The sequence below is a fragment of the Anopheles ziemanni genome, chromosome 3, assembly GCF_943734765.1.
Source record: "Anopheles ziemanni chromosome 3, idAnoZiCoDA_A2_x.2, whole genome shotgun sequence".
Lineage (NCBI taxonomy): Eukaryota > Metazoa > Arthropoda > Insecta > Diptera > Culicidae > Anopheles > Anopheles ziemanni.
In genome coordinates this window covers 53,283,234-53,352,758 of record NC_080706.1, presented here as the reverse complement: position 1 = coordinate 53,352,758, position 69,525 = coordinate 53,283,234, and the positions used below count along the sequence as shown (strand labels likewise).

At 43.0% G+C, this 69,525-nt stretch overlaps 8 protein-coding genes across 8 annotated transcripts; 4 read left to right on the top strand and 4 right to left on the bottom strand.

Moving 5' to 3' along the window:
• The first annotated feature begins 8,670 nt into the window (after positions 1-8,670).
• On the top strand, positions 8,671-9,709 carry LOC131288328 (early growth response factor homolog 1). Its single transcript, XM_058317452.1, has 2 exons — positions 8,671-9,316; positions 9,432-9,709. The coding sequence occupies exons 1-2, from the start codon at positions 8,671-8,673 to the stop codon at positions 9,707-9,709; spliced, it is 924 nt and encodes a 307-aa protein (XP_058173435.1).
• A 14,275-nt stretch (positions 9,710-23,984) lies between these two features.
• LOC131284988 (aprataxin and PNK-like factor) lies at positions 23,985-26,144 on the bottom strand. Its single transcript, XM_058313847.1, has 3 exons — positions 26,049-26,144; positions 24,629-25,526; positions 23,985-24,259 (listed from the first exon to the last, which is right to left on the bottom strand). Exons 1-3 carry the CDS (start codon positions 26,142-26,144, stop codon positions 24,051-24,053), a joined length of 1,203 nt encoding a protein of 400 aa, XP_058169830.1. The 3' UTR covers positions 23,985-24,050.
• Positions 26,145-27,680: 1,536 nt separating this feature from the next.
• On the top strand, positions 27,681-40,535 carry LOC131288832 (serine/threonine-protein kinase ATR-like). The gene is made up of 3 exons (XM_058318010.1): positions 27,681-27,958; positions 28,032-30,810; positions 35,581-40,535. Exons 1-3 carry the CDS (start codon positions 27,681-27,683, stop codon positions 40,522-40,524), a joined length of 8,001 nt encoding a protein of 2,666 aa, XP_058173993.1. The 3' UTR covers positions 40,525-40,535.
• Positions 40,536-44,648: 4,113 nt separating this feature from the next.
• On the top strand, positions 44,649-46,712 carry LOC131289466 (uncharacterized). The gene is made up of 4 exons (XM_058318732.1): positions 44,649-44,728; positions 44,786-46,032; positions 46,101-46,329; positions 46,410-46,712. The coding sequence occupies exons 1-4, from the start codon at positions 44,696-44,698 to the stop codon at positions 46,572-46,574; spliced, it is 1,674 nt and encodes a 557-aa protein (XP_058174715.1). The 5' UTR covers positions 44,649-44,695; the 3' UTR covers positions 46,575-46,712.
• On the bottom strand, positions 46,696-48,769 carry LOC131289465 (guanine nucleotide-binding protein-like 3 homolog). The gene is made up of 2 exons (XM_058318731.1): positions 48,676-48,769; positions 46,696-48,608 (listed from the first exon to the last, which is right to left on the bottom strand). The coding sequence occupies exons 1-2, from the start codon at positions 48,695-48,697 to the stop codon at positions 46,837-46,839; spliced, it is 1,794 nt and encodes a 597-aa protein (XP_058174714.1). The 5' UTR covers positions 48,698-48,769; the 3' UTR covers positions 46,696-46,836.
• A 319-nt stretch (positions 48,770-49,088) lies between these two features.
• LOC131288059 (probable small nuclear ribonucleoprotein G) lies at positions 49,089-49,604 on the top strand. Its single transcript, XM_058317159.1, has 3 exons — positions 49,089-49,207; positions 49,280-49,427; positions 49,498-49,604. The coding sequence occupies exons 1-3, from the start codon at positions 49,176-49,178 to the stop codon at positions 49,546-49,548; spliced, it is 231 nt and encodes a 76-aa protein (XP_058173142.1). The 5' UTR covers positions 49,089-49,175; the 3' UTR covers positions 49,549-49,604.
• A 34-nt stretch (positions 49,605-49,638) lies between these two features.
• On the bottom strand, positions 49,639-51,476 carry LOC131284986 (zinc finger protein 664-like). The gene is made up of 4 exons (XM_058313846.1): positions 51,339-51,476; positions 51,003-51,166; positions 50,155-50,936; positions 49,639-50,083 (listed from the first exon to the last, which is right to left on the bottom strand). The coding sequence occupies exons 1-4, from the start codon at positions 51,474-51,476 to the stop codon at positions 49,689-49,691; spliced, it is 1,479 nt and encodes a 492-aa protein (XP_058169829.1). The 3' UTR covers positions 49,639-49,688.
• A 234-nt stretch (positions 51,477-51,710) lies between these two features.
• On the bottom strand, positions 51,711-53,547 carry LOC131287043 (mitochondrial outer membrane protein SLC25A46). The gene is made up of 6 exons (XM_058316058.1): positions 53,412-53,547; positions 53,174-53,337; positions 52,802-53,084; positions 52,674-52,730; positions 52,385-52,600; positions 51,711-52,313 (listed from the first exon to the last, which is right to left on the bottom strand). The coding sequence occupies exons 1-6, from the start codon at positions 53,447-53,449 to the stop codon at positions 51,776-51,778; spliced, it is 1,296 nt and encodes a 431-aa protein (XP_058172041.1). The 5' UTR covers positions 53,450-53,547; the 3' UTR covers positions 51,711-51,775.
• Between the last annotated feature and the right edge of the window lie 15,978 nt (positions 53,548-69,525).

Genomic DNA, 69,525 nt, shown 5'->3' with positions numbered 1-69,525 from the left:
ATTGATTGGAAGGGATTGTAAAACGGCAGATGATTAACTGGGAATTTTACAAATTGAAAAAGGAACATTGAATTAAGCGGTAGCATTACGGGACTGTAATACATTGCGCCGGAATAAAAAATATGAAAGCTTAAGAATGGCGATCTTCCAATCGATCTTCTGAACTGATTAATTCCAGCGCAACCTTGTGTCAACAGCTTCAACACCCGGTGGTAGGGTTAGGATTTTTGGAGAGGGCAAACCTCTGTCACGTCCTGATATCGATAGCTCAAAGTAAAAAGTGGCACGACGGATCGTTTGAGCCCCGTGTATGCTTTCATAAGAATCGAGGGCGGATTCCGTCGGATCGGAATCTTTCTTTATAAGATTCGATTGTTTTCCTTTGACCTTTGCACGCGGATTCTGCGAATCGGTGCGTAGTGGTTTGCGCTTCGGGACAACTGGTAGCATCGATGGTTCAATTTTCTCGCAGCACCATTCTCGGAACAAAACACATCCAACAAACGCCCGCTGACAGCGCACTTACGGGCTGCCGGCTACACTTACGATGATGATGATGATGTTCCGACGCCTTTGTTGCGACCTAGGGCGGAGCACCTTTTCGCACCTACTTCTGCTGGGAGGACCACTTTAGCTCGATATCCTTTAGCCTACGCAGGCTCTTTACCCGTTGTTGTGGTGCCGCATTGTGTCCTTCTGCCGCTCGGCGGCAAACTGTCATCATGCGTCGAAGGGCGAACATAAATAGATTGGTGCTGCAAGCGAAATTTCTCATTTTCTGCCATACCTCGGCCCTGTCACCTTTGTCATTTGCCGACCCGGTGCCGGCAGTTTTCGTTTGTTGTTTTTCGGTGGCGTTTTGTCTTCGTCACTCGCCGTACAAAGACCCGTCATTCTGGTGCATCGAAACAATAAGTGCCTAAAACTGCACCAACCCGATCCATTCAATGTTCGAAGAACAACTCGCTCAAAGGCAGGGAAGGGACCGAGAGGCTGCGGAAATGACTTTTCTCTTAAAGTTATAGCTTTCGGCCCGAATGGGACGTGGCGGTGCTACTTCATCCAGGCACAACACAAGCCTTCGGCTCCGGGAGCCCGCGCGGGTGTGTGAAATCGAACTGGGTCAATGTCGGAGGTGTTGCCTTTATCCTGACGCTGTTTGTTTGCTGCATGCCCATTAGCCAAAGTTGACAACGAAAGCTCGGGTCCGGTTTCGGCTTTGATGTGGTTCCCGCTTACACGGCACTTAAAGTCATGCAGGGCAATTGTGTGTTGTTTTTTTAAAGATTTAACAAGAGGTAAAGATCTACTATTAAGGATATTTCGAATGGCTTCTGGTATTACCAAAAATCAATTATTGTTTCACAGTTTCTCACACTTCTTTACAAGAATTGCTTAATTTGTATATGTTATAAACAACCAAATATTATTCTTAACACTTAATTAAACTACTAAATGATAAAAGATACTCATTGTATAAGTGTAACGGAACACTTTCTTGTAGTAATGAACCCGTGCATAAAAAAGTTCTCAAGCGGTTGAGGATACTCAACGGATAAATGAATTAGGATTTTCCATTCCATGAATCTCTCGGTTTGTTCGCTCGTATGGCGTCGTCTATGGCCTAGGCCCAACCGATGCTGTTGACTGTGCCTGACTACATTAACTGCTTAACGCTGTTGTGCGGCATCGCGCGTGCTTTTGGCGAGGCGATAATCTTGTTTTTGATTCATTGGTTTCCACCTTTTTTCCATCGAATCTAACACGAACCTCGACACATCCATTGAAGCCACCAAGCGAGTGTGAGCGATTACATTGTATCTTGCCTCGTTGGTGTTTGCTCCGATTGTGTTTCAAGTGATTGCTGAATGTTTACTTTCGGCCATGGAAGCGTGTTGTAAATCAAACATGAATTTGAAAAATCATGTTATGCTTAGCTGTGTACACTTTGCATCGAATCTTGCTATTTGCTTGCAAATAAGTGTATCTGTGTATAATTTTAGGTAAAAGTTCATTTAAGCACTCGAAGGAATATTATTTAAGTATATAAAATTGATTAGTAAAGTAGTGTTTGCAGAATTAGAATTTTGGATACTACTTTATTAATTTCAGATTAATTATAGTAGTTGTTGATGGCTGATTTATTTTGCAAATTGAACCTCTTTATGTTATGCGATCGTTTGGTTACCTTTATGACACCTGTATTAATTCGAGAGGAATTTCTAGTTTATTATGAAACGTAGGTTTTTAGCAGTTATATATTGTCTACCTCGTGAAAATTATTCATAGAAAATAATTCCTTATTTCCTAGCACTCCGCATTCTGATGCATCATATTTTGTTCATATTTTTATTCAAAAAATCGTAGAAATCTTTTTTTATGTACATTTCGCTAATTTATTTTATATTGTTAACAAATTTTTGTTGTTTTTGCTAGTAGCAAACGACTATTTTAATTTAAGCATTTCTAAGAAACCGCTTATCTTGAGATTTTCGAAGTATGATATTTTAGTCGTGTCTGTTCATTCGATGAACCTCAGCTTTCGATACCTTTTGATGAAGTTCATGGTTGTATAAGTTTTTCGTTTTATTCTATTGTACAATTATTTTTCTGATAAATGTATCAGCTATAAGCACCTATAGAAGTTTTACAACATATTTGCATCTCAAAACATGATTGATACGAATTTCATTTTATCAAGCTATAGTTCATATATCATAAATGCATTCACCATCGTTTGCACACTCTAAAAATTATCTCTGTCCTCCTATCACACTTTTGCTAAGTATCATTTTGATAGTCTCCGTTAGTCGACGACATTTCTGCGCTCGTTACACAATGCATTTTGAAGAGGATCCTTTTCTCGGCTTGCATTTTTCTCCGGCGTGATGAAAGTAAACGCTCAAAGGTAAGTGTCAGGATTTATTCTTTGGACCAGACAGCCTGACGCGGTAAATGTTTCCTTCTCCCTCCTTCCCGCAACATTAAAATTGTCTTTATGTTTGACTTACTCTGTCCCGTCACTGAGTTCACTGTGGTTTCTTTTCTTTCATAACTAACCTCACCCAAGACAATGATCATTCTCGTCCTGGCTGCATTTATCTTTCCCCTCGTGTATCATTCCTGTCCCAGTTGAAGCCAATTGTGTCCTTATTTTTCACGGCTTCGCCATTCCACTCCAGATGCTTTGTCCTTCCACTTTGACGTGTCTTTACGCACTTTTGTCCCAAAAGGCAGGATCGCGCTCGTCTTCGGCTCGACGACACCAAATTGATCGGTCCGTTTTGGTTGGATTTTCATCGTTCATTACATTTATTATCCCTAAATGATACCCAAAGGAACCATGCGGTAAAATCGAGAACGGTCGGTCTCGTTGCAGCAAACGAGATAGGGATATTGGACGAAGCTAAAGAAGGATACGGCGTTTCTCAAATTCGTCTTATACCTTTTCTGCAACGCACACTCTTTGTAGTGCAATATATTTTCTTGCATCGCGTTGGTTGCTCGTTCTACGACATTTCGGGAAAATTTGTTGAGTGTTTGTTCCGCCAGAACACGCATGCCGACATTTGTTTTCCGACATCCGTGCACACCACAGGCCGACAATGATTGCGAAGGAATTGAGTTGTGTCCAGCATTCGTCACGGAACGTCCACGTTTGGATCGTCCTCCGGGATGCCGTGCCAGGACGTGTTTAATAAGACTGAACCGAAGCTAATCAGCTTCGGAACCCGAGTGGTTGGATAGGTGAGTTAATTAACATGACATTGCCACCCGATAATCCTACTAACTTCTATGATCCTTGACCGACTTTTTTTTAGACCCTGCCATCCTTCTAAACACCGGAACGGAGCTCAGAATTCATCCATTGCGAGGCCATCCCATTCATTCATTACTCGGACTGCCGTCGGGAGGACCACCGCCGTAAAGATTGGCACCTAATCTGGGTCGCTTTTTCACGGACTTGCGGCTCGAGGACGCACGTCGGGCGGTCGGAAAGTGCATTGAGTTTGGAATTTAGACGTCAAAACCATTTCACACTTCCCTACCGTCTGCAGAACACGGTTTGCTCGGTGGCCGATGAAATGAAGCGGAATAGGATTAACCATTTTGCAAGCAAACAAAAACCCCTTAATCCGATGGTCAAAGCGGTGGCCCAGAGAATGGCAGAAGAAATCCTTGTGCAAAAATAAACCAACACCCAAAATTGCCCTCATCCACTGCTCGACTTCTGCTGACTTGCCTGTATTTACCGGTATAAACACCCGTGCCATGTTTTGGCGAGTGCTTCGTTTCGGTTCAATTGGAAAAGTTTTGAAAGCATTTATGCTAATATTTGTTTCAATTTGTCCACACTCGTGCCGTCCTGTCGGGTGGTGTGGCAGAGCAGGGTCGTATGAAAAGTTTTTCGGAAAGTACGGTTGTATGGGTGTTCAAGTGCAACAAAGCGCATCCTGACGAGATCAATTACTGTGCTGAGCCAAAGTGCTGATTTAGGTTGACTTGTTTTCCGATGGATTTTATGTATAGCACATTTAGACACAGAATCGGTTGAATTGATTTTGGTTTTCGCAGTTGCAAACCTAATTTTAATGCTTTTTACGTAGACTATCTTAGCTTTGCCATTCATATACTGAAAGCGTTCAGATTTTCTCCCACATATCCATAGTAGATAATACACTTGTAATAGAGCAATATACTCACAAGATCGACATCTACCTTTACACCTTTGTGACTTCATGACAAGTCATATCGAACTAATGTTGCTAACTATTTATTTTACTTCTCGTATAACAAATAGGAGCAGAAATTGGTCAGACATTTTTTTTATATTCAAAATGTGTTATTGTGTAAGTTTTATCGCCTGTTTCTTTATTGAAAATGGCAAGCAGTTTTCAGTGACAGACTTGAATCGAATTTCGAATCGAAAATCGAATTGAATAATCAGTTTTAATGAATACTGTAATATACGTGACCACCATCTCGGGATGCTTTTCAACCTTCTCGCAAATGAAATAAAATTTTATTTTATTCACCTTTCGTTCCTTTTCATTACATTGTCTCATGGAAAAGCAACCAAAACTAAAAAAATACCTCGCTTGACTAAATTGTATGGATTTGCTTTCGTTTAAATTCATAATAACAGTCGATTATCTTATTCTTCGTTTATTTATTTTTTACACATTCATTATCAACAAAATATGATTCAACACCATTTGTAAGACAATTTTAAACCCTATAAATAACTATATAGGCAAGCAAAAGAGTATAAATACCAAATCCTATGCACTCTGCACAAATTCTTAAGAGCTACCGTAGTCAAAGTGCTCAATTTTTGTTCGGCCATTTTGAAACCACAAATAGCTAACAGAGCCACCATTATTGTTACGCTCCCTCTATCACCCCTCAAGGCGAGCAATCGAATGGTTTGAACGAGGGGTGCCTTTCAAGATCATATCCCTTGTTCTGAAGAAGAACAAACACTTCTACCACAGACAAACATCCAGCATGCAACACAAAAAAAACTCAATTGGTCATCAAATGATGCTCGCGGTTTCTACCCCGACTGGGGGAAGCACAGCAACATTTTGGATGGGACAAGCTGCTAGCGCCAAGAAAAGATCAAGAGTCGTTGCTGAACGAGAGGATATCTAGTAAAGTGAGTTAGCTGTGGCTCAGAACGGGAAGGGCACAATGCTGCTACTTCATAGTTGACCACCGGCTTGTGGAATCCATTAAGAGAATCGAGGATCAAACGTTGGGGTTGCAGGACACCCGGTTCAGTCGAACGCAGGCACCCGCCGTATAGCTGTTACTGTTTGATGCGACCACGGACCTTTTATCTGCCCGGGTGAAACGATTAATTCTTGAACATCAACGGATGGCAACTGTAGCAGAAGCTTAAAGTAACCGTCGCTTACAAACCCCGCGGACGCGGCAAACCACCGGGATAAGGGATCGAGGATCATCTGGAGGTGGCCACGGGCCGCCGAAGAGCCCATCCGCCCGTTGACAAAGTGTGACACATTATTTATGGCGTTCTTTGGAGGTGCCTTTGTTTGCGTTTCACGATTCTTCAGTATTTTCGGAACCAGGGCACGAAATATTGAGCCGCGGGGAAGCGATGTAAAGGAAAAGCTGGAAAAAACAATGACACATTAAAACACGCTTGCCTCGTGCTCTCTTCAGATAGCGTCGATCATACATAAGCGGCACAAATCAAAAGGAAAGGTGCTGACTTAAGGCGGATCGAGCAAGCGTGCCTTTTGGGCAGACGGTACATAGTACTGTGGGCTCATAAGAAGGTTTATAAGAGTCTAGAAAAAAATCCCAAATTGAAATTTGTATCCTTTCAACCTTTCAGGACACGTTTACTCGTTCATATTTTGCTAACCAAAGTTAGTCAAAGAAAACCCATTTTCATAAACTTACTGTAACTGTTTCTATAACCTGGGTCGTACTTCAAATTTTTCTACTAAAAACTGAAGACTGTAAATTAAAACCTGAGTATGTGACAATTCAAAACAATGAACAATGAAGACAATGAATGAGATGTTTTAAGTAATATAGTTAATCACACGCAATTTGAAAAATAAAAAAGCAGATTATATATTGATATAGTTACATGTTAACTTAATTGGAGGATCAAATGCTTAATCTAATATGGTTAGTACTTCTTAAAACTGTAAGAATTAAATTTGCCCTTTACCTGGATTGAATTTCATGTTGTCATCAACATTACCTTGAACACAGATAATTGATAAAAATAAACTGATCTTCGGAGAAAGATTCATCATAATATTGAATACAGGTAATTGATAAAATTTTGATTTGATTTGATTTGATAAAAATAAATTGTACTTCGGAGAAAGCTTCACCGCAATATATAAAAAAATTACGCTGTTTTTGTGATGATGAAAGATGTATGGTATGTTAATGTCAATTAGTAAATTAATGGTATGTTAATGTCAATTAGAGAACAAGTTATTGCTACTGTTAGTACTCAGCATTGAAAAAGAAGGAAATAGTTTGAAATGTTCCATAGGTTCGAAGTTTTAGTTAGCGTAATCAATCGTTTCTGCTTGCTGCAAGCATGTCATGGTTGCACCATTTTCCCCGTTTATGGTCCATCCTCCGCTATCGATCATTCGATTCCCATTTGAGGGAAGTGTCCGCTTTTATGCACAACGTCAGCGTGAACGATAAACTCATCGAGGGTTGTGTGGAATGTAAGGCCCGTCGGACGCAATTCGAATCTGAACTGTAGTATTTTTTTTACCTAAGTTGTACAAAAAAATAAGCCATCCAAAATGGACAGAAAATATCTGGATTTCGTCCTGATTTTTTTTTCGAAAAATGCGATCCTTTTTCAAAAAGGAAAAAAAGTTTTTCGCGTCGCCAGCCAAATCAGTGACACTTTTTTTTTCTTTCTCTTCATCAAATGCAATTCCATGAAAGAGCCAACAAAGGAAATCTTGGGTTCGTGGCTTGGGATTGTGCAATAAAAACCACTAATAAATTTCGAATAGGCAGCCGGCCGCGTGCTCGTGATCGTGAAGTATTGATCATTGTGTCCCGGAGGCAACAAAAGGAAACATATCTTGCCAGAACATAAAAGGCAACTGCACCGAGAGTTGGAGAGGATTCCAGTTCTTCGAGCAACGATCCGTCAAAATTAGCGCGAAATGTCTGCTGCGAAACCCTGGAGACGATGGTTGCGGCGTTGTCGAAAATGCGCGTACGCGTGTCTATTTTTGACGGTAGGGAAAATTGATCGATCACATGCGGTGGGACACGACTTGTAGGATAAAAATAATTCCATTCCTTTGTGTCCGTCTAATTCAACTACATTGAGCTGGCCTCCTTCCATCCTTGATATCTGGCCCTTCTCATGGTAGGCAGGAAGATTCACGCAACGAGACCTCCCGAATAGAAAAGTAATAGTTTCCCCAAGATTGCACATATTTGGATTGGGGAGGCAGTGACCCTCGTGGCCGCTATGGAACCATTCTCGAACCCCTTAGTTTGGAAGGATACGGTTGAAATGATTACGCCAATAGGCTAAGTACGCTTGGAGGGTAGCATTTCGTCTGTTGCTCTTGAGGTTTGACGCGTTGGGTACTGGACGTGTGCCTGTAAGAACGAGATGACAAACGCATAAAATGTATCGAATTGAGAGGAGGTGAAAAAATAACTGGGAGGAGGCTATGTTCGGATAACCTAAAAAGAATCCTCGAATGCCCTCGCTCGCCTTTTCGAGCCCTTGGTGGTGATGGAAAATCGAAAAGGCCTCTTTGCGCACCCCTCTGTTTGGGAAAGGACCGTTTCGTAGCTGCCAGACGTCCTGGCAGGCCCAATCGATGTCCTCCTCGCCATCCCGAAATCCTCGCAGACAGACTGTCTGTGTATTCCCGATCCCACCACCGGGATCGGATCGAATGAGTGACTGAGACAGAAAAGGGAAAACCCACGGATCAAGGGGTTTGGATCCTATCTCGCTTGCACTTGGGATCGTCCTTTCGCCATGGTGATGGGATTTTCTGTTAAATTTGTCAGTACCTCTGCAAGGACATCTCAGTCAGCACACGGCTTTTCAAGTGTTAACATCTCACCCGACATTTCCTCGGTGGTTGAAGAAAATTCCGTGTTTACCTTCGAAGTGCGTAAAAAATGTCGGCCAAAACGATTGCGCCACCGCAAACCTACTCGCGTTTGTTTCGTCCTTGGGACGGTAAGGAGGGAAAGTCGGCAGGAACTGCGTCGGAAGGGCGAGAGGAAGTGAACGCCGTCGGTAAATTCCGTCCAGTTTCACGAGATGAAACGGAATCGGACTCATGTTGCGTCAGTGATAGTGAAAGTGAGCATACGGTTAAGTCGGAACCATCCACGGATTATCATACAAGCCCAGTGAAATTGAACGCGAGCTTCGATCTAGGGCCACCGACACCAACCTCGGTCAACCCGTCCATGATGCACTACCCGTCGGCGGATGTAGCCGCATACTACCAGTATTGCTATCAGCAACATCAGCAGCAACTGGCCGAACATCCACTGCCTGGCCATATCCACGGCCTGCCGGATACTCCATCAGTTCTAGGTCCGTTTGGAGGACACACTGTTCCAGCAACGATCGATCCTTCGCTTGCCTTCACGTACGATCAGATGGAACAGGAGTACCTGCGAGTTCTAAGCGAAGACGCCAAGGCGAAACTGCTGGCTAGTCGCAAGCAGCGACCCAAGAAGTTCAAGTGTCCCCACTGCGATGTGGCATTCTCCAATAACGGCCAACTGAAAGGACATGTTCGCATCCATACCGGTAGGTTTCTTTGACTTCGATATCTCTTATAGAGAACCGCTTAGCGGATAAGCTTCTTCTTTGGCCTTTCGTAACTAACGGTCCATGTTATGTTCTCCACCATTTCGTCCTACAGGAGAACGTCCTTTCAAGTGCGACGACTCGAGCTGCGGTAAAACCTTCACCCGCAATGAGGAACTGACGCGGCATAAGCGCATACACACCGGTATCCGACCGTACGGGTGCCAGACGTGCGGCAAAAAGTTTGGCCGTCGGGACCATCTAAAAAAGCACACCAAAACCCACATGCCCCAGGAACGGTACACTTACGGGTTGGTACCGGCCTCCGCGGCAGCCGCAGCCGCCGCCGCCATGTTAATGCCAATGTATGCAACGCATGTCTTTGGTTACTAAAACAAACGTCTAGTTTCGACGCTAGAGGAACTGAGCCACCTCGAAGTCCGGGCGTTCAAAGGCCACCCAGTGATCGTTTTGTAAGGTCGTTATCAAGCGTGATATAGTGATAGATGCAAGACCTAGTAACGAGAGTGCCAAGGTGTTAGTTAAGAGCATATAAGACTACATCGGATAAAACAAAGATTCTATTTTGACAGCGAGTTTAGAGAACTTTTTATAAGGATGTACACAAGCGAATAACGCACTGTTTATAAAGCGTTCTAATAAAACAAATGATTTATACGAAAATTCTTCATCCTTTTCTGAATTTGGAATAGTTCTAGTTGATGACCTGTAGAATTGTATTATAGCAATTGTGTTTTAGTTTTATTAAAGGATTCTTACAAGTTAATTGCCTTATATTCTTCTTCTTCTTGGCGTAACGATCGTGTTTTGGTCATGCCTGCACGTTAAGGGCTTACGAGACTTTTTAGCTATGTGTACGTGCATAGTCAGGCCTCTCGTACAGGGGATGATCTGGTCTCGGATGGGATTCGAGCCCACGCCGTCGAGGTGATGAGCCCCGGCACTCATGGGCCGATTTTCTAACCGGCGCTACCACTCGGCTGTCGCGGACCCCCTTAACACTTAAAGTGATAGTTTACGGATTTGAAAAATCTTCAAAAATAGTGAAGTTATAGCGTTTTTAAAAAAAGGGGTCGCATTCAGGCAAGATTTCTAAAAAGCATTCGGGCAAGATTCATAAGCAATGTATTCTAGTGTTAAATATGTAGAAACAGATGTTTCTATCATCTATTCCTACATCTTTTGATTCCATAAAATGTGATCGGAATGAAAAACGTATAAATTTTTCTTAAAAGACTTTTTAACATATTTCAAATTTTTATTAATGGTTTGTTGTATCTGATTCAAAAACTTCAATGGTCACAAAACAAGTTCAACGAACATAATAAGAAAAAAAAACGGTACAGAATTTTTTAAAGATTAGTTTATACGGATGCATATTTGTTGTGTGTTTAGTATGTATGTGCAATTAATGTGTATTGTTTTTTCGTATATTAGAAAATTATTCATCATAAACAGCTTTATTTTTTTTTTGGAGTTTTAGTCTAATCTTTGACATTGTTGAATGACACATTTTTTTGTTGTGCTCTTTTCTACATTTTTTCTTCTATGTTTTCTCTTGTCGTTAAATTCTTGTTAAAATAATATTCCACTACTGGACACAAAATGCTCCAGCTCCGATATGATAGTAATAAGGAAAAACCATATAAACGTCTTGACTTTCGGGTTGCGGCTTGGGTATTGCTCAGCATGGTAGAACCATTTATTATATTGTATGGTCCCGTGCCTTTACAATTGGTCACTGCTACTGGAAAAAATAAAATACGCAAATATCACAAGGCTAGCGTAAAATTGGCGAATCCAATCTTGATGACTTGTTTAAGTTATTTTCCTTCATTCCATTCTGCTAGTTCTCGCCTCCCTGTAGGATTCCATCGGAGACAGCTACCAATTAGCCAACAAGCTTTTCACAGATGAAAACTCAATTTCTCTTTGGCACGCAAAAATGTTTTTAAATGTATACACGTCTCTGTTGTCTAAGGAATGTTGCAATTCTTTGAAATTTATGATCTCACCGACCGTACTTCGGAGGCATTTCGAATTGGGGAAGGATACCTGCCTAACCGTGACCAAATGTCGTAAAATAATCATCACTTCACCATCGACTCCTACGCTTTTCCAGTAGAACCCAACGCACTGCCCTTTGTTTTCAGGCCAGGGAAATTACTCAGGCGAAGGGTGGACGAGTGTCAGGCCTGGGGAAGGTTAGTCAATCATAAGCCAAAAAGCGCTCTCCGCAGGACAATTGCTGGGTCGAAGTCGTATCGGGAACCGTAACCGGAGTCGACATAAAAGAAACGGATCTTGCACGCCTTTTTATTATCACTCTGAATCCTATTATTCCATTTACCTGTCGTTTTACTTCACTCGAAGCTGGGAAAAAGGAGTCTGAGGTGAAGCAAAAATAAAATAAGTGAGAAAAGGACGAAAAGGACCAGCCAGCCGTTGCTAGGAAAGAAGAGCTAGGACAAATTAGCTATGGACGGCAGTGAACTGACAAAACTTTAACCAGGTTTCCCATCGCGACCGGGAAAGTCAGTTGCTCGAAACTCAGGTCCTCGAGAGCGCACTGTCCTTCACCCTGCCACACCCGATGTCTTTACCAACCCTCGTCCATCCTTCCGCTCATATGCTCCTGTCACCAGACTAATCTGCTCGACTCCCGTAAACGTTCGCTTTTATTTATGACCATTAATTCTGTTACTTATGACACCCTGAGCCCTCGACCCGGCGAGGATCCACACCGTAGGACTATTTGTACTTTGAGTGGAGTAAAAAGGTGTTGGGCAGTGAAATAAAAAAGAAAAGCAGCACCCAGCGAGGTGTCTAAGAAAACACCCACCGGTCAGGAAAGGTTAGCGGACGAACGGTGAATGATTGCCTAGGTAATGGGTAGGAGAACTTAGGCACAAACCGCCGAGAAGATTGGGAAGAAGCGGTGGTCAGAGAGAAGGAAAGGGGCATAAAAAAGGGCTCCTAAAGGGGAATTCATCTTGTTCCAAGGGCCAGTGGTGACCACCAGTCTGTCCGAAATTGTGAATGAATGGAACGTACAGAAGAAGAAAAAAAAACGGAGAAAGAGAGCATAATAGGTCAAGCCCAAGGCACCAGTCTAGGACACTTGCAGGGGCTCCAGAAACGCGATGAATGGGCAAAGGGACTTGAACCGACCCAGACAGTCTGTCATCGTGATGTAGATAGAGCTGACCGGGTGGGCAACGGATGGACGAACGGATCTTTCAAAGGTGATACACCTTCATCCACCACAGAGCACAGGCCGTGCGAATGTCGGCCCACATTCTTCCACGAGCACCGATTAGGACGAGTGTCGGTGTGACTTCCCGCACCGATTATCGTTCCAATCAGCTCATGGCCTTATGAATGGAAAAGCGAATAAATCAGACATTGCTGGAATGGTGGGAATATGGACCAGGTAATTCTACACTCCTTGCGCACGACATTTTTGGAGACAGTTCCCTTGGCCTTTCTTTCTTTCCTTTTTTTATCTTGGTTAACTGAATTCGATTGACAAAATTGGGCAATCGATTGGGTTTGCGGTTTCATTCATTCCAGGGATATTGCACATCACCAGAGCCAAAAATAGAGCCTGGGAATTTTTTTAAACCTTTCTTGTTTCTAATTCCTCTGAAGGACGGTTTGATGCTTTCTACGGTGCTCTATTTTGTTGCGAAGTGGCCAACGCGTGGAATCAGGTGTCGGGCTGATTTATTGGATTAGTGTGTACAGTGGTTCCACCGTTGGTAAGCGTTCCTTCTTGAACACGCAATCGGACCATGAGAACTTACATGCTTGATTGGAACAATCCAAGACAAAGACAAATCGAATACTACCTGTTTGAGGATTTTTTAGGTACTGAACAAGTTTATTTTGTTATTTGAAATCCTACATTTTTTTAAACGGTAATCTTTTCTCATATAATTTAATCTATAAACAATTAAAATAAATAGTTTATTCTTAGAATAAGTTACTGTGTTTTTTGGGTTAGCAAATAGAATGGATTACGTTTTTAGTAACCCTATAAATATAGAATTCTTAGAAGAGCAATGTCATTCAAAAATAAGCTCGTTTAACAAAAAAAAACTAAAAAAATCACGCAAATGAAAAGTTAAAGTTTAAATTTTGACTTATCCTTTATCAAAACAAACTTAAGTTACATTATTTCTCATTCAGAGCAACTTTTTCCTGTCCATTTTTTTCCTCGAAATTGGAAATTATTAGTAAGAAAAAAAAACAATGCAAGTTATATTATTATGCAAAAGACGAAAAATCGATAAATGATGTGGCTAACAAGAGCATAACTCCAATTTTGTTTTCATTTGATACACTATCAAATGCTTCAGTAACACGGTAACAGTAACTACACGGCACATTCTCATTCTGTTATCTTTACCTTGTTTTTTCACAATATTTTTAACACAAGAAACAGTAAGCGAGTGAGTAAGAGATTTCCATGAAGTAACTATGTAATCTCGACAGGGAATTATGGCATGTTTCATCTAAATCGACTCAGACAAACCAAATAACGTAATATCAAAACATAATCAAAAAGATGTAATTAAAATGTATAATTGTTAGTCCTAAGTATTTAGTACTTACAATCTTTTGTATTGATAATTTTTTTGAATTAAAATTACACGACATTGCCTTTTTTTTAGAGTACTACTGTATTTTAAATGCATGGAAATTCGTTTTTCAATTAATAAAATCCAAACGAAATTGTTATATTTTGTCAACCTCACTAAGTAAGTAAGAGAAAGTAAAAAGATTTTCTTTTTCCATTCCTTGGTAAAATAAGGGTCAACCGCTAAATCGTCTGTTAACTGCAACCGGTCGGAACGGCTTACACATCCTCCCCCTTTAACAGCATACAGGGAGGCCATAACGAGGCTCGATCTCGATTGTTCCATTGCTTTAAGAGCTCTTTTTCCGAGGGGTTAGGGTTTCAATTTAGTAGCCGTTTTAAAATGCCTCCGTAAGATCACCCTTCCTGTGTTGATGTCGCACGAAACTTCTCCATGCCCTGCCCTGGCTGTGAGCATCATGATGAAGCATTTTGCATCCAAACCAAACCCCCAAGAAGCACCCAGGGCTAACTGAAGGTTTTCCACCAGTCGGGAAAGCGTGGCCCTATTTTGCGAACAGTGAACGCCAACTACCGACCAATAATTTCAAACAGTATTCGAGGATAGAATCCCCTTGGTGTGGGTTAACCATCCAAAGCCAAGAAATTCTTCCTAAACCTGGCAGAAGATAGTCGGTTGCTTCGAAGGGTAATTTCTTCACGGCATATCGGATGCTGCGATTGTCGCTCGGTAAAATGTGCGCCTCTTCAGGCGGGAATAGGGCATGCATGCACGCACGCCATTTTTCAACTTTTCCCCCTTCGGGCGCGCAAAGGATCAGAGCTGTCACGCAACGACGCTACACCGCAAACATCCTCGGTCTTGTTCCCGGGCCCTTCGAGCCACGGAAAAGCGTTCCCCTTATCGGTCAACCATTATTCTTTTATTCTTTTCTGCTTTAGCAACTGACATCCCCGGCCATTACGCTCGATTCGCTCGCTCGAAAAGACGGGTCAAGTATTGGATTCGATCAAATAAATAATAAGCAAATGTGCGACATGCACTCATGTCCCTTTCCTGCTTAGGGGGGAACACTACTTGAGGCGGCTGTGGTTTGGTGGTGCGGTTTGTCATCACCTTCCCATCCTTCGCTCCGAAAGCCCTACAAAAATGGCAGTTGCACTTTATTCGCCTGCTCGGAAACTATCACACGCTCAAAGGGGCTGGCTGGTGGTTCTCGGGGGAAGTCCCACCAAATGGCGCGAGTGGAAACCCCTCGGGCACAATGGGACGAGTGTCGTCAAACTGGGTTGTCGGAGGGCGAGTAGAGTTTTCCTCCTCACGGTCGAGTCACGCGTGGAAAAAAGCGTGGAAAGGCAAACAAATGGTTATGGAGGTTTATCCAGAGGGTTCGCCGTAATGTGCATATTCAATTGTGACGGCAAGCGGGGCGCCCAGTAACGATATGATAAATTGCGTTTGTTGAATTTTCTAATCGTGTTATCCGATGTGGGATTTTTTTCTTTCTTTTTGCATGCCCTTTATACGCAAACCGCGCCTATCGCGAACCCCGGGGTTCCCTCGGCAATGATGATCTCAAAGAGTCGCCATTGTGAAAAAATACGTACCGGTGACAGAAAATATCACGCTGTACTGGAATATTTAGCACCCCGAAGCACATTCTACGGCAGAACACAACACAAAAGACGATACATTATTTTGTAAATTGAATTAGATACGTGAATGATAATTTTGCTGTTGCTCGTAGACATATATAAAAACTAGAATCGATAGTATACTGTAAGTTAAGTATGGATTGTTACAAGAAAGATAACATTTAATTTTTGTGTTTGTTTCAAGCCATCATAAAAATAATTTCGACTGGTAGCAGATCGATTTGGCCATCGTACCTCAACAAACCCCTAGTCATTTATAAAAGCATAAGATTTCATTATTATAAAATATCTTGGTGAAAAATTCCAGAAGAGTTTTCTAAAAATGTTAAGTAAAGGATCTTGTAATAACAAACTTTCACGAATAATTGAAAAATTGGTCAACGAAAATTATATCATGCCCGTTAATTTGCATAAAATCTTTAAATAACCAACGATATAAGAAAAAGTCTCTATAATAATAGCAACTGAAATTTTGTTAACCACTTCAATAGAAACACTTAGATGCAAAAACAATTTTGGACATACTTTTGTATGCTTTGTGAGGAACCTTTTTCTCGAGCACAACAGCAAACCAGAAACACGTGCTATCTGACTGCCTTTATCCAAGAATCAAGCCTTTTATCTTGTTTCTCACATTCTCCCGCCAACGAATGCTATTACAGTATGCTTTTTCGAAGCATCCAGCTGGCGTTAACGTGGTCTTGCTTTAACAATGTATAAGATTCGCGGGTGGTAAAGGTGGGGTATTTTTTAGGTTATGTTTGGATTAACGACCACAGGACATATTGCTTGTGCAAAGAACTGACCGATAGAAAGCAAACCGCATTGATAATCGAATACACGTTTGTCCAACACGTAGGTGTTACGTTGCGAGTCAAGAGCAAAGGAAAGGCACACTGGACGGGAATCAGGGTCATTGTGACGCTGTCATTTTGAGATGGGGTACTCTTTTTACATGCACCTCTTACGCCAAATGATGCAATTAACAGACCAAAGTTTCCGTAGAGCGATGCCATCGTTGAAATTGGTTAATTTCATCAGAATTAACGATTTACTCCAATGGCGAAAGGTGTTCGATTTGGAGAAGAAAGGACAAGGCTCAAATATTTCTTATTGTTTGCTGCAAACCGTTGAATATCGTCAACCACCCAAGCGGCGATCGGCAAGAATAACCCAATTGAAACGATCGATTCAAGCAGATAAGAATATTTTTCGAAACAGTTGAAACACGATCGATCTTTCATTCCCTCTGGTTTGGGAATTGCAGAACCTTTTGCTTTAGGATGCTACAGGTCTAATCTAAAGACACGTGTTTTTTGAGTGGTACATGTTCCTTTACAGAACATGGGTTAATTCGAAAGATGTATCCAAGAGAAAGCCGTGGAATAATTCGAAAGGAAGAAATTATGGTATAGCACTGTTTTGATGAGGAGATAGAAATAACAGATTAAGAAGACGAAATCTACTCTTAAAATAAGACAAACGCAATCCGAGAATAACAGCAAGCAGAAAATGCCATAATTCTTCATGATACGAGGATCGACAGACCTTTCTTCACACTTTCACCCTCGTCGAGGTTTTCGGGCATTTTGCACTCGATTCAAGAGTAAAAGGATGACACTTTTTCTCCGGATCACCTTTTAGACCACACCATCTCGGCGGAGGCACCGAATGGGCAAAGTGTCAAAATAGACAAGCGATACCGGAATTGTTTCCTTTACAATGACTCAATGTTCGACGGCATGAACGATCGGTTCAGATTCCCAACCTCCCACGGCGTATATTTTTCTTAAACCCGGCCCGAGAGATGAGTGAAGCAGGCAACAATACTAGACGGCATGGCACCATGGAGGTTTAATTGCTTCCTCAGGAAACTGCAACGAGGTCTGATGAATTAATTATCGTAGATCTTCCAAATTGCCTACATACACATAAACATACACATAGCCAGCACATACCAGGCACGACGAGAGTGCAGGAAAATGCAGTTGTAATTGCCTTTCTCTCGCCCTAAGTGATTAGCGCTTTCAAGACGTCAAAAAGCCCACCCTTGATCGGAAGTCATAAAAACAACAATATCATCCGGATACCTGGCCGACAGGAAGAGCCCTACGCTCGAGGGTAAACAAACACAGAAGGTGGTGGCACTATCCTTTTATTTCCTCAATGCTCAACGGGGGGCTAAAAGGGATCTGGGCCACAAAACGCCTAGCGTCTCGAAGAGCTCGCCCTTTTTTGAAGGCTTCTGTCACTTCCTAGACCTAAAGTTTGCCACATTATTAGATTGCATCCTATTCGACCGTTCCTGTGGACCGTCACTGGTGGGTTGGGTTTTTGTGTGATGACTTCGATGGACAATCGATCGCACTTCCGTAGGTGCTCGTATCCTCAATGTTTGAACTGTTGTTATATTCGAAGCGCGATCGATGATATTCGGTGCGATCTTCATACGAAATTGAAACCTCCCAGCACGACTCGGACATTCAGACGAGAATTCTATGGAAGCTGGAAAACGCAATGAGAATCGTAATCGCAATTGCCCAAATACATTAGTATAGGCCCAGGATGGCATCAGAATGGACGAGAAGAGAGGATCAAAAGCGAACAAATGGGTCAAACGAGTATGCGACAACTTCTTCCGGATTTGTGACAGAGCCAATCACAGAGATACGTTCGACTTCCTCCTTGCTTTTCATTTTGAAACTTGTCATGTTGTCTGAATGGCTTTTCTTACATGAAATTGCGTGCTTTGTTTGACATAAATTTATCACAAAAGAATCATGGTGCTGGACGCATTTTATGGAATAAGACGAAAATCCTATCGCAGGTGTGGTCCATTGGTAGGTAACATATTTAATGTATGCGCTCTACGTACGTATTCGCAATGTCCATTGAAAAAATATCAAATGAAGAAGAAGATTAATCACTTTTACATATTCAATGTAACAACTGATCATCTAATTGTAAAATCATATGCTCTACACAATGGCAACAATACACAAGATCAGTTTAGTATTTTGTTTGGTACTTCTAAAGCTGCAAGTTATATTTCAATTGAGCTGCTTGAAGTTATATTTATTGATAAAATGTGTTTTTATGGTGGTAGAGGAGATAAATAAAGTGTATTCAATTCGTGCAAAACATTCACAGCAAAAATAAAAATCCAGAATATTAACAACACAACATAGCTGTAGGAATGAACGATATTAAGTTATGCGTACAGAGAACGAATCGAATAAACTTTAGTTTTTACTGTAGTTATTTATTTTACTGTTCTAAGAACTAGAAGAAAGAAATGTGTAAATTTCAAATATATCCATAAGGAATCGAATACGTTTGAATAAGAAAATCTACTTGAAACTTGTGAATTTGTTGAATCCAGTTTAGTATAAATTCCTCGTTCGTTCTCGCCTTGGTGGGCTGGCTTTGGCAAAGTGTATCAGCTGCTACACGCTGTTACTGATAACCTTTTTTTTACCTAAAGGTAAAAACATACGTGGACATAACATGCCAAGTACAACCATTTATCCCTACATAGATGATTTGCTGTTTTATCAACAAAGTTCATCGTCATATATCAAGCTGTAGAATTACCACATGATCGAGAGGCAACGGAGATTATTTGACGTTTGATGTTGCAAAGAATACAAAGTTTTCAATTTAATCTCAACTTTAATTGACCCGCCGGCTAGAGTAAACCACGAAAAGTCTTTATTCCATCTATTTTTAGCACTATCGCCTATTGCACCCAAACAAACTCTATTTATAGCCGTCCGATGCTGACGGCTGACCTCCGGAATCATCGAATCTTACAATCCAGCCGGCCAGTCGGGATGGAAGTTCCATTACTTCCAAAAATCTAAATGAGAATGAAGCTTAGAAACATCACATGTTTTCTACATGAATTCTATAGATTCGAACTATGAGCATTTGCACCGTTATGTTCACCGCTAGAATTAGAAGCGCGGAAAACTAAACATGTTAAAGTCGAGTCTCATACCCCAAAATGATAGCCTCACCCAGTTTTTTCACTCATATGCTATTTTAAATGATCGCAAGGTAAAATAAACGACAGAAACATATTTCTTAATCTAAAAGAAATGTGTTTCACTTCTAATTTATCAGAAAAAAAATTTAATTATAACATTTCGGTCAAAAATTAAAAAAATGGAGTGTCCCATAATGATAGCCTCACTTAAAAAATCATTCAAATTAACAAAGCAACGTAGTTCCTAGCCACGTCATCAGTTGCCAAAAGTAATTTTTAAGTTCTCTTACTTTAAATTATAATTTAATTTGAACATTGGAAGCGAAAACAACTCTAGGAACGAGAAAAAAGTCAAATTGACGCTTATCGCTTTAATGGCAAGTCAAATCGTGAGATTGGTGTGCTAATAAATAGATCCACAAACGTTATTAACGATTATGTAAAAGATTCCAGTTCTCCTGGTCGTCTTCAAAATCTTTCCTCGCGTGATAATCGGAGGATTTTTTAAGTTGCTTTCAATTCAACCAAAGGTTGCCGTAGAAAAAAAAACGATTTCTGGTTGAATGTGCACAAAAATGATGTGTTGCGAGCTTTGAATTCATGTTCCGATATTGTAAGAGAGTCCATGAAGAAAGATTCTGCCCTCAAACTTCACCAAAAAGTCGATAGATTGGAGTTTGTTACAGAACATATGACATGGAAGAATGAGTGGAGAAACGTAAGTTGTCACTTTGTAGTCTTGTTCAAATTTTAAATTAATAATTCATGTTAGATGGATTATAATGATGAAAAAATGTTCAATCTTGATGGACCGGATGGAAACATCCATTACCCGAGAGATTTGAGACGTTACCCACGTTTTTTTCTCTAATCGCAATTTTGAAGGTGAATCGGTCATGATTTGGGCTGTGTTCAGCGATCTTAGTAGAAGTGAATTGGCTAATGTACCAACATGTATGAACAGCGATATGTTTATCGATATCCTGGACAATCATTATCTGGAAAATCAAAACACTCAACAGGTCATTTTTAAGCAAGAAAATGCTGCCGTGCACGCAAGCAAGACAACAAGAACTCACCATGCACGATCGAGTATCGAAACAATGTCTTAGCCAGCCGTTTCTCCAGACCTTAATCCAACAGAAAATGTTTGTGGAAGGCTAGTTCAAGAGATTTATGAAGATGGGAGACATTACGAGACCATATAAGAGCTTAAACTTGCTATCCGAAATGCATGGCGTTTCTTATCAGTAAATACTTTAGAAAAATTATCGGAGAGCATGCCATCAAGAATTTCCCAAGCAATAAATCGTAACGGAGGACCCACTGATTATTAATTCATGACTTTTGAATCCATTTATGCTATTTTTGTTGATAATTTAATCAAAAACCTAAGTGAGGCTATCATTTTGGGACACCACTGATTTTAGATTCTTGGTACAAAAGGGATTGTTCATTCGTTTTCTTCAACAATATTTATGCAAAGTAGTCATTGTATACTTAAAAATATTTGTGTATTTTTTTGAAAAAAATTATATGCTCGGTATTCGCCCTGCATAGAAAAAACTAGGTGATGCTATCATTTTGGGGCGCAGTGTACCTTTAACGCCATTTTGACAGTAGAGGGACATGCAATATTGAACGAGTGATTCTGGATTATGAGTAGTTGAATAATTGTACTAACGTTTAAAAAGCCATTTCCGAAATGGAGTCAATCGTTCTTAGCACGATGACTGCCATGTCTCTCGTGACTCACGTTGACTGCCATCTGCACCAGTAACATTCTTTTGCACAGCGGTTGAATTTGAAATAAAAACTCAGTAATGTTATGGCTTGGAGAGGACAGGATAATAGACGGAAATTACGACCACGACTCATTAGTTCCGAAAATCTCCACAATATTCTGACTCTCTTCATTCATATCGTTTCTTCGGGGTGCCTTCTTTAACTTTGAACAGTGTGAGCGCGGAAGCGAGCCTGCGGTCTGGTATAAACTATATCGAATTCGATTAATTTTCAGGATTAAATGTTTATCTGGGTTATTTTGTTAACATTATTAGCCTTGCGGTGCATCATGTTTTGCTTGGCTTTAGAGGCCCGCAATGTGTTTACGGATTGCACTGCTGCATTCGGTCAATTTGTCTATTTTGCAATTTTTGTCTTTCAAAGTTGCCTCATGCCTCATACAGCATTTCCCAGCTTTTTATTCCAAAGTCCCATCAAAACACTAACTAGTACCAGGTTTCATCTGACAAGATGCGCTCTATAATAGCCTCTTTGCGTCCACGAATCTCCAAGATTCATGAATCGCAAAGATTTACGAATCTCCAAGATTAAGGAATCTCCAAGATTTATGAACGGGACATACGGCCTTAGTTGCCGGTAATTAAGCCTTAGGGGTCTACATCACCAGGTTAGCTAGTGAATGCCCAGGAAGCTGGATTCGTCAGCCTTACTGGTGTAAATCCTCGCGGACTAAGAAGAAGAAGAAGAAGAAGAAGATTTATGAACCTCAAAGATTCATGAATCTTGGAGAATCATGAATTCATGAATGTTGGAGATTCGTGAATCTCAAAGATTCTCGAATATCCAACATTCATGAAACCCGGCTTAGATAGAATTTAAAAAAGCAGCAAGAAAATGAGAGAGGACGTGTTTTGACTAGCGTTTGTGTGTGAAACTGTTCTAGTAACGGCATTTGCTTGTGCGTGGTCAGCAGACCAGGCTGGCTGAGCATTGCTTTGACGAGCACGGCTATCAGAACACCCAACAAAAAACGGCCTGCTTGAAAATATGAACAAAATGGGTGTGATAGCCAAATACAGTAGTGCCAGACAAAAGAGAATGAAAAAAATAAAACATTGGTTTCTGAGGGGTCCCTAATTATTGGTTTAACTAAGCAAGTGGCTATTGTTAGTGAAGTACAAAGTGTGAAGCTAAAATTTTTCTTTCCGGGTTGAAAATTGAGGTTTACTCTTGAGTGTTGATTTATCAGCTTTATTCTTTGCGCTGTATAGCATCAGAATGTTACAAAAAATCTATGCCAAGTATGTCTGGTATAACGTAATTGTTGCGAAGAATTGTAATGTTACAAAACTTATTGTGTTTTTTAAACAACACATTATCATTGCTTTTGTTATAGACACTTAAATTGACATCCTTATACTAGCTATGCTGCACGTCTCTGTGTTACCAATTGAAATAAATTTTGATCATTTTAGAATCAATGGGGGCTGCATCGCTGGCGTCTGCTGAGCACCGCACATGCGATCTCCAGCCACCCCGCACCATCCACAAGACCCAACTCACAGACCAAAAAAATAAAACGAAGCAAAACCCAATCCACATTACAACATATTGAAAACAGTAAAAACTTCTCTGATAAAGTACTATTTACACAGTCGATCGGCAGACTGAACAATGCGATTGACAGACACATTACTTTCCATCTCGGGATTTTTGCTTAGTTAGGCATGTTTGGTGACTTACTTACAAAACCAGCTTGAGAGAATATGATAACTTCTGAAACCGAAGTTCGAAAGTTTTCGACCTAAATAATATTTTAAATATCACAGACAGTTACTATTTGCTAGACTTGGTCTTATTTGCGCAGATTTTTTTCAAGACTGCTCGGTGAAAAATATTTTTTTATTTAACTTTTTAATTTTTGTTATTTATTTTTTAAGAGATACTTTCTTAAACATAACAAACTTTACGGCAACTCATCTGATAAATTGTATTCGACGGGTAATTTATTTACAAAAGGATTACAACCTTTTTAATTCAATAAAAATAAACGTATATTACTTTTATATTATAACATTTTTCGGCGTTTAGTGCCATTGTTGCAGCACGCTGTTAACAAGCATCGGGATGTTATCAGCTATTCGCTCCATCTCATGAACAATACTCACCATTTATAGAAGGAGAACAGTTCACAATTTAGTAACGTTGCATTCAATGATCAAAACATGTTTAAACTTGATGCCACATGTATCCATGTATTATGATGAAGCCTGGGTACTACAACGACTTTTAGAATAGACGATTAGTGTTTGAAGCTGTCATAAGCCTGTTTTACTCCTACCGTTTGAAAATAACAAATGAGACAAACAACTGGTTGAACCATGTTTAAGATTGAATGCAACTTTTTTGAACCTATAATGTGCTCATTCTATAAATGGTGCACGTTATTTAAAAGAAAGGGCGAATTGCTGATACCAGCTTGCAACTGCAACTTTGAAACTATACTTCGAGAAATGTTTTATTGATGAAATCCAACTAAACAAAAATTTCGTCATTTATGAAAGTTCGCAGTTATCAACATTAACCGAATGAAAAAAAATTAAAGTCGTGCCAGAAACATATTCCTACTAGGCGTTAACCTATTTCAATTGAGGTTGATTTAAAAAACATGTATAACCTTGATTAACTCACGAAGATACATGAACAGATGCAGAAAACTATCACTCCTGAAAACCGCTATCAACGCAACCTAACCCTTCATCTTCGGACTCACTCGCATCTTCATCATCATCATACATGCCTGGATAGTATTCATCCGAGGAGGATGCATCGAAATCCTGATCATACTCATCGTCCTCGCCGTATTCGTCAAAATTGATCGGGTCTAATGGAACTGCAACTCGTCTTACTCTTGGTAAAGCAACGGCACCTAAAAATATATATCTAATAAACATCAAGCTTTCGATCATATTTGGAATTGTATTGTTTCTTTCTAACTCTATATAGATAACAGGATAGTAAGGGATATTTTACTAATTTATTTTACATATATAACAACATTTCCTTTAAATATTCATTGTTAGAACTTATTGTTTTAACAATATAAACTTCTTGTCAAACTATCAAACGCAACAATTGATGTTGATATAGAAAATAATCACATGCATAACTAGCTACCAACTACCATTGTAGACTACGTAATCCTTATATTTCGCTGGACTTTGGGTTATTCTTTTCGTTCGTCTACTAGTATTAATAGAAGAAGTAAATGTATTATTATCTTTAGGAGCATACTTACTCGGATCCGGGTGCTGGTACTCTTGGAAATGCGATGGATTTCTTCTATAACAACGGGCACCGAAAGGGCAGAGCGGTGCATGTAGAGGAGCCGGAGGAAAGTTAGGTCTTCGATAGTCGGGATCTCCCGGATGCGCGAATGATGTTCTATGATCATTACCGCCACGGTAACATCGTATACCAAAATCGCATGATGGACGGAGTGCGCCGGAATCAGCCGGACTTTTAATGACGATTCCTGAACCCGCATTTGCAGCACTGGGGCCATCGGGATCTGATTTTATAGTCACTGAGACGGCAGATGTTGACGCCAAGTTTTCCTCATCGGGCTGTGCCGGACTAAGGACACTGCTAGCGATGGATTTACTATTTGGGATATGGGCGTCGGGATCTGGTTTAATAGGTAACAAAGAATCAACGACTTCAGCATTGGTTGATAGAGATGCATGTGCTCCAGCTTCGGACGATGAAGATGGCATTGGTTCGTCGCCATCGACCCGGTTACGTTTAGCTCCATCCGTTGCGGATTCATCTTCATGCTTTCGTTTTAAGGAAACCTCATTACTCGAGGCTTCCTGTGCAATTTCAACCGGAACGTTACCAATTGCTCCTAAGTCTTCCATTTCTTGAGTTTCTGTATCCAGCATTTCTGTTTTAACTGTATCTTCTGTTTCCACAATCGATAACCATTCGCTATCAGGCGTTAAACGAAATTTGTCTCCGGTTGTTAAAAATATACTTTCATCTTTCTTCAATACGGAGTTGTCACTGGTAGCATTTTGTTTACGATAGAATATTGGATTTGTTGGATGTAACGCTTTTATGTACACTGTTATCTCTCCTGCCGCCAATTCGGTTCTTATCACACCATGATTTTTCGACACTCTCTTATCATCACACTGGAAAGTACAAGATTAGACAATGTATTTTCATGACACAACATATGCTATATTTGCCCAAAGAATTCTCATACCTGTAAGAAACCTCGCCCTATGATCACATCTTCATCCGGGACAACAAATTGTGCTGTGGTACTTTCACATTTCACTGCTTTAACCATGGTGCTTATTGGTTTCCATAATAAAGCAAAAAGATTATCAGTTTATACTTGTTTAATGTTTAGATCAGCGTGCATTAGCAACTGCGCACTTTTAGCTTGTGGAAAACCAAATAAAGCGCGAACTGAACACGAAATACCAAGGTGATGTACTGTGAGAGGTGAACCCCTTGGTTTTGCTGCTACGACCAAGGTCACTCCTTGTCACTTTTAAATAAACTGTTCTCTCCTGCCTCTAACTCGGTTCTTATCAAACTCGGATTTCTCCATAGACTCGTATCATCACACTGGAAAGTACAAGATTAGGACATGTATTTTCATGACACAACATATGATGTTGTATTAGCTCAAAGAATTCCCATACCTGCAAGAAACCTCGCCCGATGGTCACTTCTTCTTCCGGGACGACAAATTGCGTTGTATTGCCTATGATACTTTCACATTTCACTACTTTAACCATGGTGTTTATTTACATTCATAATAAAACAAAACGAAACTCAGTTTATATTTGCGTCATGTTTAGTTCACCGTTCGTTAGCAACTGCGCACTATTAGCTCCAAGCTGAGGCCTAATATAACTCGGGGTCCACACTACAGCGCGACGTCCCGTCACGAAACGCGACGTCGCCTGACAGGCGGCCGAACTCCATACAAAAAAAATGTCGCACAAATCGCGCTAGTGTAGAAACAGCGAAAAACGCGACGTCGCGCTAGCTCTTGTCAAATGTCAATTCGAAACGAAAACAAGCCGACAGCTGGACAAAACGTAAACAACCCGAAACACAAACGCGAACAAAACGAGCAATTGAGGGTATTATGATCCAGTTCCGCGTTATTGCTCGAAAGTTTCCGCATATTTGCTCGAATAGCAACCTGGGTATTTATACAAGTATTTCAAGGTATATAAATATATAGTTTTTAACAAGTTTCGAGCACTTTGATTTTTAATCAATTTTCAAAACGATCGAGTTATTGGTGTGTTTTATACTATGGCTAAATGGCTAAATAAATCAAAGTGACTTGTCTAAACACAACGTTGATATGAAAAGTGCATCCTGAATTATCATGTTCTTGGTAAATACCAAGATCCATAGAACCCACATATGCTTCGGACACATACGGTCTATAGAGATCCATCGACCAGGAGGTGCTTGAAACTGCTCGATGATAACGACGCGCGTCGTTTCGTATCCGCGCATCGTCTCGACACGCAGGTGGCGTCGTTTTGGATCGTCGAGACGTCCAGCCATTTTTTCGCTTTTTTCAAAGTGTTGTTTACCTTTTGTATGGGCCAGCGTCGAGAAGTTTATCGTTTCCGCGCTCCCAATCATAATACCCTCAAATATTCTCCACGAAACATCAGAATTTTCGTTGTACTACTTATTTCTAGCCTTCACAAATTCAGTAATTCAGTTATGAAACTCAGTTTTAATTGATATTTTTAACAAAGGCCTAATTTTTGTACGGCCCGAGGCAGGCTGAAACAAAAGTAGGAGTTCAAAATAGTAATTCTACTCGAAAAGCTGATCGAGTGCTCGAAAAATCCTAATTTTGTCCATTTAAATGTCTAGCGGGTGAGCTTACCTCTTTTTGAGACCCACCTTGGATTTTGTATGAATTTGACAGAAGAAATCGGTAGTGTGAAGTTTTCGTAGGATTATTTCACAGTTGTTTCATTTTATTGGATCGCTGCATGCGTGAATAAACTCTAAATTGTGACTTTCATCTCTATGTAACAAACGAATACATTAGAATTTCATAAAATTCTACACTTACAGAAATATCGCAGAATATTTTTTTTATAGCGGTAGGTGTATGAATCTTGTTTACACCCTACCTTCATATTTACTGATCTACTTTCTTGACAAAACGTCAAAGTTTGGCGCAAAGTGATATTGAAAGAATAATAAACAGAAAGAACAGTTTATTTGGCCGGCTAATTGACTGCGAGCTCTTAATTTAGTGTTAAACAGCAAAGATCGGCGTAAACCGGACCATGGAGGCCAATCCGGAGGAGGCCAAGTATTCGGCAGAAGGGATAGAAAGTATGTGGCGCACACTGATATCAACACTCACCGAGATAGTGAACGAAGACAACAGCTCTAGAATCGAAATGATCTTGAACATGATTCGTACCGATATTACCTATGATGATCCTGGTCTGTTTCCATCGACACTACTGATATCAGACATCGAACGGCAAAAGTGCCGCACTTGCAATTTTTGGCTCATTTATCAGCTACTTCGGATCGCATCAATGGACATTTACGACAGGTATCGAAATGTGCAATACTTAATTTGTATCGATGCGTTACTCCCTTTATGTTTGTCATTCCGTTTCTTCTAGCATTGCGAAGAGCTGCACCGAAGTGCTGAAGGAAATAATTACTGCGTGTTTCATTAAACAGCGATGGTTGGCACAGGAAATATGGTCCAAATTTGTCGAACTGCTTGAGCAAATGAATGATCATCAACCGGACAGTAAATCATCGTTAAACGAGTTCATCCAGTTCCTGGTCAACGATAATTGTATCAGTGATTGCCATTTTGCAGAAATAACTATCAACAGTATGGCATGTTGCCGCAAAATACGTACATATTGTTTGCGCGTTCTAAGAAATATAATATCGATCGTGTTCGATGGAGAAGACGAAGCATCACTGCAGATTATCGCCGGCAGTGTACGTGCAGTATTGCGGACTTTATCAATTGGAAATATTGATGAAAAAATGCTGTGTATGGTATTTTTCTCCACCTACTTCAGATACTCCAACCAAGCGCTAACTTCCGAAGATTCCCTACAAACAGCAATCGACGTTATGAACATGACGGCAACCTCACTGTGCCGTTTGAAAGCTTGGCATACGGGTGGACTAGTTACGGCGAAGAAAGTCAAGGTATTTTTGTTGGCAATTACAGACCTGTTTAGTACGCTAAGCAATCTACACCAGCTGTCCTCCTTGGATTCTTCTTGGAAAGAGAAGCTCAAAAATGCAGCTTGTAACATAATGCATCATACGAAGGAAATCCATCAACTAGACCGGATCATGCAGCAAGAGGAAATGGATGCTGTGTTGAGCAATTATAAACACCAGCTGGTAGAACTTATACGTAGACTAAACCCATGTACAAATGATGCTGGAAATTTACTTGCTGCCTTAGACCATTGTCCTGAAGCGCTGTTATTATTGGAAAATGCTATTTACGATGAAGCAATGCTCAAGGCCAAGAACATGGTTAAACATCGATACAAATGCAGCACAATCGAACGAATCAACATGAACGAAGGCTGCCAGCCGATACCGATCAGTGAGATCAGCACTATTTGGTCCATTTTACTCGAAAAGATCGAACGTCAGCAAAATCTTTTTCAGTACGTTTTAGACCTTGCTAATAAGCTAAATTTTAAATTTAATCGTAATATGGCAACCAGCCATAATCGGTCCGGCGAGCGGCTCTACATATTCTTGTGGCGGTTCGATTCGAAACTACCACCCATGGACGAGGACAACTTATTCAAATGTTCCGGAGAAAATTGGTCCGTACTGCTCGATCTATGTTTCCACATGATTCAACTGACGGATTTTAGGCGTATTGGCAGTGAAACACAGCGTTCCTTGTTGAACGTGTTGTTCTCTCCAATCGAAGGAACATACTTGAAACCCGAAGGTTTCAGCCGCGAAAAACAAGTGCACAGTAAAGATGTTAAGTATATGGAGCAACAACGTGAGCATGCCCTGGAGAGACTGTGTGCCATACAAATGAGTCATTTGGAAAAAGACTTTCCTGAAATTGAATCGTACCTAACGGAAAAACTTCTTGCACTGCTAGAGGTCATTTTATCGGAGGAAGACGGAATCTTAAAAACCGTTGTTGCTAAACAATTCCAGCAGCTTGTACTATCTGCGAAAATTCCACTAAAAACGCTGTTTGAGCGAGTATTTCTGCCATTATTATCCAACGTTAAAGATGTGCGCCTTGAAAACATAATTCCTGCATTGGGCATACTGTACTGTATTCGAGCAGCTACCAGTGATCGGTTCAAGGTATACCAATGCACAGAAAATCACAGGAACTTCCAATGTGGACACTGTTTGGAACCAAAACAATTTACCGGATACGCGGATGGAATTTATCTGAAAACGGTAACCGAAACTTTGGTTGCCGCTGGACTGTCACTAGAGCTGGATGCGAAGTTTCGTAGTATATTACCCCATTTGAAAGACACTACCGTTGAAGGGCGGTTGGCATTTGTAAAGTTTCTTCCCAACGCTCTAAAGCACACGGATTTGCTGATCAATGAAGAAATAGTGCCTTGTTGGGTGAGTTTGTTTAGTGATCGATCCCTCGAGGTCTGTCAGGCAATGAGCGAAAATGCTAGAGCGATTCTAAGCACTTTGGCCAATCGGTTAGCAGACAACCCGGAATTGTACGACAAGTACATTGATCTGGTGCTAAAGCAAGCACTGGCAGCTATCGAACAAAGTTTTGCGGGAATTCCTTCCTACGACCATCAGAGTGCCATCGTTCGAATGATCATAGAAATTGCCGTTGGCTCAGCTCGAAACAAAGCTCTATCTCAAATTGCACCACAAAGACGTGACGAATCGCTAAAGCAGTGCGTGCGAATGATGCTTTTTCTGCTTATGCAACCGGAATCGGAAGTAACGTACGAAGCGTCTCGTGCTGTTGCAGAAATGTGCGCTCGGCAAGATGTTAGCCCGTGGAACATTCTATGCTGGTACCGGCATGACATTATGAAGCTGATGATGGGCCTCGCGGTGAGCAACTATTGTTTCTCTGGCATCTCGCTGGCACACTCGTTGACCATCGTTAGTCACACATTCGAATGTCGTGATCCGGCCGATTTTGTTGGCAAACACTACAAAACCATGATGGCCATGCTTTTGCCCTGGTGTCTACGTTTCCCGAAGTGTGACGACATGCTTTCCGAATTGGCAGCCATCAGTCGCAAGGATCTAGTGACGATCCTGTCTACGTCATTTTTGACCATCTATACGTATCTGTTCATCAGTGAAACGCCGGAGGTAACCAATCGTTGCATCGAGTACATCATGAAACTTACCGGGAACAGCTTCTTCGAGCTTCTTCACTCGGATATAAAGGTAAGTTTTGCTGAAAATTGCCCCCTTCATTGAACGGATTGCAAGCAGTTTAAAAAAATTGAAAATAGGTGTTATCTCGAAAAATAACGAAATAGCTGTTTTTAGTAAATAGTTCAAATGGCAGCTATATTTCACATCAACTTTCAAACCTTCAAGCCTTCATCAAACCATCAAACCATCAAACCATCAAAAACTAAAAAAAGTACTATTCCAACCTCCTCTCTCAAAGTCTTCATTGCAACTAACTTATTTCTTGGCTGACCTATTCTATCTTATCCTTCTTTGATAATATGTTTAAACTTTTCTGGCAGCGCTAACACCCCCTCCCGTAACGTCTCTCGGGTTCTAACGAAGACTTACGAAATCTCCAACGTTGCCAGATGGATGGCTGCTCGTCTTACGATTTTCTTATTCGCTAGCTCTACATCCGCTTGTCTAACCCTTTTGTCTTTACCTTTTATAACATTTACTACTTTCCCTCTCATCCATTCATTTCTAGTTTTTCCTTCAACGACAAAAACTAGATCTCCGATTTCCAAATCTTTTTGGTCCTTGAGCCATTTACCTCTCTGGTTCAAAGATGTCAGATATTCCTTTATCCAACGCTCCCACATTCTATCTGCTAAATATTGCGACCTTTTAAATTGGTTCCTAAGTCCCTTGGCTAAATCGTATGGTTCACAAGTCGCAGTGTAAGCCCCTGGTACCCTTAGGAATTGATTCGGAGTAAGCGCTATTGGTTCTGATGAATCTTCAGCTACATATGTTAATGGTCGCGAGTTTATCATTTCGCAAGCCTCCGCCAAAGTGGTTATTAATATTTCGTCTGTCAGTGTTCTGTTGTCATTTAGGACTCGCATCGCCTCTTTCACCGAACGCACCATTCTCTCCCAAACGCCGCCCATATGTGGAGTTCCTGGTGGATTAAAATGCCAGGATGTTGAAGTTGAGGTCACTTTTTCGGCACACACGTAGAACACCCGTTTCATCTGTTGAAGTTCCTTGTCAGCCGCTTTGAAACATGTTGCATTATCCGAGTAGATATCGTTCGCCTTTCCAAACTTGCTTTCAAAACGTCTAATCGCCATCAAACACGACTGAGTTGACAGACTGTGAACTACCTCGAGATGTATCGCTCTCACAGCCAAACAGGTGAACAAAGCAACCCACCGTTTTTCCTTTCGCCGTCCAACTGTAACTTCTAGTGGTCCAAAGTAATCGATGCCAAATGCGCTGAAAGGACGAAGATTTGGTGACGTCCTCTCCACAGGTAAAGGTGCCATCCTTGGAGTGTTGGGCTTGCACTTATACACTTTGCACCAATTGCACTGACGGCAAACCGTTTTAATTGTTGCTCGAAGTTTCGGGATCTTAAATCGTTGTTGTATCTCGTTGAAAACTGTCTCACTATTAGCATGACCATAGACTTCATGATAATGTTCAACGATTTTCTTGGTGATGTTATGTTGTCTTGCCTTTATAATTGGGTACCGTTGATCGGATGGAAGATCGGGGTTGTTGGTCAATCTGGTATCCATTCGCATTACTCCTTGGTCGTCTAATATTGGAGAATATATGTACACTGTGCTTTGCTTTTTAATCTTTTTCATAGCACTTGATTCTGTTTTTTGCAAGTTAGCTTCTAGAATTTCCATTTCGTCCGGGTAGCTTTCCCACTGAGCCTGCCGTTTTAAAATAGTTTCCGCACTTCTCAGTTCTTCTCGCGTGATCATATGCGCGTAGCCCTTTTTCTGGTAGTCTTCGATTTGTTGGCATAGGTTGTTCATCAATTCAGGTCTTTTCTTCAATTTCGATTCAAGTTGTCTGAATCTCTTCGTTGCCATGGAGTAGCTCTCAGGAAACTTTCTTTCATTTTCTTTCCACAAAAGCCCTGTTTCGAACTGATCGCCTACTCGTTTCGTAGTTTCTTCCATAATTCTTTCAGCTCTTTTATTTTCAGCTGATTCATTGGGAATCGAAATGACGGACTCTTCTAACTGGTATTGTTCTTTAATGAGTTCGTACAGATGTTCGTTAGTCACTCTTTGATGAAACCCTATATGGTTGGTATTTGTGGTGCCGGATTTTGTGTAGCCATAAACTGCCCAACCAATCTTTGTCTTGACGGCTATTGGATCATTTTCTTCTCCAGAAACTACATCTAACGGAGTGAACATGTCGATGTTGTTCAATCCTATCAACATCTCGGGTCGTCCTGTGTAGGATTCCAAAGGAATGTTTTTCAGATAGTCGTACCGTTCTTTTAGTTTTCTAGGATCCAGGCGTTGATGCGGCAGCTCCAACTTTTCTACGGTATGAACATTTTTCAATAGCTGTCGGTCTGTAGAGTCCTTCGATGATATGGTGAGACTCAGCTTCTGAGTCCCTTTTTCTACACGTTCGATACCAGCAGTCCATGTTAATGTTAGTTTCTCTGGTACTCCAGTTGCCCCGAGACGATCCGCTAATTGACGTTCGACTAACGTTATAGCTGCACCTTCATCCAGAAAAGCTAGTACCGTTAGTTTTCGACCATCATGATGAATGTCCACAGGTACTACACGAAATAACATACTGTCGCCCGTACCAACATGAGCACTGAATACGTTCACTGCTGCATATTGTGCATGTTCGTGTAGCAGAGGATGATTCTTTTTAATACAACCATCAACGTTGCATTTTATGGGTCTTAAGCATGATCCATAGTGAGCGTTGAGACATTGCTCACATAATTTGTACTTTGTATTCATTCATTAAATGACGTACAATTACGCAGTGTTTATGATAACACTACTTCACCGACGACGACGACGGCACCAAGGGCCGGGGAACCCCGGGCCGCCCCCCTCGCCAGAGGACGCCTACGGCGTCGAGTGAAACTCCTAGGGCGAGGGGGGCGGCCCGGGGTTCCCTGGCCCTTGGTGTCGTCGTCGTCGTCGGTGAAGTAGTGTTATCATAAACACTACTTGAGCAAGCAATCAATGCTGTGTACATTGTCGTTATCAAGTGGTTTGTTGTTGAGTGGAAATTTCCATGAGGTGATGATGAGTGGCTTATCAGTACACGAGCCACTTGAGTGTACACATGTGCGCAGGGAGAAACAGATTATTGATATAGTTCGATCGAATGATTATTGGTATAAAAGGGGTGTACCAGTGGTCAGAGAGTATATTAACACGTTAAGCGCTATGCCCAAATTGGACTGCTTTCCGTTCTGCCAGCAATTCGTAGAAACGCCGGCCTACCTAACGGGTTCTGTCGGTCTAAGCAGACCGACGCCGGCTTACGGGGAAGAACACTGTCGGCCCCACGGGGCCGACGTAGCGCTTAACGTGTTAAGCGGAGCCATGGAGTTCGAGAGCCAGTACAATCGTGAAACGACTAGCGACGACGTTGTGGAGTCGCCAATAGATATCAGTGAAAAAGTACTTAGTGCAGCGAACCAAATCTGGACATGGATCCGCAAGAATCAAGAGCTGATGAACAACTGGTTGGCGCAAGAGGAGCTGGAAGCCTCGGAGGAGGATCCCTTATCGAATCCGGTGACGATGACGATGACTTCGGTAGCACCAATACCGGAGAGTCTTCACCAACACTGGAAGATCGTGCACATGATGGTCTCCGAGATGAGCTTCAGGGAGAGCGCGCCTATCTCCAAAGAGGACTTAAAGAGCTTTCTACAAGACGTGATACTCAATACAGGTATTACCACGCAGGCGTTTGGAGATTCGCTGATGTGGCAGGAACTGAAACACTTCTTGGCCTCATCGAAAAAGCGAATAGAGACATCCGGATGCTTTACATATTCCTCGAACGAGACCACCTCCACGTCGTGCATGATTGCGCCTACTCAAACTCGTCGTGCCGATGTTTCCGCGTTAAAACTCTTAGAAGAAGGAGTAAACGCCGGCAGCTACGAGAACTCACGAGCGAGGAGATCGATGCCATCGTCGAATATTACTTTGCGGTCGGCAAAATCTGTCTCTTCGGAAAAATACGATTTCACTTTAACTCCCACTATAATGATAGAGTGCTATATCACCGACATAACATTGCTAATATGATCCATATCTGTTAGCGGGCAAAACGGCACTGATTTTTTTTTTTGCCAGAAAGACTGATCCCCCCGTTCACCACCCTTGAATTCAATAAATTATTTTGAGGAGCCAAGGATTTTATCAAATATACAACAGCAAAATAAATCCGCTTCGACCAAGTACAATGTTGCAATCCTCCGAATTTGGGAGAAAGTAGCGATGGAAGTCTTGTGTGCAGCATGAACCTTTTTTGTAAAACGTTTGAACCTGGTGCATAAACTGGTTGCAGTACGATTCCATAACATATTAGCTACATGATCTATAAAAAATTAACTTTAAATCAAAAAAAGAACAAGAAAATGCTGCATAGTCTTATGAAACAATTTATGTTTGAGTTTATATGAGAATATATTGGACACCCTGTAGCTAACACAGCAAATGTGTACTTGTCCGAATTGCAAAGTTAAATGCTCTTTTTTCTAAAACGTGTGAGATTCATTTCTGAAAAAAAATGATACAAATATTTGGTACCCTGTACATTACTCAAATTTAAATACTTCAAACCTTTGCTCAATTGAGAAATATTGGACTAATATGCAGCGACAATTATAAACATCCTTTATAATGGCCAGAACTGCGCCATGCATTGTTAGGTAGAAATGGAATTGGTTTACAAAGATGGACGTTTAAATTAAATGTTTCGTTTAAACCTTTCTTCGTTCCTTCTTTTCAGCGCACCGTATCAGAAATACTAATATTCTACCACTTCAACGCTGAGTACGTGATAAACGCGATTCGAAGCTTGCTTTCGAAAGACAGTGACACCGACCAAGTCCCCACGGCCCGCATAGCCGACTACATTGCGACCCGATTCCTTGGAGTGCTGGCCAACTTCGAGGCAACGTTGGTTAATGCGGATGGTGAAAAAATCGTTAAAAACGAAGCGCTACTAAGCCTGGGCGACATCATCAGGCTTCTCGGTGGAGAACATATAACCCCGTTCCGGTTTAAAATAATCGCATTGCTGCGCACCGCACTGGCATTGCCGGAGGGACCCACCTTTACCCGCTACTGTGTCAACGTTTGGCGCATTTTCGTGTGCACCGTCGAGGTGAGCGTCCTGGGGCCGCTATTGAGCACGGTGTTTGTCACCCTCGAGCCGCTGCTCGCCTCCTATCCCGATGATGTGGAGTACATCTTTCGTTATCTGGTGCTGGAAAACAACAGCCTGCTCGGGAACTACATCGGCGATCTGTACTTTCTTGCGGACGCACCGGGCATGCCGGAAGATATAAGGAAAACCATAAAGGTGCGCATTACCGCACACAGTGGACATGCAAGCGATCGGTTTGCGGCTCGGCTCGAGGAACTGCTGCGACATTGCAACCATGAGAATTTCACCGTGCGTGCTTTTGCCCTGACCCATCTTTGCCGGTTGTTTGAAGCCAACCGCAGGGAGTTGAACGAAGCCATTCTGGGCCAGCATCAGCGTGTTAGCATCGGCACCATCGCAACGATGGTAGAAATGTTGAATCGCGCCCTCGGAGAGCAGGACACCAATCTGCAGCTACGGGCGGCCGAATGTTTCGGTGAGATGGGAGCATTTGCACCGAGCCATCTGCCCCCGAATTATGCTCCGTCGGGGCTTGGTTTCGCGCTGACCATCCACTCGGACGCGTTCGCCATATTTGCACTTCGCGAACTGTGCCGTGCGTATCAGCGCCAACGGGATTCGAAATTTGTCGACAGCTTTTCGCTGGCCATTCAGGAAATATTGAGCGAACGCGGAGTATCCCCGGCCAAGGGCAAAAAGTGTGACGTTTGGGAGACCATCCCGGAGCGCTTGCGTCCGATCATGGAACCACTGCTCACGTCATCCTATACCACGGTCTCGATCGCGAACCCAACCGTGCTGCATCCGGTGTTCAACAACGTTCGGTCCAGTTTCGAGTGGTCCTACCAGTGGGCCTCGCAGATGATTGAAAGCATTGGCCAAGAGGCCACCCGTAACCTGTTGCGTGCCTTCAAACCGAGTTTGCGCTGTGACGCGGGAACTCTTTCCCTTGTGCTGCCCTACATATTGCTACACTCCCTGCAGCTCTGTGAGGATGTGGGGCAACGTCATCGTATAGCGGACGAGTTGCAGACGGTTTTCGATGCGGCCGTCTCAGGCACCCAATCCCAGGATGGTGGGCTGCTCGCGCCGACGGTGAACGACATCGTGCCGACGGGCACTGCGACGGCGGTGGGCAGCAGCATAGTGGAATCGCTCATGTGCGATCAAGAGACGCGGGACAGCACCGGTAAGGAGCTTGCGCTCGAATGTGCAAAATATGCTTTTGGACTGTTCGATTTTCTCGAGCGCTGGAAGCGTCAACGGCTCAAGGCGGATCGTACTGCGGAGGAAAAGGAATCGAATGGTGGCAGTGCGAAGGTAGTTGATGCTTTTCTCGACCATTTCGATCCGGACCTGCTGGCACGGGTAAACTTTAAGTGCCACGAGTACGCACGTGCCCTGCAGCTGCTTGAGCATCGCTCGATCGGTGAAGATCGGGGCAAGCGATTGCAGGAGAAGTTACCCTTTCTGGGAGAAATCTATTCGCGGCTCGGCGATACGGACTCCGTCGAAGGTGTGATGGCACTGAAAGCTACCGAGCCGACCTTGACCGAGCAAATTCTCTACCACAACACTACCGGCCGACTGCATGAGGCGGTGGCTTGCTACGAACGGTTGTTCCAGGTGATGGGTGCCGGCGAACCGCCGAAGCTGGACGACTTGAACAGCATGATCGAATGTTACCTCCGGCTCGATCAACCGGAAACGGCCTTACTGCTGGCGGAGAGTTTGCTCGCCCGATACCACGATACGGCTCTGTGTGAACCGCTGCAGGACATCCAGGCAGAACCATTGTATCGGTTAGGACGCTTCGAGGAGCTACAGGACTTGCTAGAACATCGACAGGCCGCTCCGGATGAAACCCGCCACTGGGGCATCATTTGTGGATCACTGATTGTAAAGTACCGCCAGACGGACTACGAGAAATTTTGCGCAGAAATCGTCCATGCCCGGCAGGAGGTGGTACGGGGCAGTGGATTCGGTACCGGTCGCAGTGGAACCTCGCGTACCCTGGACGAACTGGGAACGTACGAGAAGCGATACGAGCAGGTGCTGAAGCTGCACATGATCAGAGAGTTTGAGAAATGTGGTCACATTATGCACCGCTTGCGGCAGCAGCGCAAGGACAAAGACAACAAGCTGATCGACGATGTTCGGCAGCTGGTGGACAATCTAAACACGCGCCTGGAAGTGCTCCAGCCGAACGCAACCACACTCGAACCGATCATCAGCCTACGGCGGATACTGCTTAAGGAAATGAAGCGTACAGTGGATGAAAGGCAAGGCGCTGGATCGACGGTGAAGGAACTGCGCCAACTGTTCGACCGACTGATCGGCGAGCTGTGGATGAAGAGCACCGAGCTGGCCTCGAAGGCCAACATGTACCAGCAGGCGCTACTGTACATCCTACACGCGGAAAGCTACCGTCCGCAAGATCTTTTCATTAAAAACGCTAAGCTACTGTGGGAAAGGCGCGATATAGCTGGCGCACTGAAGGTGTTGGAGCGTGGGGTGAATGAAATTGTCAACGAATCCGATGCGAACGCACTTAAAACGCTCCCGAAAGAGGATCGGCTAGTGTACGCTGAAGGTAAGCGGCTTATCGCTGCATACAATGCGGAGGCTTCGAACATCTCGACCACTCTCAACCACAGCTACTTCAAGGAGGCGGTGGCCGCAAACCCGGAAAGTGAAATCGCACTGGTACAGCTGGCGCAGTATCTGGACAAACTGTACGGTTCGTTCCCGAGCAACGAGCAGGACTCGGCGAAGGGCTGGGATTTGATGCTGGAAGCGATGGTTGCATACGGCAACTCGATGCAGTACGGTTCGAACTACATCTACCAGTCGATGCCACGGGTGTTGAGCATTTGGCTCGATTCGACGGCGAAGGCACTGCTTAAAACAACCTCGACCACCAGCTCTTCCTCCTCCGGGCAGATCGCCATGAGCCGGAAAGCTGCCCAACGAATGAACGCGCTGGCGCATAAGCTTTGCAACACACTTTCACCGTACTTTTTCTTCACCTCATTCTCGCAGCTCATCAGCCGGGTCGCGCACCCGTCGGTGGAAACGTACCAAGTGCTGAAGAGCATTATCGTGAAGCTACTGCTGAACTACCCTCAGCAGACGCTCTGGATGATGTTGAGTGTGTACAAATCGTCCTACCCTAACCGGGTGCGGCGTTGCGTGGAGATCTTCAACGATCGTCAGCTGGCCCAGACAGCTAGCATGGATAAGCTCATAAAGGATTTCAACGCCCTAGCGGATCGTTTCATAGAGCTAACGAACAAAGAAATCCCCGGCGGCGGCAACAGCAGTCGGTCGGCGACGGTGAAAGTGACGGTGTCCTCGCTCGTCAAGGCACTTCCGAAGCTGCTGGCGGACCGGAACTTCTCGAAGGTGCTGATACCGATCGAGCGGTGTATGCAGCTGGTGCTGAACAAAAGTTCCGGCACCGACTTTAAGCCGTACCCGACCAACGATATCTACATCGCGAGCATCGAGGAGGAGGTGACGGTTCTCCATTCGTTGCAAAAACCGCGCAAAATTAACCTCCGCGGGCATAATGGGCGGCTGTACACGATGATGATGAAACCGAAGGATGACTTGCGCAAAGACTTCCGCCTGATGGAGTTCAATGCGGTGGTGAAGCAGTACCTGGCCCAGGATCCGGACGCGAAGCACAGGCGTTTGCACATTCGTACCTACGCCGTGCTGCCACTGAACGAGGAGTGCGGCATCATCGAATGGATCTCGAACCTGAACACGTTCCGCGCTATCGTGTTCACGTACTACAAGCAGCGCGGGCTCGGAATAGCAGCCAAGGAGTTACGCAACTATAACTACGCTCGCACAGATCCGCTGACGAAAAAGCGCGATGCGTTCCTGTCGATCCTGGTGCCTCGGCATCCGCCCGTGTTTGGCGAATGGTTCCGGGACTGCTTTCCCAATCCGCACAACTGGTTCCAGGCACGCTCGTCCTACATCAAAACGACGGCTGTTATTTCGATGGTCGGATACATCCTGGGGCTGGGTGATCGTCACGGCGAGAACATTCTGTTCGATTCAACCAATGGCGATACGGTGCACGTTGACTTCAACTGTCTCTTCAATCGGGGCGAAACGTTTCAGATCCCGGAGGTGGTACCGTTTCGCCTGACGCACAACATGGTTCACGCGATGGGCCCCTTGGGGGTCGAAGGTCTTTTCCGGCGGTGCTGTGAGATAGTGTTGCGGATACTGCAGAATCAGGCCCCAACGTTCATGTCCGTCTTGAAGCCGTTCGTGTACGATCCAATGGTTTCATGGAGCAAAGTTGGTGGAGTGGGTAGTGTTGGGGATGTCAGCTCACGCGACACCAACACGGAACGTACGGACCCGCAGGCGTGGCTCAACGTTCAGAACATCGAGGAGCGGCTCAAGGGTTACGTGAAAATTAACGGTAAACCGTCATGCATGCCACTGTCCATCGAAGGTCAGGTCAACCATCTCATTAAAGAAGCGACCGACACGGACAATCTCGCTCAGATGTACATTGGTTGGTCGGGTTATACGTGAGAGTGGATAAGCAGTACGCATTGGTTAGAAATTCTTGAAAACTTGGTTTCATTTTTATTAGAAAATGCAGTGTAATTCGATATGCAGATGCCGATACATAATAAACTTTGATAAAGAAACAAAAATGCCTTGGACTCTACTTTCCCAAATCTGAATCGATCTTCTGTTCTACTACTGTTCCGCTATCCATTTCATTTCATTTCATTCTGTTTATTGAAAACAATGCTTCAATGTTATTAGAAAATGCAGTGTAATTCTATGCAAATACCGCAATATGATTAAATTTGATAAAGAAAAAACTGTCTTGGACTCTACTCTCAAAAGCTGAATCAATCTGCTTTACTACTCAATAAATTTCATTCTGTTTTCAAGTTTAAGTAAATCAAAGCTGATTATGATCATGACTTCTACATGACTTCGAAAATCAATGCCTCCTGAATTCTATGCCACCTGGAATCCATTTTCGTTCGTCTCAAAGATATGTTTCAGTGCCAGTGCTCGACGCAGTCTATCAAATTTACCATCTTATTATTAATTCGTCCTTCTAATAAAATGCTGCATCTATTACAAAAAAAATCTGATAGCACACTTCGTAAGTGCGAAAAATTCGTTTATCCCTTTTTAGTTTAAACTTTTTAAGTATCTTCCGTATTAATTTCTTGCTTCCCGAAGTTCTGATCTCTACTGAACCTTTTTTTGCACTTCAAAAAATCGGGAGAATTCGAGCTGATTCTGATCACAGCTACCACATAGATGGGGTTCTCTTTCTTCTGATGCAAAACGATTATTATTATTTTTGTTGTGCTGCCTGCTTAGGTTGTTTCTGTTTTTCATCGGCCATACTCTTGAGGAGTGCCTCGAGTTTAATGGTATCGTGGCCTAATGTCTGCAGCACCGGACTAAAGTATATATCGCGCCGCTCCTTGTTGGTTATTGCTGCAGCTAGTTTACATTTGATATCGGGCAGTTTAACCGAGATGGCATTGGAGGATAGGTCGGACGCGGATGCCTTAAAGTTTTGAATAATTGCCGACGAGCGCGGGTACGAGAACGTAGGTGATTGTTTTACCATCGGTCGGCCCTGAATAACGATTCTTTCGTCCTGCACTGATGCTGTGGTGTAGTAAACTATGACGTTCTCTTTTGTTAGGAACCATCCATCTCGCACCCCTCGTTGCAGCATAAAATTTGCATTGACCTGCAACACTACTCCTTCCTCCTGGGAAACGACAATTCGGGGGTACTCTGGCTGTTCGAATTCATCATCGTCAGAATCTTCACACACAGCTTCCAATGCGCTTTCTTCTACCAGTTTACGAACCACTTTTTCCAACGGTTTTCGAACCGTGTAGGCAATACCTCTGATGTGCCGAAGCTTACTCTGGAAAGCGTACCGGTTGTTTGGCCCGAATTTGAGCACCTCGGGTGCGTAATGCAGCAGGTTGTGTACGGTGTTGGTAAGATGGGATTTGTACACTTCGTCGAACTGTTGGACAAACTTTTCCAATAGCTTCCCCGCGTACTCCCAATGCTTCTTATACACTTTCGATGACAGGAGTGTCATTCCGCAATAGTACAGTGTAAAGTGCTGGTACACGTTAGGCTCCATCTTGTCTTTTAAAACGGCCATGCTTGCGTGGTACAAGAATGTGTGCAATTCTGGCCCAGACCAATACGGCGCATACTTGAACGGGCGCAAAGTTCTTCCCACCTCGGATGGGAATTTTATGGCGCATAACTTTCGACTCATTCTTTTCTCCAGTTCCTCCGACCAACCTGGGTACGTTGGCTCCATATCATTCTCCACATAGCCTTTCAATAACTTGCGCATCACACCAAATTCATCTCCAATCACTACGTCTTCGATCAGATTGAAGCGGGCTAAATCGAGCAAAGGCGTTGACGGCGTGTAATTTGCACCGTATGCCCTGTTCCGGAACTGTTCGGCTGTTCGCTGGACTCCTTTGACACCTGGTAAGATTACTTTCACATCCTCTTTGATGAACTTACCAATGCTTGTGCATTTGTAACATTGCCGTGCAGCATTGCTGTAGGCAATACCTGGAAAAGAAACACATAGTTTGTTCATAAGCAGCTCATTCACCAATACCGGTTAGGTTAGGTTATGTATCCTTACCGTTCATGAACGCTCGCGCTGGTGCGTCGGCGATGATGGAACGTAGGCGAATAGGAACGAACTTTTGGAAAGTATTCTCTCGGCGGTGTAGAAAAGGAATTGTGAAACTAATCGGCACTCCCGTCTCGAAAAGTCTATTCAACTCGGACACTAACGGCCGAAGAAAGCTTTCGCAGTTGGCTGGCAAGGGCGAACCGTAAAATATGCCAACAACTAATATCGGCTTTTCTGGGAGCGATAGAACCTGCACCAAGATGGGCCACAGTCCGGCGTTGTCTTTGCTATGCATGGTTACGGCTTCCAATGAGAGGTCTATTTCTAATACGTCGACAGTTGGCCGTGCATGACTTGTGAAAGAAAAAAAGAATATACGGAATAGTGGACACCATAATTTGTTGACCGTAGAAACACTTACCGAAAATACCATTGAAGGGTCTTTTGCACACCCGGATACCAAATTTGTCCATCCTCTATACCGGTATGCTCTATCAAACTGACGCCATTTGCCCGAGCAACATCAGCAGTAGTTTTCTGGTGAATTATGTCCAGAAGTTCGTTCAGCTTGTCTTGGGTAAGTCCGGATGATTTCACCCATGAGCCTAGCTGTTCCTGAAGCGGCCTTTCATCTTCGTCAGTTTCCGAACTACTTCTACTTACGGAACGACTTGGATCATCATTTAGACAACATGTGTCGTCTACTAAAATATAACGCATTTCCTGGTTTAGTTCCACTTCTTCTGCACCAACCATGTCCACATCTTCTGCAGCTGTAACATTCATGATTTGGTTGTAAGCACGTTTACTAATAACGTTAAACTAAATCCAAACCAGCTTTACTTACCTTTCGTGGGTAATATGGGAGCACCTGATTTGTCTGCCATGTTATTTGACGATTTAGTTTACCAATTAGTATGGATAGTTGCGCAGTGAAAATCGCACCAAGCGTGTTACTCTTCCGCGAATCCCGAAAGAAATGAATCTTAATGCGGCGTGCTTCTGGGCTTCTAAAGCAGTTATCGAAAGTTCTCCACCTTTCGTGCGGTTAGGTGAATAAACGGGAAGTGCGGAAAGTGGGGGGAGGCAGAAAGAACTGCAATAATATCTTGAGCAAATTTCACAATAAAAAAATCTGATTGGCCTTGAGCAGCAATTTTGAGATAAATTCACAAGCATAAAATTACTACGACAAATGTCCGTTGTACGAAAATAAATAAATAAATTAGTCACCGTGTTTTTTCATGGAATAAAAACCAAACAAAACTTTCACGTGCTTAACATTATCAATAGTCAACAAATAATCAAGTTTCTTCATACAATTCTAAGTGCTCAACTCCAAGATCATATCAGCGTACCGTGCACAAAGGTGAATGTCTTTTGTAAGTTATTTTAAAAATAAAATCAGATTATCACACCAAAAGTAAAGTACGTGTTAGTTAATGTTAAAGTTAATGTGTTGCCAAGTCCGCTCGGTTGAAGCGCCAGCTAAGGAAGTGTGGACCCTTCTTTACATAACGGACATTTTAAACATTCTAGTTATAAACGGCGCTGTGAATTACTGAGTACACTAGCCGGTGGGAAATATAGACAGAAAAAAGGGAATCAGAGCCGAGAACGAATCCTCTAACCTTCCGAATTCCGATTCTGCACACTAGCATTAATCACTAGTGTTGGGAAAATGGATTCCCGGTTGGGATTCCAATCTTTCGATTCGATTTAGGGAGCGAGTCATCGGATCTTCAGATTACCGAAACTGCCAACACTAGAATTAAATGAAGTTTGGTGTTTACGTACTCCAGTAAATATTTATTTTGTATCGATGTGATACCTAACTATTCTTGCTTTACCAAACGATTTATGCCACATTTATATTTGCTTAGTTATTTTGTATCGTTCGTCCCTAGAAATCCCGATTTCCCAGATTTCCCAGATTCTACAAAGCAGTTTCCACCTAGTTACATGTAAATAATTTTGTGAAGTTTTTTTTTTGAAGAATTATGAGGGGTACTGTGATGTGGGGTTTATTTTAACAGCAAAATGTATTCCTCGCAATTGATTGAAAAGTTAAAGGTATTTTGAAAATTTTCCAATAGCGTCATACATAGTATAATCTAATCTTGTTTACAGTTTGGCGAAAAGTATATCCTTGCCAACATAGTAGTTGTTCCGATTTCGAAAACTACCGAAGATGAAAGTTCCCATGAGTTTCCAGCGCGCAATAAATACCTGACGCGCGATATATGGCAGTCCTTCGTCTACTGCAAGCTGTATGATTTGTTTCGCAAGCACCTATCGGTGACCGGCCTGAACAGTGAGAAGGATAGTCCATTTCAGATGAATCAAGAGTATCGCGTATACTGTCCCGAGCGACCTTATCTACAGATGAAGTATGAGTTTCGGGACAAATATTTTCGCAACAGTTTAAACATACTATTTAAAGAAAAACAAGCCATACTGCATGAAAATTGCATCTACGTGGAAATAAGCGATCAAGGACGTATACTATTCGACAAGGTGGATGATCGCGAAAGAACCGTATTGCGCTTGCTAAAGGAAATCGACGAACTAAAGGCGGCAAATGCAGATGAGAATAAACTTGCTTCATGCCTATCTTCCGGCGGCAACAGCACTGGCAGGCGAAATAAGTTCGAGTTTGAGGAATATTGCCCTGAACCGGTGAACAAGCAGGACAAAAAAAGCTCGGTCGAAGAATATGTCCCTCTGACGCGGAACGGGTTCTCACCCGGCACCAAGCGTGCCTATAAACCGTCAAAGATCACAGACTCGGGTAAATCAGCCAGCCCTCCGGAGCCAGACCCTTACACGCCTGGCGCATTGGACAAACCGCTGGCGGCAGCCTACGTGCCCACGTCTAGTCCGTTGAATAAAATTGCGAACGGAAGCCCGGTCAAGGGGGGAAAAGTGGGACGTAATCTTTTCGGATCCGACGATGATGAGTACGTACCTGCCGATGGCAAAGCCGGAAATGTTCAGCCGAAATACGACAGTGAAAAAGACATGTTTGCCGACACCGAACCGGATTCTCCGCACCGATCAGATCAACCAATCGAAGGGGAATCTTCAGAAAACGATGCGGTCCGTTCATCGATTGCCAAACGGGAAATGCTGCCTCGGAGCAGTAAACTTAACTCGCGACCGTTACTACCGGATAGTCCGGAAGAGAAGCGAAAACTAAAGTTCACCAAGAAAGTTGTTGCGTCCAGGGCGGACGAGAATTTGAACAAACAACACTTAAGACTGAAAAACGGAATCCGTAAAAAGCCTGACCAGCGGAAGGAAAGCTCACTGCGTGGGCAAGGGAAGCTGGAAAAGTTGTCCAATATAGCGAAGCAGTTGTCCAAGGTGGAATTGCTGTACGTTCGCAGTATGCGTAACGCACGAAATAAATCATGTATTTATAGAACATTCCATTTTCTTTCAGCGACTGCACTAGCTTAACAAAGGAGGAAATCCTCGACACGTTCGGGCGGTATCGGAAGGAACTTCTTGAAATATTTGTCCGCTACAAAGACCGCACAGAGCGTCAATGGAAAAACTCCGGTGAACTTTGCTACTTCACCGATCTGGCCAATGTGATGGATGACGATCAGAAGTTAGTTATGCTGCACCACCTGGAGGAAGAGTTTGTATCGGAGCAAGAGCGAGGAAAGGTAAAGGATGACACACAGCCGAAAGAAATCGCTGCGTTATAATAAGAATGTCTGCTTACACTGATCACTAATCCTTACAGTACACTGAATTTTTCACATCATCCCTGCTGATGGAATGGGCGTTGCGTATTTTCATGGAGCGACATAAGTTCGCGAGTCGGCAGGCGGCGCTGGACCGTATCAAGCAGCAAGAAACATCCTACCTAGCGTCCTTGCCGAACGAATTTATGCTCAAATATCACTAAGTGCCGAGTGAACCAATTGTATGATACAGAAACACCGTACCGATTATGTTAGTGCTGTTAGTGTAAAGCATCGTCGACTTCGACCAATTTTTATTTTATTGTTAGTTTCAAATAACATTGTTTTATGGGTGCATCGAACGATTTTATTTTTTATTGGGTTCGGTTGTTGCAGTTAATTCTAAAGCAAGGGTAAATGTAATTTCTGCCATTTTCTATGTTTGATGACAAACACGTATGTTTCTACGGATAGCCGTAAAGTATTTCATTCATCCATCCCATAATCTGCCTCAAAATCGTACGCTTCTTTCTTCGACTTTAGTCCCTTGCTTTCGAGCTTGTTAAGCAGCTTCTTACGTTTTTTAAGCTCCTGCTTCAGGTTTCGGTTAGTCGTTTGATTTCCTTCCAGCTTAAACATGGGATCCTTCCGGTACCGTTTCTCCTCCTCCGCATAATCGTTTACCTTACGCTTGCGACCCCTTGCATCGCTGGTACCGTCTTCCATCGGTTCATCCCGCTCGATTATTTTGCCCTCTTGTCCCAGTAACTTCTCCAGCGCACCGTCAAGGTAGTCATCCTTGGCCAGCCGCATACTGACCGGACCAGTGGTATCCGTTTCCATCGTAAGAATGTCCTCCTGCTTAATGCCCTTTTCCATACCGTCTTCGTCTTTCACCTTGAAGCTTGCGTCGTACTGCTCGCTAAGCTGCGCCACCACTCCGTTCAACTGCTCCAGATCAAACTCGGGAACATTCTCCGTGGACGTGACCAGCTGCGCATCCAAATGCACCTCATCCGCATTATCTTCCGGTGGGTGGGTGCAGTATTTGATCTTTCCACAGTTCCAATCCTCGATAAGCGTTCGTGCGGCTTTCTTTACGTCCGGAACACCCTTCTTTGCCAGCGCTCCCATTTGGATCGCTTTCTTCGCCAAAAACTCATCCGCCGTGTGATACTCGCTGATGTCGTACAGCTTGCAGAAGTACATCGTAGTACCTCGCTTCAGAATGTCGACCGCCAGAGGGTACGGATCTTGGATTTCGGTTACCTTCTGTGCGTTCCTTAGTGCAAAGAACCTGTTGTGATCCTGTTCCTTTGGCCGTTGGAACACAATGCCAGGACTGTCGAGCAGCTTGACGTGCGAATCAATCTGAACTTCCTGCATCTGTTTTGTTACACCAGGCCTTGCTCCTACCATACAGGCGCGCTTTCGTTTGAGCGAGTTCACCAGGGAGCTTTTGCCCACGTTTGGCAACCCAACTACGCCTACACGGATTGACGTGCGGATGTTATCATTGCGACAGTAGTTAGCCAGCAGTTCCTTCAACAGATCGGCACCGATACACGGGGAACATTCGAGAGTTTTTGCCGATTTAAATTTCTTGTGGCCAATGTTGTGCTTCTGCGTTTGTGTCGTCGCCTTGAAGGGAATCACAGGGCACTTACGGCGTAGATATTTCATCCAACGTTCCAGGTTATCGCGGGGCACCAGGTCGGCTTTGTTCAGAATCAACACCAACCGTTTCTGTCCCGGTGCTTCGCGAACGATTTTTTCCACCTCTGCACACCGGGTACCGAGTGGATCGCGAGCATCTACCACCTCCAGCACCACGTCGGCGGCATCGATAACTTTTTTAAACTCCTTAAAGTAAGCCTTTAGCGAGTTCTCCTTGGCGTTGCTGGTGAAGTTACCGTACTTCTCCTCTTCCTTTGTTTCCGGGTCGAACTGATCTTGACGCCTCTCCGCCTCCGCTACCATTGACTGGAGCGTTCGCGAGCGGAGTGCTTCATGCCGCTGCTGCTTCTCCGCCTCACGTTGCTTGAGGCGAAGTTCCTCTTGCTTTTGCTTGTACTCTTGCACCTCGTCGAGAACTTCCTTCTTGAATGGACAAATGTTCGGCACCTGGATCAACCTTTGCTTCTTGCTCTTCAGCTTTGGCAGCTTCTTTGCTTCCTTTGCCTTCTTGCGCTTGCTGTCGGCGATCTTCTTGATCACCTTGTATCGAAGCGATGCTTTTTGCCGTTTCGACTGACGACCTGTTGTAGTGGTAAAAGAAATACGCTATAAACAAATGTTTTCATGTAAAATTCGAGGAAAACTTACATTTCAGCGCCTTTAAGGCCATTTTCTACAGTTTTTGTGTGTTTTCTGATCGCAGGTCAATCGGCAACACGTTTTTCAGATGATCTGGTTGGCCGAACAGTATTTTGACATTCGTTGACAGTTCTACCACGAGGCAGGGAAAACACAACTTACAGCATGTTGAACTTTTTTTCTCCGAATCTTGCATTGTGTTTTATTTCCCGTTAGCAACCCCCGATATTACCAACTTCTTCACGTCATTTGATTTGATTTTTTAATATAGTCATAGTCTGTGAAATATATTTCCAATCCATCCAGAATCAATCAAATCTAACAAATGTGGAACGAATCACATGGGATGGATCGGATTGGAATCCGATAGAATCAGTCAGGGGAGCGAGTCTTCGAATCATCAGAATGCCGGTTCTTTGACACTAACTTTTGACAAACCAAAACAACGCGCTCATCAAACGGCGTCTCGAATCAGTAATCGTAGAAGTTTGTGAAAATATCGATATAAAATGTCGAAAGCACATCCACCAGAGCTCAAGAAGTAAATATTTGACTAACCAATCAACTGCGTTTGTAAGTCTTATGTGTAATCGGCTTTTTTTCGTGATTCTAGGTACATGGACAAGCGGCTTTCCTTGAAGCTGAATGGCGGAAGAGTAGTTTCTGGTATTTTGCGCGGCTTCGATCCGTTCATGAATGTCGTAGTTGATGAATCAATCGAGGAATGCAAAGATGGAACCCGAAACAACATCGGAATGGTGGTATGTACGGTGCTCAGTGTTTCTTATCTTCTCCATTCTAGTGTCTAACCGGGTCTTTGCATTTTCATAGGTTATCCGGGGAAACAGTATCATCATGGTGGAAGCATTAGATCGAATATAAGATTGTAAAATATAAATCAATACAAGGCGAGAAGTACTGCAAAATTTAATGAGTGCCTTTAATTCACTTCTTTTTGGCGACTGTTAATAATTCAATATTGAGTCTTTTTTTATATTTTTTGTGGACAATACTCATTGATACTACTCATCCAAATATTCTACCTGCATTACGCTCTCGGTATTTGTGTTTGAAAACTTTTCTAAATTACGTCTACTACCTTTAGCCAATGCGCCATGTACCGTTTGTGCGTGTTGATCCAGTTGAAAGGCATAAATAAACTCAGCATTGCACATTGCTTGGTCACATTGGAATCGTTCTCCTGTATGGCGTCGGACGTGTATCTGCATATCGTAACGTTGAATAAATTGCTTTGGACAGTGAGGACATTTGTAAGGCTTTTCTCCCGTGTGAATTCTCTGGTGCAATTTCAAACTGCAGAGCCTGAAGAAGCTTTTATCGCACAAGGTGCAGTGATGATTCTTTTTGTTTGTATGATACTTCTCGTGTACATTTAATTCCGATGAACGGGGAAAGGCTACAAAATATAGAACAAATGCTTCAATGGGGGATATAAGTCACGCATCTTGATGTTTTTCATGCACTTACCCTTCTCACAGTAACGGCACATGTACGGATTTTCTCCTCTATGACGCCGCATGTGCGCAGTAAAATATTCTTTGCGCTTGAAACTTTTGCCACATTCCGAACACGGAAACGATTGCGCTGGTTTCGCATGTTCTCGACAATGGGCCATGTAATAGTACTTATTAATGAATTGTTTCCCACAGTCGCCGCAAATAAACGATTCTTTTTCGCTATGAATTTCCATGTGTTTCTTCAAATTGGCTTCTGTCGCAAAAACTCGACAGCAAGTTGAACAAACACGTCGTCTATCTATCTGATTGGAAGATTTATGGTGTCGCAACAAATGAGTCTTCAAGTGCTCGTCCCTTTTAAAAGATTTGTTGCAAATATCACACGAATACGGACGCTGCTCACCATGGATCAACATATGCACTGAGAGAATGTCCAACCGACCGAACGACTTTGAACATATTGTACACTTGAACCGCTTGTCCCGGCTATGAGTAAGCATGTGGCGTTTAAGGTGACTAGGCTTGCTTAGTACCCGATTACACAGCATGCATTGGGATTTGCTTATGGTAGTGGTTTCGATATTCGTCGCTTCGCTAGCTTCATCCGCTTGGCCATGGTCGTCATCAACATCCGAAGCGCCTGTATCATCAGCTTGTTCCATAGTCGCCTTAATATATTGACCATATTCGTCTTCGCTCATGACTTCTAAGGCTTTGTCATCAAGTGCTTCAATCTCCAGGAATTCCAAATATTCATCATCTCCGTAAGGAACATCTTTGCTATTTTCCTCTCTGAAATCATGTCCCACAGACAATCATGTTTTGTACACCTAAGACAACCACCGAGAAGCATCTTACAAGGCATCGTCGTCAAGCATTTGAGTACCGGAATCCGGATTTGGGGCATCCATCAAAACTTCACGGTTTTCCTCCGTCCATTCTGGAGATTCTTGTGATGTATCTTCCGAAAAGTATAAAGATTCCAGCTTGCAATCATTTTCACCGTTGAGTTGTTGCACACACTTCAGCAGAGTAATGTAGGAACTAGAGCAAGTTTGTTGAAATCCATACGCATTGCGAAGCAATTCTGCACAAGAGTAGCACAGCTTAGTCGGAAAGTTATCGTGGGGCAAAATCTGTAAAGAATACTGGGAGTTTTAGCTACTAGCGCACTAATGCAACATTAAACATTACCATATTCGAACTGATGCTGGTAATCATTGCCATCAATGTGAGATCATATTTTATGTCCTTCGTTCGCACGGATACTGTGCGCGCGGAAACGGACAAACAGGTCAGGCAAACTGCATCCAAATCCAGGTTAATATCCATTGTGAAATTAAAACTCCATTCCTAGAATCAATTCAAAAACTCACTATTCTACAAAAACGTAAACAAAACTATTGGCTTCACAAGGTTTGCACAAAAGTATACCAGTTTTGACAATTTATCGTTTTCAAGATGTATATAGGATTCGTGGCAACAGCTTTTATACCAGTTTCATAAATTCACAAAATTGAGCGGATGCATTGCTTTTTCGATGGCCAGTAATACTTTCATACCCGGTTCCGTTTAAGGTTCAAACAAATATTTTATTTATGTATCATTCAACATGCGCCTACACGAATATACTACGATAGTTCGTTGCTAAGTGAGCTGATGCCGCTAATGCTCCGGGACATTGTCGCCGACCCGACGGGGGTTTTGTCCTCCAGTTTGTAGAACTCAACTACCTTCGCAGGCGGCTTGCTCGACATCAGCTCCGAAATCTGAGTAATGAACCATTTGCCTAGCTTTATAACGGCGACATGTGCCGCAAACTGAAGTATCATCGCCCCGAACCCTTTGTACAGGCCGGCGACCCCTTCGGTGGCTACCGTTTGCCGATAGCAATCCATCACACCTTCGTAACTGGTCAGGATGGGAACTACCGAGTAACCGGAGTCCAGGTTATCGATGATTGTGCGTGTACCTTGCAGCTGGATGCGGTGTAGGATAGTTTCGAACGGATAGAAGATCATCTCTGTGGTCATCAGGGAAATCATGGTCGAGTAGACTTCAATAACCTGGCTCTGTGCGGCAAAGTCCCGTGTGCGTGCGCCCCTCTTTTCCTCGTAAAATGTTACCCTTCTGCACATGATTCGAGTGGAAATGCCACGAATGAACAACCTAAACAAACAAATAGATAAAAACTCTTTTTTGATTTACGTGGCACTTGAAATGTGTTTGTGTTCACTTACTGGCAAATGTATTTGGATATTCCAAGAGATATACTCGGTCCTACCAAGGCCCACACAGGAAGCATCCGTCCCTTCTGCGGAACACTCCAGGAAAGCAAACGACTAGTGCCCTCCCGAAATACATCAAAAATACCCGGCTTTTCACTGGCAATGTCGCTTTGGACGGTTTCAACGAGCGACGCGGTGTAGAATGGGACAACTGTTGCTATGCTAATGCTGTAGATTAGAAATAACAAAGCTTAAAATTAACACACGAAACCAATCGAATTATTACACCATGTCCATTTACCACTTCAGTAGTATATGTTGACCGAATTGCTTGAGAGTCGTCTTTGTATTGATCTCCCTAAAAGCAGAAAATACCCAATTAAATATGGCAATGGTGTTTGTAGTACAAATTGATAAAAAAATACTCACTTTGGCCAGGGTGTAAATTTGGATATCACATCTTCCACGGCTAACGTCATGCCGCGAACTAGAAGCACGCTTCCAATACCTTTCCATAGCGTAGTGACTCCTTGCCGTTGATGCAGGTGCACAATTACCGGCAACAGTGTGACCGGCAAGACGTGATATCTTTTTGACGCGTGATGCACCTGGCATTGTCGCCGCAGTACCAAAAACGGATGGCATAGCAGGTTCTCCGTTATTAAGCTGATGAGGTTCACACTGGCCCCGAGGTATTTTCGGAGCGATATTTCTGCATATATGTTTCAAAGGTAGACAGTAAACAAATTGTACGGCAGAAATTCCCGGCCGGGTGTGAAAAGAACAAAATTGCAAGCTTACCATCTTCGGGACTTTCGTAGAGCGGTTGAACATTCTTGTGCTTCTGCAGAGGCAGCGTTAGATCCCGTTCCGAGTTGATAAAATGGTACGGGGTATCATCTAGCGTCGATTTGTATGCTGATAAAAACCGTGCATTATCTAACTCATCTTCCTCTTCCAGATACCTGCACAACAGGAGCAGGAAAGAACGACATTGTTATGATCAACGAAACAAATGAACACAACTCCAGAAACATACCTCTCGTAGTCGTCCAGTCCCGCCATTGGGTTGTACATTCATTCGCAGCGTCAGAATAGCCCTGAAAGTTATGAAAATACAATATTTTCACAGTTCTGATCATCCGTGTTTTCGCAATTTTTTTTGCACTCCTCCTGCTTGACTAGTGTTGGCAGAACCGTGATTCGGAAGATTCGAGGACTCGCTCTCTAGGCGGGTTGTAAAGGATTGAGTCCGTTTTGACATATTCGGATAAAGTGATTTATTTAAGATTTGAATCAGATTTGATTTGTTTGCGACTCGATTTGATTTGATTCTGACTTGATTTGATTTAGACAAATTATATAAAAACTGTATAAGTTCGATGTACACGCATGATCTTAAAATGGATTTGCAACGTAATATTCAAATCCCTTCATTTGACTTTCCCAACACTATGCTTGACATTAAAACTCAAGATAAATACACACACTCTTTTTCCAATATTGTATACACTTTGTTCAACGAAATCGTCAGATGCAAGCAGTTTCAAACTGCAATACATCAAAAACCGTTTCTCAAATTGTATTGCATTGTTACCAAAGACAATTAACAGACAGGTCGCAGCATACCATGTAACGAGCCGAAAACCGTGGGAAAATTTTTGACAGTTGGTTAAAATTTTGTTTACTTCTCACGAACAGCGAAGAAAGTGGGGTAAAACTGCAAATTTGGTATGTTTCATCAAAAGAACAAAGAGTTGAGGCGTTCGAAATATGTTCTGGAGGAAGACTGGGTATAAGGCAGACCAACACACTTAATTTCGGCAATCACAGCGAGCTATATCACATGATTTCACACAGAAGAGCAGTTTCTATCCGCAAGACCATGGATACTGTGATCTAGAATTACCAACTACTTATTTCGCGAAGATTTTGGCGGAGATCTCCCACAAGTAAGCTGGCATTTTTTGGAAACACTTTTTTAACCAACTGTCACAACAATGGCGGAGCAAAAAACAGCTTTGACCCGACCTGTCTGTAAATTGTCTTTGATTGTTACCCTTCCAGTTTATTCAGATTAATTATTTTAGTCGAACGTTAAAATAAACGAAAGGATATAAATCAATTCATTTCACCTGATGATCATGATGAAGCATATATTTAATGAAAAACAAAATTCCTAACTCTAAAAGACCTCTCTACATACAACACTCTACGAAAATCTATTCAAAAAATCATCATGCACTTGCGATTGTACATTTATCAAGCCTTATTGCAAAGTATGGAGCAAAGTGCAAATGGAATCTACTACTGGTGCCTTTATACTACAAATTCGACAATTTCGCATTGTCAATATTTTATGAATTGGCTTCATACTCAAAGATAATCGTCACGGAAAAGTAAGAACGTTTGAAGTATGCCCCACATGTTTGAGTGTTTTGCGAGAATGGCTTATCTTATCAATTTACCGTTGGTTTGTCCGTTGGTCACGTACGGACAGTTATAAAAAAAACGCAGGTTACGCGTTGACACTTGCCCATTGGCCGAAGCCCCTCCTTCTGGCCGCTCCAAAGGGAAAGGGGTTAAAGCGAATGGGATGAAAGAATGTTTATATACCTGCTATTACGTCCCATATTATTTTATTGCCCCGGTAATATTGCACGTTCCTCTTGGGTCATTCCATTTTTTCCTTATTAATTTGACCGTAAGATGAATGCCAGCGCAAGGTTGCACATGGTGTTTTAACGAGCGCATTTGCCCGTTGTCCTCCAACTTACCGACGCAGATTATTAATTTGTTTGAAAGAAAACCCTCCTGCACCAGAACGGGATGAGTGCGTCACATAAAAGCGTATATTATGAAAGTAATCGCACGCACCGAAGGAAGGATGGGTTTTCATTTTCTCATAGCTTTTAGTAACTGGCATTTGCTGAATAGGATAATTTACTGTAATGAAATTTTATCGTACATGACGTGAAAAGCAGCTTTCCAAGTCAACGTCCAGTTTGTTTCTTTGAGTGTTGTGGTAGAGATAATGAATGATTATATTACTTGACTATTTTGATAAGAGTAATAGTGCATCATACAACCTGAAAAGAGTTTACAAATTGACAAAATGAAGTTAAAAAATAAGTAAATTTATCGTAATCTCTGAAAAGTTTAAACTTAAATTCGCACATCACGCGGTTTCCATTCATTCCACCAAAACATTTTGGCGATAAGAGTATCGAACCTGTCGCTCAATGAATATCCAATAACATACCCTTTTTCCACCCGGCCATCCTATTCCATAAATACCATCTTTATCGGCCCAGTACCAAGCGGCAAACTGTACCCTGAATTCCAAAATCGAATATTCACTTTGCATTTTCACATAATTTCACTGGGCACTGTGCTACGTGTTTGGACTAATTATGATTCAATTAGTAGATTTATCGTTGGCCCCGTCTGTCCCGAGGAAACTTGTGCAACCGTGACTCAAGGCAGGAAGGGGTTGGATTCCCTTCAGGAGATCCTTGAAAAAAAAACGAACGAAAACAATCGGCTCGTTGCAATAAAGAACCCGGCATGGGCCAGGGAAAGCGACCATGAAGAGGACAAAAGGAAGGCAGTTTTCTATCGTTACAAACAAAACTTTTACCCCTTGGCATTACCACCGGGCCACTAACCTTCCCCCGAGAGAGGGGGTGGATGTTCAAAGTCTCGAGTCTATTTCCCTTTATGTCTCCCATCTAATCTGCCCCCGTGGTTAAGCCGGCCATCATTATTTACAGACGAATGCGATCATAATTCATATCGATAAATTTTAGACTCTCACCCTTGGAGTGTTCCGGTGTTCGGTCTTGGTGGGCCTTGCTATTACCAGCCAGCTAGCCAGCCAGCCAGCCAGCCAGCCAGTCGGTGGTCAACCCCTTTTTCCCGAGCACGAAGTAAAACACCGCTACAGAAAGCAATTTGCCATTTTACCTTGCTGAAGCCCCGTGAGGATTACGCCGCATGGTAGGGTCGGTTCAGTCCTCACCCTGGCCGGACGGTACAGTTTTGGTTTTTTATTCTCTTTATCTTTCTTATTCCATTTCAATGTCCGGCTATAATGGAGAAACACGCCAATCCGCCGGCTGCCAATACCGCTTTGGCACGTCGGCCATATAGCGCCAATAGCACACCATCCGAGCGGTGGTTAGGTGCTGTTTCACTTCTTTTTTCGTGACATCCTCCAGCTGGGATCAGTTTACTGTTTTTTTTTATATATTCGATTCGATTATTATTAAAAATATTTTTCCTCACCCCTCCTGGACCTAAAGTGATACAGAAAAATAGGGAAAAAAGGTGAACAACCACCACCCCGAAAAACGGCCTAGCTACGCCGGTTCCATTTCCTGGTGTACCCTTCGCAACCGGTCGAACTCCTTTCGGTCGAATCTTTGGCCAGTTTTTCATACGAGGGCCGTAAGTGCGTTATCTGGCAACGAACATCGACGGACACTGGACACTGCTGCCACCGTGTACCGGTGACTTATTATATAAATTACCTTCAATCTTCCCACCCGCTCGGGGACTCGTACTCGTAGAAGTCCGCTCTGCGGGTTGAGGAATATAAACACGCACGCATATTCTCCCGGTGAAGCTGAGATCTGACCGGGCTGCGGTGGGTCGTTCGTTTTCCACCTCCTTCCGGTGGTGGTGGTGGTGTAGTTGTTAGTCCTTCTTTGCATGTGGAAATCAGACGACGGTTGGGACGGTTATCTCCCGAGCAGCCGTTGCCGCTGGACGCGCTAGTAAGTAAACGATGTTTTCGTCGAGAGGGGGCGAGGGTGGCAGCATACATTCTTGGCCCGAGGGTGCTCACATTCATTTTGCATAACACACGCGCGCGTTACGGAATAAAATGGAAACGAATGGGGAAAGCTTGTAATAACGACACGGTGGTGATGCACGGGGATCGACGCCTTTCGCGACGGACAGAAACAGATACACACACGCACACAAACACGCATAGGCAGTTTTCATCTACGAGATGTCCTTACGCATTCCGTACACCCCTCACCGGCTGTGTCCATCTCGAGTTTATCTCGGTGGGCACTTGGTTGGCGAGGAAACTCTTGGGGGAGGTGGGCAATCGAAACGAGCATGGAAATAGAAATTTACATAGTCCGGCCGCCACCAACCGGACAATACAGCGAGGGCTACTCTCCCGGCACTGTCTTCGTGACAATCTCTGCCAACCTCCCTCTCGCTCTAGTTTGCTTTTTTCTTCCTCTTTCCTCTCAATCCCTCGCACAGGACGTTTACATACACCTGTATCCTCGCGCTAAACCCCTGCCCAAAGTCCATCGACCGGGTTCTAAAATATATTCCAATAGGACACCATAGCCTACACCCCCTTCGCTGCCCGTTTGGGAAGACGTTTCGCACTGGAGATTGTACTGAAACAAAGACCACCGTACAAGCTGACCGTATGTGAGATGTAGGAAGGCTTGCTCGGGACATGTATGCGTATGGTTGGGTTGTTAAAACACGGAGTGGCTGAATCGATTGTTTTAACTGAACTTGTAAGTGAGTCTTTCGCTCTACTTTTAAAGGCATTGTACAGTTTTTATTTAATTAAAATAAAATATTTGATTTTCAAGATCAAGTAAAAAAAGATCATTAAACAAGACACTACCAAATAATTTATTTTTGTAAACTCGTACACACATATACAATCTTTTTACATTTTAAAAATGTTTAAAGAAGTTTTCCTTGATATTTTATTGTCTTATCAAATGCTGTTTAAATATTTTCGTTTACGATTACAATTGCTGGAAATACAAATTATGTTACCGCTGGTGAAAGTTTACCTAGCAGTAAATTTCGAGGAGTTAACCTTAAACATGGAATAAAAGATACAGAATCGGGTTAGGAAGAAATTAGGACACTACTTGCTCCCGGGTTACAATATGCATACTTTTGAACATAATCTGTAAATCATACTTTTAAAAGGAATATTTCTTGCAAGTATTACTTTCTTATGATTAAATTTAACAATTTACTGAGATAACGCAATCTATCATTATTCAATATTCTACCGGAAAATCTACAGGTATTAGGGACATAAAAAATCAATTTGAATGTTTCATTTGTGGCTTATATGTATTTTATTGATATGTTTATTTCTCATATACATTTTATTGATACTTTCTCAAGAATAGCGCATGTTTTACCTAACTGTAATAGAGAATTCACGAAAGAATGTAACGATCCTTCTCAAAGAAATGTTCCACTAACATAAGAAACACATATGAACACAAATGAACAGAAAGAAGTTCCCAAAAACTACAACGAACGGCAGACAAGAGTCCAAAACAGATATATCACAAACAAAAGGTACTTGCCCTAAAGAAACATTTTTTAACAGTATTTTCTATCGAAACCTTAAAGCATGTCTTTCATTTTCCTGTCTGTTATAGATAGAAAGTTTCAGGGAATGTTCGAAGCTGGAATCTTTCTGCAAAATGAATTTTGTCCTAACTCATGGATCGACTTCAGGGAGTGTCGTGTTAAATTCTACATTCTGCAACTGACGTAAAACGTTTTTGCAACCGGTGTTGTGTATTCTCATTTCCCCGTAACCCTTTTCTTATGTTTATGTCTTCCTAGTAGAGTTCAGCGCCGGGGACCGGAAACACTGTGTAGGAGTTTCCAATGGGAAGAACCGAGAACATGGACAACAGGCAAACGGCTGTTAAAAATCTGCCTTTACAAGGACACCCGTCTCGTGCGAACAAAATCTCAAATCTAGAATTTGTAAAACCTTGTCAGCTTACGAGGGCGTGTGTATGTGTGTGCATTTAGGCAGCACATTTACATCGTTTTGCTTCCACAATCTGGACCAAGCTTTTTAGAAACAGCACCGACTAGGGGCTGGCGGAATCCACGACTCGAAGGCCAGGAGGTGCCAAACAAGTCCAGCACCATGCTGGTTTTGGTGTATTTATTCTGAAAATCATCATTATATCTCTCTCTTCACTATGTGCCTCACGAGTGGGCAGCGGGAGTAGCACACACTGGGCGTCTTCCCACATCCGAGCAGTTCGCCGGAGCTAAACACTTTAGAGCGAAACCGATGGTAACGTTTGGCCACAGCACCGGAACGCCGCCACACCGTCCTATCGGTCCGGTTCTGGTCGTCTTTGGATGCTACCGTTCTCTGGAAAAGTAGACAACACCACGTACGCCGACGAAGACGCATGGGAAAGCCTTCCACACCATCTCGTTCCATTTTTCATGGTTTTCGCAGCCTTCCACACTGCTCGAGCCGGACGCTCGAGCCCGGAACAGTCGGTACACATCCTGAAAAGTTCCCAAAATACCCCTGGTGTGGCCGTCGTGGGAGTGAGTCCGTGTAACTCGAGCTCGGACGTCGAGATGTTTGGTTGCGTAGGGATCTGCCACCCCTTCGAAAGCAGCTTTATCATAGGGGACTTTCAGGCCGGTGAAGAGGGAAAATGCCGGTGAAAAAACGAACGGCAGCACGTTCGCATAAACACTCCGCCACGCGAAAGTATCATCGACAACTGGAAACGAGTGAATGGGAAGATTGGAAGATGGGCCAGTTATTCACACTTGCTGGTGAGAAGTAGAAAATATTTTCTAGATTTTTTTAATTTTAGTGATATTTACGCGGGTGGCGCAAATGCCACTATTTTTTTATTTCCAGAAGATTTTAAGCATTTAATTAAAAATTATTTTTTTTCTAAGAAGGCATACAAAAATCATCATTATCCTTAGACAACTATACAAAAACCCTCAAGATAGAAATATTCAAATTTTTTATTGAATTCAAAAAAATCCACTGCTACCACCCACTGTGGCGGCGTTAGCGCGCCGATGTAGGCCAGGGCAAAAGAAACGCGCCAAATGAATGGCCAGCTGAGAAAGTGGGAAAGATTGTAAGCAAAGCAACAGACCATCCTTAACAACCGCCTAGTCATAGACACATTTGGCCAACGCGAGCGAACACTACTGGGGTGTGTGTGTTTATGCTGGCTTACTACGGCTGCTCGGCGCTGGCTGCCCGAATGTCGGAGTGGACCATAAATAACGATATGTAAGAGAGCGCGCAGGCCGCCGGTTTGGGAAGCTGTACGAGGCACGCACGGGCACACAAACAGGACACTGGCCGGCCGGCAGCAGCAGGAAGGGAACGGAGGTTGGAAAGGAAGTCGGGAAGCGGAATGGGGCCGGGGAAGCAATGTCGAAGCGAAGGACACGCGGCAGCGCAGGACAACGAACGGCTTTGCAGTGAAAGGGTGACACGCATAATTTACTCTCAACTCCCAACCGTGAGGCCCACCCACGGTCCTTTAATGGTGTGTGAGGAGAAAGCAAAGTAGAATTTTAGAGCAAGAGTCTCGAGAGCGCGGGATTGTTGTGTGTATATTTTACAACATGCGTATACATATTACGTGCTGTACATAGGGCCCCCATCTGCCGGGTTTTCCACCCCCCGCCGAACATTGGAAAAACGAAAAAGTTGATGAGAGAGAAAGAGAGAGATAGAGAGAGAGAGAGTGATGGTAAGGATTGGTGGTAGCAACGAGAAGCGAGGAAGCCAAGGGAAAGGGTCGATAGATGGTCACTGTACGCTCGGTCCAGTCCGACGAAAGCGAACGAGGCGAGCAGGAAAAAGGGGTTTTCAAAAGCTTAAAACCATGCTCTGCTGGTGAAGCGCTGGGGCTGCTTTCTTTTGGTGGCCAAGAAAATGCCTACTGGGGGGCGGAAGGAGGGTGGCGATGGGATCGGCGAGCGGAGTGTTTTGAACAGCGGGGACGCACAGGGGTAGAAGGGGCCGTGATGCTGGTGCTGACGATAGAGCATGGAAGCATTACATAGTCGGCCCTGCGGGGGAATGTAAAGCGGTAAAATTGAAGCCCAAGGTTTTAGGGATGCTGCACAAGGTGACCGGAGGCGGACAGGGTCGTATGTGTGGTACTGTATGTAAGGAATGCCGAGCGCCTGGACACGCTCGGTATCGGGTCTTTGCATTTTGGACACGACTTTTCCCTTTTTGGAAAACCCCCTCCTGCGGCCGCCCTTGCGTTCCACCGCTGACGCTGAAAACGTTCTAAAACCAAACATTCTACCACGCGGAGCCCAACGTAGCCTTGGTTTGGAGATGTGGTTGTTCGTTTTCCCTCCTCCGGACATAGCACCATGCAGGTCCGGACTGTCCGGAACGGGCGTGCATAAAATCGAAAGTTAGTTTCGCTTTCGTCGACCTCTGTGTCGGTCTAGTTGAAAACGAGCTTGCCCTTGATACCGGGAAAGCCCAACGAACTCTACTTGCTTCGTAATATTATTGATCTTTCTCTATTAGAATGATAAAAAACACGTCGCCTATAGTAAGCAGATTAAGCGTTTCTTGTTTGAAAATAATTTGAGTACTACGATTGAATATTGAAATGATTCTTATTGCATGAGACCAAAATCTCATTTCACATTTGAGTTTTATTGATTGAAACACTTTTTCATAGATTTTCATTAACATGAAATTTTATTATTTGAAACAGTGATTCTAAGATCTTTGAAATTTTAAATGAATTACATTGTGTGACATGAGCGAAAAAAATGTCGCAGTTCCCTAAGTCCACATAATGGTTTGGAGTTGACTCATGGACAACACATTTCCTGACTGTTGTTAGCTCCGGGTAGATTTTAAAGTGAAAAGTATCAAATAGAACCTCCTTTTGTGAGAGTTTTGGAAATAACAGTTGTGGGAAGAGGAGGTGGCTATTTGTGTGATTGCTTCACGGTTGACCACGTGTAAAGCCACACTTTTGCAGTCTAAAGAAATACTACAACACTTAGATACGTAAAAGAAAAAAGAACTTTTTGATTCATTTTAACCAATACCCGTAGACTAGGTTGAGCTTAAACTATACCAATAACAGTATAAATAAGAGCAAAATTAAATAATTCTCTTTCTTGCTGCTTGGACATCGTCGTCAATTAGGTTAATATTCCTACTTTCGAAACAACGATCCGAAATTTCGCACGGCATCAACATTAGCAGGAATCAATTTGGAAGGTTTGGAAACAGGTTTGGAAAAGCCAGCTAGGAAGTATTTATTTAAAACAATGTATTGAAATAATAACAGGTTTTTATGTTTGTATTTTTGATTCAACGACTAAATTCAGTAGTTTGCAAGTAAATTTGTTACTTCTCTTGATTTATATTTTGTTTAATGATTGTTATGCCAAAGAAAAAAGCGATGACATGTCTCTTGAATTCTTGATTCGCGTTCATCTGTTTAATCTAATCTACTATCTTCAAGTCGTACAAGGAACAAGGCGCCTCCATCGTACATAAATGGTCAAAAGCTATGCAAGAAACACACCTTATCAAACAACATTAGGTGTTTACAATTCTATTGCACCATGCACAATAAATAGACAAATTTGTAGCAAGGATCCTACAGTATCGTACACAATGACTGACAACAAATGATAATTTTAGAAGTTAGATCCGTGAACAGAAATTTGTTCTTGGCGCCTCAAGGTATGCAATGGGCAACACCTTTATAAAACGATAAGTTGAAAGATAATTTAACTTAAAATTTCTACATCAATTTCCCACAAGCAATCCGTTTATTCGTGTTGAAAAATGAACAACGTACCATTCGCAGCATTGGTAAACTTTTGAGGCAATTCCAAAACTCATTTTATATTTACAACCGATAGATTATTAAGGAGCACAAGACAATTTCTAGGCAATCAAGCGAGAGCCGCGGAGAAGTAGTAGTCAAGGTTCTTCGAGCATGTACGACAACTTCAACCCTCGGTGGTTAACTTGAAGATGGTACAAGAATGTCCCCTGCAGGTAAATATTCCCACATGCATACAGTACGGGAGGGGAGTTTGCACAATCTCAGCCCGTATTGAACGTCCAACGACCGTCCTACACACTGCTCACATGTTCTACCTTTCCCAAGCCCATTCGCGAAGGTATTTCAACCGACCGGACCACCTCTTCCACCGCATTGCCACCCGTTTATCCATTGTACGGTGGATAATGAATTATTTAACAGCGAAACGTAGCCGCGCCTGCCGTTGACATGTTGTCAACGTAAGAACATTTTATAGTTGCTCGATAAATATTCAAAAACCTTTCCCTTCGGTGCGGACGCGCCTCCGGGAGTGACACTTTACCTCCTGTGCGTGTTTTTTCACCTTTTCTTTCGCGCTGGTGGGAAAGTGTTTCCAGGATGTGCGTGCGTGCGTCTTGACGAGGGAATGGCAACAACAAGAGCGTGGCCAGCTACTAATTACCATGGACGTCAATTTCAATTCGGTGCTTGTCAACTGAGATTAATCAGCCCGTCTGCTACGGCACTGGAGCTTCATTGGATCGTAGCAGTTAGTGATATCAACGGTTCTGTTCCTTTGAGATCGGACATTTATTAGTAGATCAATCCACTCGAGAGGTGAAACCATTATGGTGCCTAGAGTATGCTGTTGAAAGGTTGGTGTGACAAATTAATTATAAACTGTATAAAATAAATCAAAATTTGATTATGGTTTTGATTTGGTTTTGAACTACATAACCAGGCCAATAAAGTTTAAATTGCTTTGTATTTTTCTTATAAAAAACGGAATGTTTAGAAAACACATAGAAATGAAATACAATTCAACACATCGAAGCATTTGAAAGACTAAACCTTTGTCTTGTAGATGTGTATCTTTTAAAGAGATGTGTTAGATCTTTAATTTGTTATGCTTCGAGAAGGACGAACGGTACTTTCAAGAGGTTTTTTGTTTGAACCAGCATGACATAACTGCTGCCCTTCGTTCCTTGAACGGCTTCTCCTACTTATGGAATAAATTACAAACGGTGCTCAAAATTTGCAGCACCGAAAGGACGCAGCGGAGAAGGAAACATATGCTATGAATAGCTTACTGCAGAGAATCAGGGAGTTCCTCGAAGAGCCGTTTATTGCTTTATGGTCTTCTATGCAATTATGCAGCAACTGCAGCACTGGTGAAAAGACGTTGTAGGCACTATCTAGTCCATGCCATATGCCTCGTTCTCGGGCGATAATTCATTGTGATTTAAACTCAAACAAAACGCCAACAGATAACCGTTAGCCACGTTAGCATGCCGGAATGCACTTTTGACTGCCCCGTTCGTGTGGGTGCGATAATCGTTGTTTAAACGAGTAATAATACACGATAAATCGGAACGAATTGTTGACGAGCTAGCGGTTGGTAGAGATGGAAATGGTTTCGAATGAACTAGGGAAAACTTTACCGAGCGTTGCAAGTAATTTCAAAACCTTCAGCCCGAGGCTCTCTAAGCATTACCCGGACGCACTGGGAAGGGAACGTACTTGCGTGTCGAAGGTCCATTTTAGGTCCTGATGGTTGCGTGACTGAATCAGGGTGAGCCTTTTAAACGCCGTGCCTATTACATGCACGCCCGTGGGCTTTGGGAAATCAAAACACGGATCACAGTAGACGGGACGGACGAAGTCGTTCCGATCGTAACCGAACCAGAGTTAATCCGCCCTTACCACCGGAAGGCACACGTTGCCTATGAAGTTTCACACGATTTGTTTTCATTTCGGTCTGGTCGTAGAGACGATGATCGTACACTCCACTGATTCGTGTTGTTTTGTTTGGTTTCTTTTCGACATCGCAGTGAGATGTTTGACACAGTTTAAATCGAGGAAATTACACGATTGAATATGTTATTTCACATTTGAAGAGAAATAGCATTTTTATTCGTGGTAAGCAGAATCGGCCAAAGAATATTGAGAGAAAGAAAACCTTATGTTTCAAAGAACACCAAACAATATTATGTAACTCTTGCGACGTGTTCGTACTTTTGATTCCATTGGTAATGTTTTGTATTCACACCGTTTATTAAATGGGTAATCTCTTGCTTAGAGTACTTTCATTTCAGTGACATGTTAATCACGCGTTTTAAACTAACATCGACGATTGTTTCTGTGGTTATCACACAACAGCTCTGCAAGACACGATAAAAAGTAAGAAGAAATATAAAAAAAGTATAAACAAAGGAAGATAATATAAAAATCTAATACACCGAATAAAACATGTTACATTAACGATCGTGTCATACATAAAATCGTAAATGACAGATTTTATTTGATTTTCCATCTCCTCCACACATGTTGGTGTAGAACGTTAGGACATTATATTTGTTTGCCTCCTGTCCTCCACTCCGGTACAAATCCAACTATCGTTTCCTGTAGATATCGAAACGTCCACACCAACGTATGCGCTCCGTTTATTGTGAGGCCTATAAATGGCGGAAATTTTATGCATCAATCAGTGACACGATTTGCTGAAACGCATCGTTCAACGAACGACCAGATTGATCCGAGGTTATTGATATTTTTAATGGACGTATTTCCAACAACACCCTCTTAGTCGTGATATGGTTTTCCCCACTTGGAACCTGCGTGTCCTCGGTGTGATTTTTTGTCTCACTCCCTATTTGGTTGGGCTGGTGGATAGGCTACTGATAACTCCTGTCCACATACCGCCTCACGATAAGCAGCATCGAAACATAAACGGAAGCTCAGAGTGATGACAATTTTTATTTAAACCATTTCGAGCAAATGTGCCACTACTTCCGGTGGCCCATTAATGGGGAAGCGGATCCAATATCCGCTCGTTCCTCGACGTTTGTCCGCCCGCGCCAAGCAAATGCCAATGCAACAAAATCAATTTAATAGTGAAGGTGTGCAGTGAATCCTACGAGAGGTAGCGGATTTTTTCCGGAGGGGGCAGTGATTTGCCAAAGGAGCAAGAAGGAGCGTGATAACCGCAATAAACCGGGAAGGACCGTCATAAATCTTATGCTATGGATTGTTAGGATTTAGGCAACAGGTACAGGAATCACTCTGGAGGTAGATTTGACAAACATTGTAAGCAAGGGAACACTTATGTAGGTGTAAGTGGTTATGTTATTGCTACGGGCAATACTTTCGGCAGATGATTGCATTCGTGACGGTAGGCGACGATCAATAAAAACGTGCAAATAAAAACGGGCACTGAACAATCCGTAAATGTAACCCTTAAAATTGGTAAACATTCGGAATTATACCGGGAAAATTACATCGCTCAATTTGTACCCTTTTTGCATCTAAATTGAGAGGAAAACCCAACAAAAACATAAAGACTAAAACAACGAAAACAATAAAGATGCTATCATGCATCGTAATACAAGGCTACAATTGATCAATAACAAAGTTTAACCAGCAGAAAACAACATTGTTATAATATTTTCAGCTTACTATATTGCGTATGTTTAACATGTCTACTAGCGGAAACTTTTGACCCAGTTACCACACGTCAATTCGATAAAGTGTTACATGGTTATGTTTCCATGTTCCTTCCATGCAACAATGTAGTCTTTCCACAGCAAGAAAAGAAATTCAAAGAAACTGTTGCATTTTCAGTTTATTCCAGTAGGAGTGAACTACCAACTAGCGGTTATAGGTAAGTTTGTCTCATATCAATAATTTTCTCCGTTTCTTCGCATTATGGGTGGCCTATTTATAATTTCGCAAATTAATTTTATGGCATTGAATTGATCGCAAACATCGGTTGTGGTTTAATTTTAGATCGCTTGCTAAACGGCTCGGACCTATGCGCTTTAAAATGGCACAGTTTTTCCGTTCAGTTTTCCCATATTTCCCACTGCTTTTGGCGCCTCAAATCGATCGATGTGTTTGTGTGAACTATTTCAACCTTCCACCGACCGGGCAAGCGGTTCCTGTAGCAAACCTGCGCCACCCGGAAACCCAATCGATACGCTTCATTTTTAATGACGGCTCGTTGGCACATTTTCGGACCAGTTCGCCAGCGCGCTAGGACTTCCCAAGCCTTTCCGAGTTCCCGTGAGCGTATTGGTTGTGTTGGTTGTTCCGGTACGTTTAGCCTTCCGGTGCTGAGCGGTTTCGGTATGGAGAACGGGTAGGAAAGCAGGCGCCCGGTGGCAGGATTCGATTTTTCCTCTGTCAGCACCAGTAGCCTTCGCGAGGGGTCGCAAGCGTTTTCCACCTTCGCGTCGATCGCGTTTTCGTGACGCCAAACGCTCACTACAGTGCACAATAGCGAACCCCCTCCCGGAAACGAGAACGACGAACGCGAGCGAGAAGATGCATTTGTAACGTTTCGAGTAACTCTTCTACCGGACCGAAGTGGAATATTTTAACGAGCTGACTGGCAAAATGGCTGTGTAATGCTGTTCCCGACCGAAAGGGAACAGTGTGTAGTGCCAACACTTGCCGGAAAATGGGTGGAAACTTTTTCAAGAATGTAAAACAAGTCGCAAGTGAAACACGCAGCTTTCTTGTTCAACTTTTCCAATTACTTTCGATCACTTCGAGGTGGAGGTTCTGCTCGGTAAAGTGACCCACTTATTCACTTAATAATGGATAGAAAAATACTGAGGCAGGCTTTCCGAAGAGTTATTAAGGACTCGCTCTGTTTTATTATTATTGTATGTCAACTTTTAACGCATCGAAACAATAAACTATAGTCTTTTTAAAAACATGAACTATTAACAACCTTAACGACGACTTTAATGTACAAGACTCCATTAAGGAAAATGAATAATTTAGGTTTTTACAAATGGTTACGGCTTCAAATTACCAACAGTTAAAACAAAACAACATCTAACAAACGATAATTGATTTTCACTTGGAAGAGTCCGCTAATGATTCGCATAACTCCCGTTGTGCGCGGACACACCAGGTGTGCACTTTTCACCACTCCATTCGCCCAGCATTATTCTCAAACCAGGACCGAGAAACAGGAGCGTGTGTGTTTGTGTGTGTTTGTGTGTGTATGTATGTGTCAGTGTGGTAATCGCTAAACCGCCAAAACGAGCTTAAAATAACTTCACATCTCGCACTTTCGCCTCCAATTGATTATGCATGAAAGGATAATTTTCCAACAATCTTCAAACAGCGCTCCCTCCCCAACGCCGACCGGATTGTTTGTCGTGCTACCAGCAACCGATGATTCTACCCCACCCCTCCTACTGAGGGTTTGAATTTGGGGTGTAGAACTTCTACTTCCACCCCTCCCCCAAACAATAAATAGGGTGAACTGAAGCGATTGTTTAGCGAACGGCGAACAGTTCCGAACGATGGAGGAAAGTGGGAAAACGGAAACCCACACGCCCTCTCCCGCCTCTGGCCACGCGGTGGAGTGGGTGGGAAAACACCCGCGAGGTGAAAACTCGCGGAAATCAGCGTGAAAATAACTTTATTCGGCACCCGGCACCCAGCAACCACCTTTAGTCCCCCTCCCCTTAAACCGACGCAACCCAGTCCAAGGGGGGGTGGTGCTGGCAAAGTGGCTGTTGAGCATAACACCATTTAGAGCCATAAAACCATAAGCCCAATCGGCGCGACTGCACAGTTATGATCCGCCACCGGAACGGTGCGCCACGCCACGCGGTACGACGGCTCCTGGTGTGCTCTAATTTTATGTTTTTTCGCGCTTTTCCACGCGCTCTAGTGCGTTCCGTGGTGGTTTAGGGGCGCGGAAGTATGTTCAGTTTGTTTGGTGTGTTTGTGTTTCGCGCCCGCCGAAGAATGCTCGTCGATAGTACAGTTCGTGCCCGATCCGATTGACTTCTCTCCCGGTGTGGGAAATCTGCCGACGAACAGCAGGCAAGTAGCTGCGAACGATTTTTGGTGGAGGATTTCGATGCCGGTGCATGGTTGGTGGTTCGTTTCGGTCGCAAGCAATGTCTCTTGCCATGAATTAAATCCTAAATCAGTAAGGGGCTGGCGTTTGGAAGCTGTTCAATTAGAATTAATTATCTACCCGATTGAAAATTACCTCTAGGTCGTACACAAGCTTACCCAAAATCCCGATGGGAAGAGGGAAACGAAAGAAAATTGTGGCGAACGTGGGCGAACGCAGGAAGGCTAAGGAAAAGTTTTTCCTTGGGAGAAAAACCAAGCGAAAAAAAGAAAATCCCAGATCGAGATAGAAGCAACGAGGTAGAAGCGAAAGAAACAAATACCAGTTTGCTAAAGTGGTGAAAGAATTTCCAACCAGATTCTGGCCACGCGGCGTTTTTCCCTGGACGTAGGCATTCCCTTTCATCTAGTGGGCTTCGAAAG

What these genes read in the sequence shown, in the direction of transcription:
- LOC131284986 (XM_058313846.1), bottom strand. Translation starts at nt 51,476, where the DNA reads ATGGATATTAACCTGGATTTGGATGCAGTTTGCCTGACCTGTTTGTCC. An exon ending in CCAGCATCAGTTCGAATATG is followed by an intron (nt 51,167 to 51,338) that starts GTAATGTTTAAT and finishes ACTCTGCTGAAG; the next exon opens with TGTGTGCAACAACTCAACGG. An exon ending in GTGCCGTTACTGTGAGAAGG is followed by an intron (nt 50,084 to 50,154) that starts GTAAGTGCATGA and finishes TATATTTTGTAG; the next exon opens with CCTTTCCCCGTTCATCGGAA.
- LOC131289466 (XM_058318732.1), top strand. Translation starts at nt 44,696, where the DNA reads ATGTATTCCTCGCAATTGATTGAAAAGTTAAAG. An exon ending in TTGTCCAAGGTGGAATTGCT is followed by an intron (nt 46,033 to 46,100) that starts GTACGTTCGCAG and finishes ATTTTCTTTCAG; the next exon opens with CGACTGCACTAGCTTAACAA. An exon ending in CGGAGCAAGAGCGAGGAAAG is followed by an intron (nt 46,330 to 46,409) that starts GTAAAGGATGAC and finishes TAATCCTTACAG; the next exon opens with TACACTGAATTTTTCACATC.
- LOC131287043 (XM_058316058.1), bottom strand. Translation starts at nt 53,449, where the DNA reads ATGTACAACCCAATGGCGGGACTGGACGACTACGAGAG. An exon ending in CTACGAAAGTCCCGAAGATG is followed by an intron (nt 53,085 to 53,173) that starts GTAAGCTTGCAA and finishes ACATATATGCAG; the next exon opens with AAATATCGCTCCGAAAATAC. An exon ending in CAACATATACTACTGAAGTG is followed by an intron (nt 52,601 to 52,673) that starts GTAAATGGACAT and finishes TCTAATCTACAG; the next exon opens with CATTAGCATAGCAACAGTTG.
- LOC131288328 (XM_058317452.1), top strand. Translation starts at nt 8,671, where the DNA reads ATGTCGGCCAAAACGATTGCGCCACCGCAAACCTACTCGCGTTTGTTT. An exon ending in ACATGTTCGCATCCATACCG is followed by an intron (nt 9,317 to 9,431) that starts GTAGGTTTCTTT and finishes TTCGTCCTACAG; the next exon opens with GAGAACGTCCTTTCAAGTGC.
- LOC131284988 (XM_058313847.1), bottom strand. Translation starts at nt 26,144, where the DNA reads ATGGTTAAAGTAGTGAAATGTGAAAGTATCATAGGCAATACAACGCAA. An exon ending in TCGGGCGAGGTTTCTTGCAG is followed by an intron (nt 25,527 to 26,048) that starts GTATGGGAATTC and finishes TGTACTTTCCAG; the next exon opens with TGTGATGATAAGAGAGTGTC. An exon ending in GTACCAGCACCCGGATCCGA is followed by an intron (nt 24,260 to 24,628) that starts GTAAGTATGCTC and finishes ATATATTTTTAG; the next exon opens with GTGCCGTTGCTTTACCAAGA.
- LOC131288832 (XM_058318010.1), top strand. Translation starts at nt 27,681, where the DNA reads ATGGAGGCCAATCCGGAGGAGGCCAAGTATTCGGCAGAAGGGATAGAA. An exon ending in TCAATGGACATTTACGACAG is followed by an intron (nt 27,959 to 28,031) that starts GTATCGAAATGT and finishes CGTTTCTTCTAG; the next exon opens with CATTGCGAAGAGCTGCACCG. An exon ending in TTCTTCACTCGGATATAAAG is followed by an intron (nt 30,811 to 35,580) that starts GTAAGTTTTGCT and finishes CCTTCTTTTCAG; the next exon opens with CGCACCGTATCAGAAATACT.
- LOC131288059 (XM_058317159.1), top strand. Translation starts at nt 49,176, where the DNA reads ATGTCGAAAGCACATCCACCAGAGCTCAAGAA. An exon ending in CATCCACCAGAGCTCAAGAA is followed by an intron (nt 49,208 to 49,279) that starts GTAAATATTTGA and finishes TCGTGATTCTAG; the next exon opens with GTACATGGACAAGCGGCTTT. An exon ending in GAAACAACATCGGAATGGTG is followed by an intron (nt 49,428 to 49,497) that starts GTATGTACGGTG and finishes GCATTTTCATAG; the next exon opens with GTTATCCGGGGAAACAGTAT.
- LOC131289465 (XM_058318731.1), bottom strand. Translation starts at nt 48,697, where the DNA reads ATGGCCTTAAAGGCGCTGAAAT. An exon ending in GGCCTTAAAGGCGCTGAAAT is followed by an intron (nt 48,609 to 48,675) that starts GTAAGTTTTCCT and finishes CCACTACAACAG; the next exon opens with GTCGTCAGTCGAAACGGCAA.